This window comes from Hyla sarda, chromosome 5, assembly GCF_029499605.1.
Source record: "Hyla sarda isolate aHylSar1 chromosome 5, aHylSar1.hap1, whole genome shotgun sequence".
In the NCBI taxonomy this organism is placed as follows: Eukaryota; Metazoa; Chordata; class Amphibia; order Anura; family Hylidae; genus Hyla; species Hyla sarda.
Genome location: NC_079193.1, coordinates 231,790,122 through 231,862,210, shown reverse-complemented (window position 1 = coordinate 231,862,210; position 72,089 = coordinate 231,790,122). Strand labels below are relative to the sequence as shown.

The window sequence follows — 72,089 nt, the reverse complement described above, 5'->3', positions numbered from 1 at the left end:
GGGCATAGCTTTGGCATGTGAGAACACGGCCTTAGATTCTTAGTTACCCACACCAACCAGAGTTCAGCTTTTATTTTACCAATGCAATATGCTATGGGCAACATACTTATCTGTACACAGTTTAGTTTATCACATTTTAAGGGTCCTTTTAAAAGTTATCAAAATGTAAGAGTACCCCCAAAAAACTGAAAAAACTTCATCTTATTGCACAAAAAACAATCCCTTACACAGCTCACACAGGTGATGGTCAGAATATGATGACCTATAAACACAATGTTTTTTTTTTACAAAATTAGTTTTTATGGTCTAAATGTAATAAAAGCAAAATGTGCATACATAAACGCAGCACTCGTTCCGGCTGATATGGCCATATCAGCCGGAACGCATGTTGCGTTTATGTATGCATATTTTGCCTGAATAAAAAGAAAAAGTTTCCAGCATAATTGAGTACCCGGATTTCTTCACCTCTATTGGATATACAGTCATGGCCGTAAATATTGGCACCCCTGAAATTTTTCAAGAAAATATTTCTTACAGAAAAGGATTTCAGTAACACATGTTTTGCTATACACATGTGTATTCCCTTTGTGTGTATTGGAACTAAACCAAAAAAGGGAGGAAAAAAAGCAAATTGGACATAATGTCACACCAAACTCCAAAAATGGGCTGGACAAAATTATTGGCACCCTTAACTTAATATTTGGTTGCACACCCTTTGGAAAAAATAACTGAAATAATTTGCTTCCTATAACCATCAATAAGCTTCTTACACCTCTCAGTTGGGATGTTGGACCACTCTTTCTTTGCAGACTGCTCCAGGTCTCTCTTATTGGAAGGGTTCCTTTCCCAACAGCAATTTTAAGATCTGTTCACAGGTGTTCAATGGGATTTAGATCTGGACTCATTGCTGGCCACTTCAGAACTCTCCAGTGCTTTGTTGCCATCCATTTCTGGGTGCTTATTTGAAGTATGTTTGGCGCCATTGTCCTGCTGGAAGACCTAAGATCTCAGACACAAAGCCAGCTTTCTGACACTGGGCTGTACAATGCGACCCAAAATCCGTTGGTAATCCTCAGATTTCATGATGCCTTGCAAACATTCAAGGCACCCTGTGCCAGAGGCAGTAAAACAACCCCAAAACATAATTGAACCTCCACCATATTTCACTGTAGGTACTGTGTTCTTTGTAGGCCTCCTTCCATTTTCGGTAAACAGTAGAATGATGAGCTTTACCAAAAAGATCTATCTTGGTCTCATCTGTCCACAAGATGTTTTATCAGAAGGATTTTGGCTTACTCAAGATCATTTTGGTAAAATGTAGTCTTGCTTTTTTATGTGTCCTGGGTCTCTTGCCATAGCGTTTCATTTCATTTAAATGTTGACGGATAGTTCACGCTTACACTGATGCTCCCTGAGCCTGTAGGCCAGCTTGAATATCTTTGGAACTTGTTTGGGGCTGCTTATCCACCATCCGGACTATACTGTATTGACACCTGTCACCAATTTTCTCTTCCGTCCACGCACAGGGAGATAAGCTACAGTGCCATGGGTTGCAAACTTCTTGATTATGTTGCGCACTGTGGACAAAGATACTGTAAATCTAGATCTCTGGAGATGGACTTGTAACCTTGAGATTGTTGCTATTTTTCCACAATTTTGGTTGTCAAGTCCTCAGATGGTTCTCTGCTCCTCTTTCTGTTGTCCATGCTTAGTGTGGCACACACAGACACACAATGCAAAGGCTAAGTGAACTTCTCTCCTTTTTATCTGCTTTCAGGTGTGATTTTTATATTGCCCACACCTGTTACTTGCTCCAGGTGAGTTTAAAGGAGCATCGGATGCTTGAAACAATCTTATTTTTCCACAATGTTGAAAGGGTGCCAGTAATTTTGTCCAGTCCATGTTTTGCTGTTTGGTGTGACATTATGTCCAATTGGCTTTTTTTCCTCCCCTTTTTTGTTTAGTTCCAATACACACAAAGGGAATAAACATGTGTATAGCAAAACATGTATTACTGCAATCCTTTTCTGTGAGAAATACTTAATTATCTAGAAAAATATCAGGGGTGCCAACATTTACGACCATGAGTGTACTATATCCCGGGGACTCACCTGGATCTACAGTGCCGGCCTACCAACTATTGTAAATGTAATAAAAGGCCTTGGTCATGTGAACTGGCTATAAATGCATGTAGAATTTTCATGCAGAATTCCGTGCAGAAATTCTGCCGTGTAAACATAGCCTTAGGGCCTTACAATCCCAGCACAGTACGTTCACACGAGCAGATCCCCAGCGCCAATTATGCTGTGGATCCGCCACTGAAGGACCGCTGTATGTTGACTTTACAGGTCCCTGCTCGGAGTGGCAATACGCCGCTACAAGCAGACACACTGAAGCGATGTGTGAGTCGCTGCGCAAGCGCGGTGTACTCGCACACACCGCGGCTACTCCCCCTGCTCTATAAGCTAGGTCTAGGCGCATGCGCACGGCAACTCACTCAGTGCAGTGTGTCTGCTTGTAGCAGCGGATTGCCGCTCCAAGCAGGCACCTGTAAAGGCAGCATGCAACGGTCCTTCAGCAGCGGATCCGCAGCGTAATACGCACTGGGGATCTGCTCGTGTGAACGTACCCTTATGCTTGCAAAACAGCAGCAACTCCTATAGTGGTCAGGTCTTTCAACAGCTTATACCTGCATTGCTACATGGTGGTTCTAAAAATGTAAAACAACAAGCCTATGAGGAATATCGAAATTAATCCTTCTACTAAATTAGATCAGAAGGGATACTGACACTAACATCTTTACTGCCATAGACCAGGAGGTATAAATATGATAACCCTTTCACTGCTCTAGACCACCAGGCATACAGTCATTCCCTTTTTAATGTCCTAGATAAGGCTGCATTCACATCTTGTTATGGGTGCAGAATCCGGCTGGGGGAGGGGAAAACCGGGCGCTCCCGTACCCCAGCCGGATCAGCCTGTAAATCCATTTACTTTAATGAGCCGACCGGAGTCAAACGGTGACTCCGGTCGGCTCAGTATTGACCAGTATCTGGTTTTGTGACCGGACCTAAAACTGTAGTACACTAGGTTTTAGGTCCGGTTGGGAAGTGAAAGCAATTTGCACAGGGGTGGCTTATTTTACAGCAGTTCTGACATAAACGCAAAAAAATAAATACCCACATGTGACCCCATTTTGGAATCTACAACCCTCACGGAACGTAACAAGGGGTATAGTGAATCTTAACACCCCACAGGTGTATGACGAATTTTCATTAAAGTTGGATGGGAAAATGAAAAAAATTTATTTTTTTTACTGATGCTGGTGTTACCCTAAATTTTTCATTTTCACAAGGTAAAATAGGAAAAAAGCCACATTTCTTCTGAGTAAGAAAATACCCCATATGTGGATATAAAGTGCTCTGCGGGCGAACTACATTGCTCAGAAAAGAAGGAAGCCATTGGGATTTTGAAGAGAAAATTTGTCTGGAATTGAAGGCCACGTGTGTTTACAAAGCCCCCACATGTGACCCCATTTTGGAAACTACACCCCTCATGTAATGTAATAAGGGGTACAATGAGCATTTCATTTTTCATTTGCACAGCCCACTGTTCCAAAGATCTGTCAAACGCCAGTGGGGTGTAAATCCTCACTGCACCCCTTATTAAAATCTGTGAGGGGTGTAGTTTCCAAAATGGGGTCACATGTGTGGGGGTCCACTATTCTAGCACCACGGGGGGCTTTGTAAACGCATATGGCCCCTGACTTCCATTCCAAACAAATTATCTTTCCAAAAGCTAAATGGCTCTTCTCCTCTTCTGAGCATTGTAGTGCGCCAGCAGAGCACTTGACATGGGGTATTTCCATTTCCAGTAAATGTGGTTACAAATTTGGGGGGTCATTTTCTCCTATTAACCCTCATAAAAATATAAAATTTACGGAAAAAAATGCATTTTAGTGAATTTTTTTTTATTTACACATCCAATATTAACAAAAAGTTCTCAAACACCTGTGGAGTGTTAAGGCTCACTGTACCCCTTGTTATGTTTCTTAAGGGGTGTAATTTCCAAAATAGTATACCATGTGGGTATTTTTTGCTGTTCTGGCACCACAGGGGCTTCCTAAATGCAACATGCCCCCCAAAAACCATTTCAGCAAAATTTTCTTTCCAAAAGCCAAATGTGACTCCTTCTTTTCTGAGCATTGTAGTGCGCCCGCAGAGCATTTTACGTCCTAACATGGGGTATTTCCATACTCAGAAGAGATGGGGTTACAAATTTTGGGGGGCATTTTCTTCCATTACCCTTTGTAAAAATGGTAAATTTGGGGAAAAACTGCAGTTAAGTGAGAAATTTCATTTTTCATTTACACCATCGATTTTAACGAAAAGTCGTCAAACACCTGTGGGGTGTTAAGGCTAACTTGTCCCCTTGTTACGTGCCTTGAGGGGTGTAGTTACCAAAATGGTATGCCATGTGGGGTTTTCTGCTGTTCTGGCACCATAGGGGCTTCCTAAATGTGACATGCCCCCCAAAAACCATTTCAGCAAAATTCACTCTATAAAATCCCATTGTTGCTCCTTCCCTTCTGAGCCCTCTACTGTGCCCACTGAACACTTGACATACACATATGAGGTATCTCCTTACTCGAGAGAAATTGGCTTACAAATTTATGGGGATTTTTCTTCTATTACCACTTGTAAAAATTCAAAAACTGGGTCTACAAGAACATGCGAGTGTAAAAAATGAAGATTTTGAATTATCTCCTTCACTTTGCTGCTATTCCTGTGAAACACCTAAAGGGTTAACACACTTACTGAATGTAATTTTGAACACTTTGAGGGGTGCAGTTTTTATAAAGGGGTCATTTGTGGGGTATTTCTAATATGAAGGCCCTTCAAATCCACTTCAAAACTGAACTGGTCCCTGAAAAATTTAGATTTTGAAATTTTTTTGAGAAATTGGAAAATTGCTGCTGAACTTTGAAGCCCCCTGATGTCTTCCAAAAGTAAAAACATGTTAACTTTATGATGCCAACATAAAGTAGACATATTTTATATGTGAATCAATATATACCGTATATACTCGAGTATTAGCCGTTCGGAATATAAACCGAGGCCCCTAATTTCACCCCAAAAACCTAGGAAAAGTTATTGACTCGACTATAAGCCTAGGGTGGGAAATACATCATCCTCCCATATCATCATCCCCCCCTGTCATCATCCAGACCCCCGTCATAAACACCCCCGTCATTATCACCCTCATCATCATCACCCTGTCATTATCACCCCATCATCATCACCCTCGTCATCATCCTCCTCGTCATCATCCCCCTCGTCATCATCCCCCTTCATCATCCCCCCCCTTTATCATCTCCTCCTGTCAATCCATAGTTACATAGTTAGTACGGTCGAAAAAAGACATATGTCCATCAATCCCTTTGTCATTATCCAGACCCCCCTTTTGTTTTCGACTCACCTCCCCAGTTGTTGCTTTCTCGGTGGGAAGGAAGGGTGAGCTAGTCCGGGCTGTCCATCTTCGTCCATCTATGCTGCAGGGACCATCCGGTGGGGAGTGTTAGTCGTTCCGGGCTGTCCATCTTCACCGGGAGGCCCTCTTCTCCGCTCCGGGCCGGCCACGGACTAGTGACATTACGATTACAACAACGCGCAGGGATGTCCGTGTGCAGCAGATGTGCGTGACGTCACTGTGCATGAACGTCCCTGCGCGGTGGCGTAAATGCAGCGTCACTAGTTCGGGGACAGCCCGGAGCGGAGAAGAGGGTCTCCCGGTGAAGATGGACAGCCTGGAACGACTAACCCTCCCCACCGTATGGTCCCTGCAGCATAGATGGCCGAAGATGGATCGCCTGGCCCATCCCCTCACAGCTAAGCCAGAAGTGGTTTTTGTTCACTCGAGTATAAGCCGAGGGGGGTATTTTCAGCATGAAAAATCATGCTGAAAAACTCGGCTTATACTCAAGTATATACGGTAATTTATTTGGTATGTCTATTTTCCTGACAAGCAGAGAGCTTCAAAGTTAGAAAAATGCTACCACTATGTTAAAGTAGAATATGTCATGAAAAAACTATCTCGGAATCAAACTCATAAGAAAAAGCATCCCAGAGTTATTATTGCTTAAAGTGTCAATGGTCAGATGTGCCAAAAATGCTCTGGTCCTTAAGGTGAAAATGGGCTTGGTCCTTAAGGGGTTAACGACACCCATCATTTTTCCATAAAATATTCTGAAAAACTGGAAAAAAATTGTTTGTGAGGTAAAATTGAAAAAAAAGGAACTTAGCAAATTTGAGGGGTTTCTTTTTATGCGGTTCATTTTGGGGTTAAAATGGCACATTACCTTGATTCTTTAGATGAGTATGATTTCAACAATACCTAATTTATATATATATATTTTTTTTTTTATAATTTCCTACTTTAAAAAATTAAAACTTTAGAAACAATTAGTATGCTTAAAATCCCCTGTTCTCACCCCTATACCATTTATTTTTTATTTTTCTACCTATGTAGCTGTGTTATGGCTCTTTTTATGTGCCATGGCTTTTACCCGGCAGCAGCCCTGTGTCTGCAGTGATGTTTGGAGGCAGGCCTGCCTGTCACAGTCACGTCGACACACTTGGTCCGCCTCCAAATCTTACTGCACACACATTGCTGCTGAGGGTAGCTCTTTGTCTGCTCATAGGAGAATACGCATCTTATATCCCGCTATGCAGAAGAAAAACACAGATACCAAAAGGGTGGGTGAAGAGTAGAAATATGTAATAATGACGGGATATACAATCCTCTCTAATAACAACCCACCCCTATACAGAAAAAGCTATTAAGCTCCCATAGTTAAATGGTACAAACAGGAAAACTGAGCCATTGTAGAGAATATACAAAAAATACTTTATTCAATTAAACAAAAAATACATAAAAAATACAGGATTCCCACCCAACGGGGGAAAAAGAACAGCAAGGGTGACCCCTCAGGTCACAAAAAAGAGCTAAAGTAGGCAAAAAATGCATAAATCTGAATATGAAAAGTGTAAAACAACACTACAATCAAACAGTGTCCCACAAGGGGACTACAAGAACCAGCAAGTCAAATGCAGTAATAAACATACTTATACAAATTGCTCCAGAGGGACCTGAGGGCACACCACCCCAACGCTTCGTTTCGGGACCGAAGCCTTTCTCATGAAGCCCCTTGAGAAAGGCTTCGTTCCTGAAACGCAGGGACCAGTTCAGTTTTGAAGTGGATTTGAAGGGACTTCATATTAGAAATACCCCACAAATGACCCCATTATAAAAACTGCACCCCTCAATGTATGCAAAATAACATTGTATGCAAAGTAAGTGAGTTAACCCTTTAGGTGTTTCACAGGAATAGCAGCAAAGTGAAGGAGAAAATTCAAAATCTTCATTTTTTACACAAGCATGTTCTTGTAGACCCAGTTTTTGAATTTTTAAGTAATAGGAGAAAAAGTCCCCCAAAATTTGTAACCCAATTTCTCTCGAGTAAGGAAATACCTCATATGTGTATGTCAAGTGTTCGGCGGGCGCAGTAGAGGGCTCAGAAGGGAAGGAGCAACAATGGGATTTTGGAGAGTGAATTTTTCTGAAATGGTTTTTGGGGGTATGTCGTGTTTAGGAAGCCCCTATGGTGCCAGAACAGCAGAAAACCCCCACATGGCATACCATTTTGGAAACTACCCCCCTCAAGGCACATAACAAGTGGTCCAGTGAGCCTTAACACCCAACAGGTGTTTGACCACTTTTCGTTAAAGTGGGATGTGTAAATGGAAAAAAAAAATATCTCACTAAAGTGCAGTTTTTTTCCCAAATGTACAATTTTTACAAAGGGTAATGGTAGAAAATGCCCCCCAAAATTTTGAACCCCATGTTAGGACGTAAAATGCTCTGGGAGCGAACTACAATGCTCAGAAGAGAAGGAGTCACATTTGGCTTTTGGAAAGAAAATTTTGCTGAAATGGTTTTTGGGGGGCATGTCGCATTTAGGAAGCCCCTGTGGTGCCAGAACAACAGGGAAAAAAACACATGGCATACTATTTTGGAAACTAAACTAAAACTAAAATGCTGGTTTTTCCCCAAATTTTACATTTTTACAAGGGGTAATAGGAGAAAATTACCCCCAAAATTTGTAACTCCATTTCTTCTGAGTATGGAAATACCCCATGTGTGGACGTCAAGTGTTCTGCTGGCGCACAACAATGCTCAGAAGAGGAGGAGCGCCATTGAGCTTTTGGAAAGAGAATTTGTTTGGAATGTGCGTTTACAAAGCCCCCCCTGGTGCCAAAACAGAGGACCCCCCACATGTGACCCCATTTTGGAAACTACACCCCTCACAGAATTTAATAAGGGGTGCAGTGAGTATTTACACCCCACTGGCATTTAACAGATTTTTGGAAAAGTGGGCTGTGCAAATTAAAAATAAAATTTTTAATTTTCACAGACCACTGTTCCAAAAATCTGTCATACACCTGTGGGGGGTAAATGCTCACTGCACCCCTTATTACATTACGTAAGGGGTGTAGTTTCCAAAATGGGGTCACATGTGGGGGGGGGGTCCATTGTTCTCGCACTATGGGGGCTTTGTAAACACACTTGGCCTTCAATTCCAGACAAATTTTCTCTTCAAAATCCCAATGGTGCTCCTTCTCATCTGAGCATTGTAGTGCACCCACAGAGCACTTTACATCCACATATGGGGTATTTTCTTACTCAGAAGAAGTGGGGTTACAAATTTTGGGGGGCTTTTTTTTCCTATTTTCCCTTGTGAAAATGAAAAATTTTGGGTAACACCAGCATTTTAGTGACATTTTTTTTTTTCATTTTCCCATCCAATTTTAATGAAAATTCGTAAGACACTTGTGGAGTGTTAAAGCTCACTATACCCCTTGTTACATTTCGTGAGGGGTGTAGTTTCTAAAATGGTGTCACATGTTGGTATTTATTTTTTTGAGTTTATGTCAGAACCGCTGTAAAATCAGCCACCCCTGTGCAAATCACCAATTTAGGCCTCAAATGTACATGGTGCGCTCTCACTCCTGAGCCTTGTTGTGCGCCCGGAGAGCATTTTACGCCCACATAAGGGGTATTTCCGTACTCAGGAGAAATTGCGTTACAAATTTTGGGGGTCTTTTTTTTGCTTTTACTTCTTGTGAAAATAAAAAGTTTGGGGCAACACCAGCATGTTAGTGTAAAAATTAAAATTTTCTTACACTAACAGGCTGGTGTAGCCCCCAACTTTTCCCTTTTATAAGGGGTAAAAGGAGAAAAAGCCCCCCAAAATTTGTAGTGCAATTTTTCCCAAATACGGAAATATCCCATATGTGGCCCTAAACTGTTTCCTTGAAATACGATAGGGCTCCAAAGTGAGAGAGCGTCATGCGCATTTGAGGACTACATGAGGGATTGCATAGTGGTGGACATAGGGGTATTCTAAGCCAGTGATTCCCAAACAGGGTGCCTTCAGCTGTTGCTAAACTCCCAGCATGCCTGGACAGTCAGTGGCTGTCCGGAAATCCTGGGAGTTGTTGTTTTGCAACAGCTGGAGGCTCCGTTTTGGAAACAATGCTGTACAATACATTTTCACAAAAAACTGTGATTTTTATCCAGTACAAACTAGGCCTCCTATTTTTGATCGGTTCCAGGATTTAATTATGAAGGATTTAATAACGTTACAAGCAAAAGCATCAGCTGAAGTAAAACATAACAATCTTTCCAAGAAACAAACTAACGCAATTAAAAAACTAAAAGAAAACAAGGACTTAACTATTCGATCCGCCGACAAAGGCGGGTCAATTGTATGCCTCAATACTGGACTTTACGTGGAACTAAATAAAAATCTTTTGTCAGATGAAGACACTTACCTCAAACTTCGTGGGGATCCCACCGAGACGTTTAAAAAGGATTTGAAAGTACTCCTGGAGGAGGGAAGGTCAAGATCCATTTTAACACAGAAGGAAGTGGACTATATGTTTGTGCCGACGCCAATTTTGCCGATCTTCCACTCACTACCAAAATTGCACAAGAACCGATTCCCGCCGCCGATGCTTCCCATCGTAGCATGGATCGGTTCTCTAAACGAACATGTGTGAGAGTGGTTGGACTCTGTTCTCCAACCCATTGTAAACCTCTGTCCAAGCTATATCAAAGACACAAAACATCTTTTAGGTATTATGGATGGATTCACATGGAGCGACTCTCAGTCGTGGATTACCTGCGACATTGAGTCGCTGTTACGCCGAGCGCTCCGGGTCCCCGCTCCTCCCCGGAGCGCTCGCTACACTCTCGCTCCCGCAGCGCCGCGGTCAGATCCACTGACCGGGTGCGCTGCGATACCGCCTCCAGCCGGGATGCGATTCGCGATGCGGGTGGCGCCCGCTCGCGATGCGCACCCCGGCTCCCGTACCTGACTCGCTCTCCATCGGTCCTGTCCCGGCGCGCGCGGCCCCGCTCCCTAGGGCGCGCGCGCGCCGGGTCTCTGCGATTTAAAGGGCCACTGCGCCGCTGATTGGCGCAGTGGTTCTAATCAGTGTGTTCACCTGTGCACTCCCTATGTATACCTCACTTCCCCTGCACTCCCTCGCCGGATCTTGTTGCCATTGTGCCAGTGAAAGCGTTCCCTTGTGTGTTCCTAGCCTGTGTTCCAGACCTCCTGCCGTTGCCCCTGACTACGATCCTTGCTGCCTGCCCCGACCTTCTGCTACGTCCGACCTTGCTTCTGTCTACTCCCTTGTACCGCGCCTATCTTCAGCGGTCAGAGAGGTTGAGCCGTTGCTAGTGGATACGACCTGGTCACTACCGCCGCAGCAAGACCATCCCGCTTTGCGGCGGGCTCTGGTGAATACCAGTAGTGACTTAGAACCGGTCCACTAGCACGGTCCACGCCAATCCCTCTCTGGCACAGAGGATCCACCTCCTGCCAGCCGGCATCGTGACAGTAGATCCGGCCATGGATCCCGCTGAAGTTCCTCTGCCAGTGGTCGCCGACCTCACCACGGTGGTCGCCCAGCAGTCACAACAGTGCAACAAGGCCACCAGCTGTCTCAACTGACCGTGATGCTACAGCAGCTACTACCACAGCTTCAGCAATCATCTCCTCCACCAGCTCCTGCACCTCCTCCGCAGCGAGTGGCCGCCTCAGGCCTACGACTATCCTTGCCGGATAAATTTGATGGGGACTCTAAGTTTTGCCGTGGCTTTCTTTCACAATGTTCCCTGCACTTGGAGATGATGTCGGACCAGTTTCCTACTGAAAGGTCTAAGGTGGCTTTCGTAGTCAGCCTTCTGTCTGGAAAAGCTCTGTCATGGGCCACACCGCTCTGGGACCACAATGACCCCGTCACTGCCTCTGTACACTCCTTCTTCTCGGAAATTCGAAGTGTCTTTGAGGAACCTGCCCGAGCCTCTTCTGCTGAGACTGCCCTGCTGAACCTGGTCCATGGTAATTCTTCCGTTGGCGAGTACGCCGTGCAATTCCGTACTCTTGCTTCAGAACTTTCCTGGAATAATGAGGCCCTCTGCGCGACCTTTAAAAAAGGCCTATCCAGCAACATTAAAGATGTTCTGGCCGCACGAGAAATTCCTGCTAACCTACATGAACTCATTCATCTAGCCACTCGCATTGACATGCGTTTTTCCGAAAGGCGTCAGGAGCTCCGCCAGGATATGGACTTTGTTCGCACGAGGCGTTTTTTCTCCCCGGCTCCTCTCTCCTCTGGTCCTCTGCAATCCGTTCCTGTGCCTCCCGCCGTGGAGGCTATGCAAGTTGACCGGTCTCGCCTGACACCTCAAGAGAGGACACGACGCCGCATGGAGAATCTCTGCCTGTACTGTGCCGGTACCGAACACTTCCTGAAGGATTGTCCTATCCGTCCTCCCCGCCTGGAAAGACGTACGCTGACTCCGCACAAAGGTGAAACAGTCCTTGATGTCAACTCTGCTTCTCCACGTCTTACTGTGCCTGTGCGGATATCTGCCTCTACCTTCTCCTTCTCTACTAAGGCCTTCTTGGACTCCGGATCTGCAGGAAACTTTATTTTGGCCTCTCTCATCAACAGGTTCAACATCCCAGTGACCAGTCTCGCCAGACCTCTCTACATCAATTGCGTTAACAATGAAAGATTGGACTGTGCCGTGCGTTACCGCACGGAACCCCTCCTAATGTGCATCGGACCTCACCACGAAAAAATTGAGTTTTTGGTCCTCTCCAATTGCACTTCCGAAATTCTCCTTGGACTACCCTGGCTTCAACACCATTCCCCAACCCTGGATTGGTCCACAGGGGAGATCAAGAGTTGGGGTCCCTCTTGTTTCAAGGACTGCCTTAAACCGGTTACCAGTACTTCTTGCCGTGACCCTGTGGTTCCCCCTGTAACCGGTCTCCCTAAGGCCTATATGGACTTTGCGGATGTTTTTTGCAAAAAACAAGCTGAGACTCTACCTCCTCACAGGCCTTATGACTGTCCTATTGACCTCCTCCCGGGCACTACTCCACCCCGGGGCAGAATTTATCCTCTCTCTGCCCCAGAGACTCTTGCTATGTCTGAGTACATCCAGGAAAATTTTAAAAAGGGCTTTATCCGCAAATCCTCCTCTCCTGCCGGAGCCGGATTTTTCTTTGTGTCCAAAAAAGATGGCTCCCTACGTCCTTGCATTGACTACCGCGGTCTTAATAAAATCACGGTAAAGAACCGCTACCCTCTACCTCTCATCTCTGAACTCTTTGATCGCCTCCAAGGTGCCCACATCTTTACCAAACTGGACTTAAGAGGTGCTTATAATCTCATCCGCATCAGAGAGGGGGATGAATGGAAAACGGCATTTAACACTAGAGATGGACACTTTGAGTATCTGGTCATGCCCTTTGGCCTGTGCAACGCCCCTGCCGTCTTCCAAGACTTTGTTAATGAAATTTTTCGTGATCTCTTATATTCCTGTGTTGTTGTGTATCTGGACGATATCCTGATTTTTTCTGCCAACCTAGAAGAACACCGCCAGCATGTCCGCATGGTTCTTCAGAGACTTCGTGACAATCAACTTTATGCCAAAATGGAGAAATGTCTGTTTGAATGTCAATCTCTTCCTTTCCTAGGATACTTGGTCTCTGGCCAGGGACTACAAATGGATCCAGACAAACTCTCTGCCGTCTTAGATTGGCCACGCCCCTCCGGACTCCGTGCTATCCAACGTTTTTTGGGGTTCGCCAATTATTACAGACAATTTATTCCACATTTTTCCACCATTGTGGCTCCTATCGTGGCTTTAACCAAAAAGAATGCCAATCCTAAGTCATGGCCTCCTCAAGCGGAAGACGCCTTTAAACAGCTCAAGTCTGCCTTTTCTTCAGCTCCCGTGCTCTCCAGACCTGACCCATCTAAACCCTTCCTATTGGAGGTTGATGCCTCCTCAGTAGGAGCTGGAGCGGTCCTTCTACAAAAAAATTCTTCCGGGCATGCTGTTACTTGTGGTTTTTTTTCTAAGACCTTCTCTCCGGCGGAGAGGAACTACTCCATCGGGGATCGAGAGCTACTAGCCATTAAATTAGCACTTGAGGAATGGAGGCATCTGCTGGAGGGATCAAGATTTCCAGTTATTATTTACACCGATCACAAGAACCTCTCCTATCTCCAGTCTGCCCAACGGCTGAATCCTCGCCAGGCCAGGTGGTCTCTGTTCTTTGCCCGATTTCATTTTGAAATTCACTTTCGGCCTGCCGATAAGAACATTAGGGCCGATGCTCTCTCTCGTTCCTCGGATGCCTCGGAAGTAGAGCTCTCTCCGCAACACATCATTCCTCCTGACTGCCTGATCTTCACTTCTCCAGCCTCCATCAGGCAAACTCCTCCAGGGAAGACCTTCGTCTCTCCACGCCAACGCCTCGGAATCCTCAAATGGGGTCACTCCTCCCATCTCGCAGGTCATGCGGGCATCAAGAAATCCGTGCAACTCATCTCTCGTTTCTATTGGTGGCCGACTCTGGAGACGGATGTTGTGGATTTTGTGCGAGCCTGCACTGTCTGTGCCCGGGATAAGACTCCTCGCCAGAAGCCCGCTGGTCTTCTTCATCCTCTGCCTGTTCCCGAACAGCCTTGGTCTCTGATTGGTATGGACTTTATTACAGACTTACCCTCATCCCGTGGCAACACTGTTGTTTGCGTGGTCGTTGATCGATTCTCCAAGATGGCACATTTCATTCCTCTTCCTGGTCTTCCTTCTGCGCCTCAGTTGGCAAAACAATTTTTTGTACACATTTTTCGTCTTCACGGGTTGCCCACGCAGATCGTCTCGGATAGAGGCGTCCAATTCGTGTCTAAATTCTGGAGGGCTCTCTGTAAACAACTCAAGATTAAATTAAACTTTTCTTCTGCTTATCATCCTCAATCCAATGGGCAAGTAGAAAGAATTAACCAGGTCCTGGGTGATTATTTACGGCATTTTGTTTCCTCCCGCCAGGATGACTGGGCAGATCTTCTACCATGGGCCGAATTCTCGTATAACTTCAGAGTTTCTGAATCTTCTTCCAAATCCCCATTTTTCGTGGTGTACGGCCGTCACCCTCTTCCCCCCTCCCTACTCCCTTGCCCTCTGGTGTACCCGCTGTGGATGAAATAACTCGTGATCTTTCCACCATATGGAAAGAGACCCAAAATTCTTTCTTACAGGCTTCATCACGCATGAAGAAGTTTGCTGATAAGAAAAGAAGAGCTCCCCCCATTTTTTCTCCCAGAGACAAGGTATGGCTCTCCGCTAAATATGTCCGCTTCCGTGTTCCCAGCTACAAATTGGGACCACGCTATCTTGGTCCTTTCAAAATTTTGTGCCAGATTAATCCTGTCTCTTATAAACTTCTTCTCCCTCCTTCTCTTCGTATTCCCAATGCCTTTCACGTTTCTCTTCTTAAACCACTCATCATCAACCGTTTCTCTCCTAAACTTATCTCTCCCACTCCTGTCTCCGGTTCTTCAGACATCTTTCCTGTAAAGGAGATACTGGCCTCCAAAAAGGTCAGAGGAAAAACCTTCTTTTTGGTTGACTGGGAGGGCTGTGGTCCTGAAGAGAGATCCTGGGAACCTGAGGACAATATCCTAGATAAAAATCTGGTCCTCAGGTTCTCAGGCTCCAAGAAGAGGGGGAGACCCAAGGGGGGGGGTACTGTTACGCCGAGCGCTCCGGGTCCCCGCTCCTCCCCGGAGCGCTCGCTACACTCTCGCTCCCGCAGCGCCCCGGTCAGATCCACTGACCGGGTGCGCTGCGATACCGCCTCCAGCCGGGATGCGATTCGCGATGCGGGTGGCGCCCGCTCGCGATGCGCACCCCGGCTCCCGTACCTGACTCGCTCTCCGTCGGTCCTGTCCCGGCGCGCGCGGCCCCGCTCCCTAGGGCGCGCGCGCGCCGGGTCTCTGCGATTTAAAGGGCCACTGCGCCGCTGATTGGCGCAGTGGTTCTAATCAGTGTGTTCACCTGTGCACTCCCTATGTATACCTCACTTCCCCTGCACTCCCTCGCCGGATCTTGTTGCCATTGTGCCAGTGAAAGCGTTCTCTTGTGTGTTCCTAGCCTGTGTTCCAGACCTCCTGCCGTTGCCCCTGACTACGATCCTTGCTGCCTGCCCCGACCTTCTGCTACGTCCGACCTTGCTTCTGTCTACTCCCTTGTACCGCGCCTATCTTCAGCAGTCAGAGAGGTTGAGCCGTTGCTAGTGGATACGACCTGGTCACTACCGCCGCAGCAAGACCATCCCGCTTTGCGGCGGGCTCTGGTGAATACCAGTAGTGACTTAGAACCGGTCCACTAGCACGGTCCACGCCAATCCCTCTCTGGCACAGAGGATCCACCTCCTGCCAGCCGGCATCGTGACAGTCGCTCTATTCATGCATCCCCCAAAATTTGGCTCTGGTTGCCATTTTGGAAATCTTGGATCGTTTTTCAGATTACTCTTTTGATATAAAGCAATTTATTATAGAGGTGGTGGATTATGTTTTGAAGCACAATTACTTTTTGTTTGGCAAGGATTTTTATTTACAGCGCACAGGTGCCTCAATGGGGGCCAAATCTTCACCTGCGTTAGCCAACCTTTATGTTTTTTGGTGGGAGGAGCACTTCATTTTTTGTGATCAGAATCGGTTTTCCACATGCCTCTCATGGTACGGGAGGTATGTGGACGACGTGATTATGGTTTGGAAATCCGATCCAAAGGAGGCATTTTCATTCATACAATATATGAATGATAATCATTGTAATCTAAAATTTACGTACACATACAGCAAACAGGAGGTTCCCTTCTTGGATCTATTGTTGCGGGGTAACTCCATAACAAGAAAAGTAGAAATAGAACCTTACCGCAAAGATATTACGGGCAATACTATCTTAAGAGCTGATTCTTGCCATGCTAAGCATACCATTTCTGCCATACCAGTTGGGGAATTGATCCGTATGAAACGGAACAGTTCCTCATCACAAGTGTATCAGAGGGAAGCCGAAAGGGTCTGCACCCGCTTGACAGCGCGTGGATATCCCCCTTGGCTCCTGAACAAAGCCCGGGCTCGGGTCGATCATATGGACCGCAACAGCCTGTTAACAGGTAGGAAACATTCCAGTACTCATGATCAAGTGACTTTCGTCACCACTTATAGTATGGAATTCAATGAAATCAAAAGGATTGTGAACAAACATCTACCTCTACTGGCAGCAGATCCAGTAGTAGGGGAAATCATCAAACCAGGGATCCGGTTTTCTACCCGACGTGCTCCAACTCTATCGAGCCTGCTTGTTCCTAGTATGGTTTGTGTAGAGGAGGAGCAGTCAACCTGGCTGAAAATTAAAGGTTTCCATAAGTGCGGTAACGCAAGGTGTGTGGTGTGCCCCTATGCAACAAAGGGCAATAAAATAGAAGGTACAATAGATGGTAAAATCCATATGATTCGCGAGTTTATTAACTGTGATAGTACCTTCATAATATATAGAGTCACCTGTACTACTTGCAAAATGGATTATGTAGGTAGCACTAAACGCACCTTAAAAAAGAGAATGCAGGAGCATATCAGGCATGCTGCAGGTCCTTTGATACCTAGCATGTCTAATGTCTCAAAACATTTTTTTCTTAAACATAATTCAGACATATCGTCCTTGCGTTTTTATGGCATTGAAAAAATCAAAAGAAGTAAAAGAGGAGGTGATCTTATACGCATTCTTCATAATAGAGAGATTATGTGGATTTACTTGTTGAATTGTACATATCCGCATGGCCTGAATAACAAGACGGACTTAATACTACATTACTAAAAAGTCCATCATTTGTTTTGTTTCTCATAGCTGTTATATAGTCCTATTGGATTTTATATGTGAGTTTTTTAATGATACATGTATTTTCCTGGTTTTACTTGTGTTGGATTGCACACTGACATAAGATGTCCCTCCCCTTCCTAATGGAAGGGATGGCCTTGCAGTATATAAGGCATTCTCATTTGAGTATTGGCAAGCTATGAGTAAGGGTATAGCAACCTGAAACGCGTCAGCCTTGTTTGGGACTGTTTTTCCATGTGCAATATTTCTACTTTTGTATATGTCCGTGTCTTTCTGCCACCATGAAGGTTTTTAACGAGGATTCGTGAATAAAGTTTTGAAGATTTCATTCAGCCGTGCTGGCCTTTTTCTACTTTTTTCTACTTTGGTTGGAGGTAGCCGTGCACGCCCCAGGTGAGCTGAGACTCTTTTCCTTTTTTGATTACTGTACAATACATTGTTCATTTTTATTGGGGGGGGGGGGGGCAGAGTAAGGGGTGTATATGTTGTGTTTTACCCTTCATTTTTGTGTAAGTGTAGTGTTTTTAGGGTACATACGCACTGGCGGGTTACGGTGAGTTTCCCGCTAGGAGTTTGCGCTGCGGCAAAAAATTTGCGGCAAAAAACTCACTGTAAACTCGCCCGTGTGAATTTACCCTGTACATTCACATGGGGGGGGCGCCAAACCTCCAGCTGTTTCATAACTACAACTCCCAGCATGCACTGACAGACCGTGCATGCTGGGAGTTGTACTTTTGCAACAGCTGGAGGCACACTGGTTGGAAAACCTTCAGTTAGGTTCTATTACCTAACTCAGTATTTTTAATCCAGTGTGCCTCCAGCTGTTGCAAAACTACAACTTCCAGCATGTACTGATCACCGAAGGGTATGCTGTGAGATGTAGTTATGCAACAGTTGGAGGTACACAACTACAACTCCCAGCATGCTGAGACAGCTGTTTGCTGTTTGGGCATGCTGGGATTTGCAGTTTTGCAACATCTGGAGGGCTACAGTTTAGAGACCACTGCACAGTGATCTCCAAACTGTGGCCCTCCAGATGTTGCAAAGCTACAAATCCCAGCATGCCCAGACAGCAAACTGCTGTGTGGGCATGCTGGGAGTTGTTGTTTTGCAAGATCTAGAGGACCACAGTTTAGAGACCACTGCACAGTGATCTCCAAACTGCAGCCCTCCAGCTGTTGCAAAACTACAAATCCCAGCATGCCCACACGGCAAACAGCTGTCTGGGCATGCTGGGAGTTGTAGTTTTGCAACATGTGGAGGGCTACAGTTTAGAGACCACTGTATAGTGGTCTCAAACTGCAGACCTCCAGATGTTGCTAGGCAACTCACCGGCTTCTGTAGGATCCAGTGAGCCAGCCGCACGACATCGCCGCCCACCGATCACCATCGCCCGCAGCCTCCAGATGGGTAAGTGGATCTTCTGCCGCTGGTCCTCTGTCGGTTTCCCTGTTTTGCCCCGCCTATTGTGGGTGGGCAGAATGGGGAAACCGAAAGTTAACACCCCCGCCCCCGATCTGCTATTGGTGGTCGCTCCTTGACAACCAATAGCAGGGATAAGAGGGGTGGCACCCCTGCCACCTCACTCCTATCCCTTCAGGGGGATCATGGGTGTCTTGGACAACCGCGATCCCCCTTATATTCCGGGTCACCATAGACACGTAATGACCCGTAATCGGTGCAAATCGCTGGTGTGAATTCACCGGCAATTTGCGTTGATCGCCAACATCGGGGGGGGGAGGGCTGATGACCCCCCTGGGCATTTGCGCAGGATGCCTGCTGATAGATATCAGCAGTCACCCGGTCCCCGCCCGGGGCGCGGCGGGGACCGAAATTCCCATGGGCGTATGGATACGTCCTGGGTCCTTAAGTACCAGGAAGTCAGGGTGTATCCATAAGCCCTAGGTCCTTAAGGGGCTAAGGACGTTTTTCCATTTTTGCTGTAGGTCCATACGATTAAAATGATACCAAACTTATATAGGTTTGATTTTGTTTTACTTATCGTAAAAATCATAGCTACATGCACGAAAATTTATTCATTTAAAAATGTCCTCTTCTGACCCCTATAGCTTTTATATTTTTCCGCATACAGGTATGTATGAGGGCTCATTTTTTGCACCCTGATCTGAAGTTTTTATCGGTACCATTTTTGTTTTGATTGAGCTTTTTGATAGCTTTTTATTAATTTTTTATGGTATAAAAAGTGACCAAAATTAAGCTATTTTTGGACTTTGGAATTTTTTTTACATGTACGCCATTGACCATGCGGTTTAATTAACAATATATTTTTATAGAACGGACATTGACACACGCGGCGATACCACATATGTTTATATTTATTTTTATTTACATAGTTGTTTTTTTTTTTATGGGAAAAGGGGGGTGATTCAAGCTTTTATTAGGGAAGGGGTTAAATCACACAATTTATTAACTATTTTTTACACTTTTTTTTGCAATGCAATAGCCCCCATAGGGGACTATAACAAGCAATACATTGATTGCAGATACTGATCAATGCTATGCCAGTGTTATCGACGCTCCACTGCTCCTGCCTGGATCTCAGGCATGGAGCAGTGAATCGGCGATCAGAAAATATGGAGGCAGGTAGGGACCCTCCTCATGTCCCAACAGCTGATAGGGACACCGTGGTGGTCCTGATCAGCTCGACTGAGCTGATGGGAATGCTTTTTTTTAAACTTTAGCCACAGCCATGAACTTTGAACGCTGCTTCTAAAGGGTTAATACAGGGCATCACAGCGATTGGTGATGTCCGGCATTAGCCACGGGTCCCGGCTATTGTTAGTCGCCTGGACCGACCCGATATGACGTGGGGTCACAGGTACGCCCTGCGTCCTTAAGAGGTTAAGTGTAGTCCTTAGGTGGTGTAGCTTTGCTGTACAATTTTTGTTGTAGTTGATAAATCATCTGCCAAAAAAAGATTACCACAAGTAGACACAAAGAGGGAGATTTATCAAAACCTGTCCAGAGGAACAGTTGTCGAGTTGCCCATAGCAACCAATCAGCTCGCTTCTTTCATTTTTGAAAAGGCCTCTGAAAAATGAAAGAAGCGATCTGATTGGTTGCTAGGGGCAACTCAGCAACTTTTCCTCTGGACAGGTTTTGATAAATCTCTACGATACTGTGAAAGTGTGGATGTTAAAAAGTTGCAAACAAATCTATAACACACTCTTTAACATGCAGCTCCATCCACTGGTAAATACAGGGCCCTGTTCTGGAGATCGTAATGGGCCTCAGCGGTCGGACCCCTGCGATCAGATGTTTATCCAAGGTTAGGCTGGGTTCACATCGCGATTTGAATATCCGATGCACAGATACGATTTTGAAAGCTCAAATCCTCTGAAAACTTATCTGTGCACGGGGAGGTACGGATCCATTAACTTATATGGGGCTGCGGACCCGATCGTAGTCAGCTAGTAACTACTATCTGGTCATTTTCTCAGAGGATCCGATTTTTGACACGGAATGAAAATCGTGGTCTGCCACAATTTTCAGTCCATGTCAAAAATCGGAACCCCTGAGAAAATGACCAGATCGAAGTCACTAGCTGACTACGATCGGGTCTGCAGCCCCATATAAGTTAATGACTCCGTACCTGTTTGTACCTCTCCGTGCACAAATACAATTTCAGCCGATTTGAGCTTCCGTATCTGTGCAAATCGCGATAAACTTGACTTTTATTGAAGCAGGTAAAATCTCTAGCCTTTGACATGGACAGCAGACACGATACTTATGAAAGCAGCAGATTTATATGTTTCAAGTCTCAAGGACTCTTAATCCATAGAGTCATTGTCACTTGAAACATGTAAATCTGCTGCTTTCATGAGTATTGTGTCTGGTGAAATGGGGTGGGAGTGAGGGGACAAAGAAAATCTTGCCCAGGGTCTGTTCTAAGGGCTGTCACCGTGGCTTTCTGAACACGGAAGCTTGGAGCTTTAGTGTACGTGATGTCACGCCACACCCCCTCTATTCATGTCTATGGGAGGGGGCGTGACAACTATTACATAGCCATCATGCCTCCTCCCATCGATATGAATGGAGGGGGTGTAAAATCTGCAGCAGCAGCGGGAAATACGCTGCGCACCCTCGCTCACCATACACACAAGGCTTTCCGGCGGCAGCCCTATGTGAGTAGTGAGTGTCGGCGTGACTCACAACACACATAGGGCTGCCACCGGAAAGTCTTGTGTGTATGGTGAGCGAGGGATATGCAGCGTTTTTCCGCTACTGCTGCAGATTTTGTGCAGTGTGAAATAAGCTGCATATATGCCAGGTGGGAACGTACCCTTATACTTACCTAGTTTGATAGTGACTTGAAGCTTGTGATTTGTGGACAATCAATGCAGTGTGGCTCTATAAATGTGTTAAAAAGAAGCCAGACAACTTTTTAAAAGCAATAGAACATAGGTTATTGACTGTTAACTCAGCCACCTATCAATATGGTATTGTTTGTTTAGCAGAGATCATAATGTTTACAACTAGGCTATATTGTCACTTACCAGGTGTTGAAACATATGGTGGTATAGCCATATAGGATTATTAACTTTGGTGTGCATTTAAAGACCTTAGTGATCTACACAATAACAAATATTTCCCAGTATATATGTGCATTATCATCCTATCAATATCATACACACTTCAAGGGGAACTCTGGTACATAACATTTTATCCTCTAATGTCTGATTGTGAGGGGGGGTTTATGTGGGGTCCCACTACTGGGACCGCAATCTTCTGCACTGGGACTCCAATCTCCTGAACATTTGTGTTCATAACACCGGCTCTTCTCTTGCTCAGAGTGGCCGTGGTCGAAGTGCCCCCTCCATGCCTCTCTATTGGAGAGTCTGAGATACAGTGCTCATGTATCTACAGCTCTCCCATAGAGATGCATGGAGGGGGCATGTTGACCACAGCTTTGTGCATTCTCCTTGCATGGAGCGGAGATCACTCTGTGCACTAGGAGAGCTAGGGCATCAGGGAGGAGATCACGGGGTTCCAGCAGTCAGACCCCCTGCGATCAGACACTTATTCCCTATCCTGTGCATAGGGGATAAGATGTTATGTATAAAAAACATTTATTACAATAAAATCACCTAATATTGTGGTACATCCTCTAGTGGGTCTAAAACAGCTTTGCCTCCACAAGACCTTTGAGGTGTCCAATAGTATATTTGGTACCAAGAAGTTAGGGGCAGATGCTTTAAATCCTTTAAAAGCTTTAAATTTGCAAGGAATGGCCGCCATTGGTCTTGCATATCTGACAAATGCACAATCGAATTGAGATTTGGGAAATATGGAGGCCAAGTCAACACTTCGAATTCTATGTCACATTCCCCAAACAATTTTTGTAGTATAGCAGTTTGCCTTAAAAAAGCACTTCCATTATTGAATACTGTTGCCACCTGTCTGTCTAAATAGGTGGTACTTGTCAAGGTAACAGCCACATGAATTTCAAGATCCAGGGTTTCCAAGCAAAACATTGCCCAGAGCATTACCCTGCCTCACACTAGAATACATTTTTAGTATGACTCATTTCCTCTGTAATTGGGGGTGACATATTGGCCCCATAGACATTAAAGGGAGTTTCATAAGCAGGAAGGTACCAAAAAATGTTCTGCTTATGTAACTTCTAGTATTATATAAATAGATTGACATTAGCAGTGTAGGTTGTAGTGCAGTAGTACACTGTTTATGCAGCTCCCATTAACTTCTAAAGGTATGTTCACACGGTGGAATGTCCATGCGAAATTCCGCAGGAATATTTTGCATGGTCATTCCGCTAAAACAGAGTCCCATTGATTTGAAAGGGATTCTGCTGTTGTGTTCACACGTGGAATTTATGTGGCTGATGTTTCAGCTGCATTAATCTTGATTTCGGCGTCAGTAAAACTGAGACTAGAACCTGAATTCTGTTGTGTGGCTATGTACCATTAACTGAAATAACTTTTACTGGTCCATTTTAATGTACTTTGCTAAAAAAAATATTTTTATTTGTGTTTAAAAAAAGCTGCCACTAGGTGTCTCACTACTTGTCCAGAGCACATTTTCCCCCATCTCTTGCACAGATTTGGACTTCTGCTGGCCTGGCAGAAGTCCAAAATCAGGAAATGCTGAGGGGGGGGGGGGTGCAGCCTTATCCAATCAGAGCTCATCTCACAATGAACTTCTCTGGGCTGTGTGTAGCAGAGTGAGGGAGGAAGTTCTCCCCTGTATGGCTTCAGATGATGTCACAGCCTGCTGGGTAACGCCCCTTCCCAGTTTTTGAGTCTGACCGACACTGAGGAGAATATACAGATCAATATCAAGGTAGAAAACTAACAAATAATAAAAATAAAGGCAGGGGGTGGTTTATCATGAGGGGGGCAGTGAAATGGGAGGATTATAAAATTTTACAAGATCATGAGAGGTACTATTTAAGTAATAGAAAAGGTTATTATTACTTATTTTATATAGCACCTTTGGTTCCAAGGCATATAACATTTGATAAGGGTCAAAATACATGACAGAGTGAATGTGACACAGTAAATTGCAGACTGATACAGAGGGGGAGAAAGAGAGTGAAACAGTGGTAAAGGGGACAGCTGGTCACCTGTGAGAAGTTAGGGAGCAGCCATTTATATTACAGTGCAGTGGCAATAGGGTTATTGTAGGTCTTAGGCTTTCTTGAAGAGATTGGTCTTTAGGTTGCTTTTGAAGATCTTGATGGTGGGTGAGAGCCAGATGTGTCTTTGAGAGAGTTCCTTGGAGACAGGTGTGTGAGGTGCGGACAAGGGAAGGACACAGTTCTTGAGAGGATCGGAGATTACGTGAGGGACAGTATCGTGAGATGAGGTTAGAGATATATGGAGGGGGGGGGGGGATGGCCTTGTATGTCATGGTGAACATGACATACAAAGTAACCAGGTATTTCTGTGAATAACAAATCCTTGTGATGATATACCAACTGTCTGATTCTAGCTTGACTTTAACTTAAAGGGGTACTCCAAAGGATAGGGGATAAGATGCCTGATCGCAGGAGTCTCGCCGCTGGGGACCCCCGTGATCTTGCACGCGGCACCCCGTTTGTAATCAGTCCCCGTAGCGTGTTTGCTCCGGGTCTGATTACCGGCGACTACAGGGCGGGCGGCGTGTGACGTCACGCCTCCGCCCCCGTGTGATGTCACGCTCCGCCCCTCAATGCAAGTCTATGGGAGGGGTGTGACAGCTATCACGCCCCCTCACGTAGGCTTGCATTGAGGATAGGGGATAAGGTGTCTAAGCACCGGAGTACCCCTTTAATGTTATATGTTAATATTACAGCTTTAATATTAGTGAGTGACTGAAAGACAACCATCAGAATCTCAATGTGACAGGTTATTATTTTCTTCAGAATATGCAGTTACTGGCTCCAAAGTTTTCTAAGCTGCCTCCAAGACCAATATAAGATTTGTTTGAAAATTATAGAAAACACATGGAGATTTATCAAAACCTGTCCGGAGGAAAAGTTGCTGAGTTGCCTACAGCTACCAATCAGATTGCTTCTTTCATTTTTAAAAGGGCCTTTCAAAAATGAAAGATGCAATCTGATTGGTTGCTATAGGCAACTCAGCAACTTTTCCTCTGGACAGGTTTTGATAAATCTCCCCCATACTGTATATGACATATTTGTAGTGAGCATCTCATCTATGCATAGTTGATCTCAATACACCAGGACCTCATGAATATCATGAATATTAGGAAACTTACACAATGGTGAACCCCACAAAATAGATGCTCATATTATTAGTACATGACAGGTCCAGTATATGCGTGATCTCAGTACTTAAATCTAGCCTATATGTCATCTTACCTGTACTGTCCACTAGAGCTCCAATTGGAAACTAATATTTAAACATTTCTTTTTAAAAAGAGGTGTTATTTTCTCAGTATAATATTATTATATTTACTGGAAATGGTGAGATGCAATATGATACATACTTTTATAGCTTGTAAATATACCATTGCGGTCACCATAATGGCTCTGTCCCCTGGGGATGAGTGCTGGGTCACAGTGAAAACTAAAACAGTGAAAACTGAAACCAGTAGAAACCAATCTGGTGTTTTCTCTTTTTTAGAAAATAAATATACTGCATGCTGTCAGGATCAAAGCACCTGTTGATGGTTTCAGGTTTTTGCTTGTTTCTACAGGGTAAGGAGGAGATAGGCCAGATGGCAGGTGGGTGAGTGAGCAAGCAGAGAGCTTTTATAGTAGTCGCCTGAGGCACATGCTGCAACAAGAGAGTTTCAAAGCTATGCATGACTTCGCTATTACTGAAGATGTATGTGATCAAAGATCAGTTAATTTCTCCTTAGTTATTAGTTTAATTTACGTATTGCTTTTACAGACTTTAACTTTGTAGCCACATGTGTATGAACCACATCAATATCACTATTTATCTCTTAAGAGAAGCATGACAATATAGCATGTGAAAGATTTTGGAAGTACAGTATACAGATGCAAGACAATAGTTTATGAATGTAAATGCTTAAATCAATATTGCATAGTATATTTTAATACACAGTGCTTACATTACATTTAAACATTATTTAGTTTTTTTTTATTTCTTATCTATACCAGTAAATAAAACTTGCAATGTGGACAGGCATAGCACTGCCTATAGAGGAGGTAGGGGAGCTCGGCAAGCCGGCTCCCCACCTCCATTGTGCACAGGAGAGCTGTAGCAATGCAGATACTGGGAGGCAGAACTTTTGATCCACTAGACCAATTTATGTAAGTGATCCCTGGTTGTAATGCTGTTCATCTGCACTATAACCCAGGGTATTGGGTTAAGTGCGGGTGAAGAGCCTGTCAGTTTTCCTTTAACCCCTTCATGACCCAGCAATTTTAGTTTTTTTTGGCTCATGTTTTTTTGCTCCTTACATTCTAAGACCCATAACTTTTTTATTTTACCTCTGAAGTTGTGTTAGGGCTTCTTATTTACGGGACAAGTTGTACACAGGGCCGGCTTTGCTTATAGAAAAAGTAGGCGGCCACCTATAGCGCCCTCTCGAGGTGGGCGCCGCTCTGCCTGTTGCCGCAACCGCCCAGCGCCGCCGAGATAACACATGTATAGGGAGCGCGGCAAGCAAAAAGCCGCACCCCCCATCTAATTATATCCCCTGCCCGCCCAGCATGTTGATAGAGGAGCAGGGCTTTTTCCGTTTTTCATTTTTAATTTTTCCTCCTTAACTTTAAAAAATCATAACTCTTTCAAATTTTCACCTAAAATTCTATATGATGGCTTATTTTTTGCGTCACTAATTCTACTTTGTAATGACATTAGTCATTTTACCGAAAAATCTATGGTGAAACGGGGAAAAAATCAATGTGCAACAAAATTGATGAAAAAACACTATTTTGTAAGTTTTGGGGGCTTCCGTTTTTACGCAGTACATTTTTCGGCAAAAATAACACCTTATCTTTATTCTGTAGGTCCATACGGTTAAAATGATACCCTACTTGTATAGGTTTGATTTTGTATCACTTCAGAAAAAAATCATGAATACATGCAGGAAAATTTATACGTTTAAAATGGTCATCTTCTGACCCCTATAACTTTTTTTTATTTTTCTGTGTTCAGGGCGCTATGAGGGCTCATTTTTTGCGACGTGATCTGAAGTTTTTAGCGGTACCATTTTTGTTCTGATCAGACTTTTTGATAAATTTTACAAAAATGCGCTATTTTGGACTTTGGAATTTTTTTGCGCGTACGCCATTGAACATGCGGTTTAAAAAGCGGGATATTTTTATAATTCGGACATTTCCGCATGCGGCGATACCACATATGTTTATTTTTATTTACACAGTTTTTTTTTATTCTTGGAAATGCCGGGTGATTCAAACTTTTATTAGGGGAAGGGATAATTCAAAGGGTTAATAATTTTTTTTACACTTTTCTTATGCAATATTATAGCTCCTATAGGGGGCTATAACATTGCATTAACTGATCTTTAACACTGATTGATGCATCTCCATAGGAATGGATCAATCAGTGTTTTCGGCGATTGATTGCTCAAGCCTGGATCTCAGGCTTGAAGCATTCATTCGGCGATCGGACAGCGCAGGAGAAGGTAAGAAGACCTCCTCCTGTGCTACAGCTGTTCGGGATGCCGCGATTATACCGGGGTGATCCCGAACAGCTCCCTGAGCAAGCCGGGCACTTTCACTTTTGTTTTTAGCCACGCGGCTCAGCTTTGAGCGCTATTAGCGGCGTGTCCCGGCTTCACTATGACGCCGGGCCTGTCGCAATATGATGCGGGGTCGCCGTGTGACCCCACGTTATATCGCAGGACCGGGACTCATGACGTACGCGTACGTCACGAGTCCTTAAGGGGTTAAAGGGGTACTCCGGTGGTCAACGTGTTTTTCCGTTTTTGACTTAACCTATTTGTTTTGTTTAATTTCTATTCTTGTTGTTTAGGCAACTCCCAGCATGTATCATTCAGGAGTCCCCCCCCCCCCTTCACACATAGAAATCATCCCCAGTCCGAGATTTATTCCCCTGCAATTTATACATCCCCAGCCTGTGCACTTTGTTATCCTCCCCTTCACATAACACTCTTATCTCCCCTGGCTTCTTTCAGTGCAGACCTGCATCCTGCAGACAGAGCAGGGGGAGGGGAGATGAGGAGCTGTGTAGGAGCTTCTTGCTCTCATGTACACCTGCGTCCTCCAGGGGGGGGAGATGAGGGGGCATGGCCTATCTCTCTCATGCACACCTGCGTCCTCCAGGAGCGGGAGATGAGGGGCGTGGCCTCTTTCTCATGCACACCTGTGTCCTCCAGGAGGGGGAGATGAGGGGGCGTGGCCTATCTCTTTCATGCAGTTCTAAAAGAACAGAGAAAAAAATAACTATGACATCTTGTCCACAGCCTAATCCTAACCTGTGGACAACAGTAAGAGATCCAACACAGAACTACAGAACTTCCTGGCCCACAAACAGATAAGAAAAAAAAAAAAACATGCTACACAAACATATAATACATGTCAATTGCAAAAAACAAGAACATTAAAAGAAGATGCAATATAGCCAAAAATCTTTACCATCGGATTACCCCTTTAATTAGGCCCCAGGTAAAGGTTTCCCCAAGATCAGCTTGGGAAATACACCCTTTCCCTACATTACTGTAACACCCTTTAGATGGCACAATCAGAGTTGATTGTGGTGTATAAAACGAGAAAAACCTTATCGCAGCTAGCTCCGTGGGCTGATAGAGACTACCGTGACAACATCACAGGGTCCCGATGAGCTAAGAGGACAGCGGGAGGGCCCTTACCTGCCTCCTTGCTGTTCAACCAGCACTCCAATAGTGCAGGCAGCCCCAGCAGCCTGTTCTAATAGAGCGCCGATAACACTAATCAATGTTGTTCTATGGAACAGCATTGTTCAATGTTTGCAATCTAAAGACTGCATGTAATAGTTCCCTATGGGGCCTAAAAAAAGTTAAAGGGAACCAATCATCAGATTGGCAAAGCGTTATATAGGGTAAAATCTTTATTTTCACCATTCCCGGGGGACGCTCCTGCCCCCAGGGATGGTGAAGATATGAAGTTATAAACTAGTCACCGCCGCCGCCGTAAGTAGTCTCCTGGGCGGGGAGCTCTTCTCACCTACTCCCGTTCTTCGGCCGACGCCCCCTCTGCTTGATTTATGGGCAGCGTCATCGCTCTGCTTTGTCTGTTCAGTGAGTGGAACAATGATGCGGCCCATCAATCAAGTGGAGGGGCGTCGCTGCCGGCGGAAGAACGGGAATAGGTGAGTGGAGCTCCCCGCCCAGGTGACTACTTACGGCCGTGGCGGTGACTAGTTTATAACGTCATATCTTCCCCATCCCTGGAGGCAGGAGCGTCCCCCGGGGATGGTGAGGACAACAATTTTACCCTATATAACGCTTTACCAAGCATTATATAGGATAAAAGCTGATGATTGGTTCCCTTTAATAAATGTGAATAAACCCCTTCCCTATTGGAGGTTTAAATCACTTTTCTTTTCCTATTTTTTAACCCCTTCAGGACAAAGGGCGTACAGGTATGCAGGTAGACATCTTTTCCCCTATCCAAAGGATAGTATTCAAAATGACATTCAGAAACTTTGTTAACTCTTTAGGTGTTTCACAGGAATAGCAGCAAATTGGAGGAGAAAACTCAAAATCTACATTTTTTACACTAAAAAACTACATGTTCTTGTAGCCCCAAGGGGTAAATGGAGAAAAAGACACCCAAAATTTGTAACCCAATTTGTCTTGAGTAAGGAAATACCTCATATATGGATGTAAAGTGCTCTTTGGGTGCACCAGAGGGCTCAGAAGGGAAGGAGCGACAAGAGGCTTTTGGAGAGCGAATTTTGCTGACATGGTTTTTGGGGGGGGAATCCCCCCATGGTGCCGGATCAGCAAAAAAAAAAAAACACATGGCACACCATTTGGGAAACTACACCTGCAAGGAACGTAACAAGGGGTATAGTGAGCCTTAACATCCCACAGGTGATTGATTAACTTTCCTTAACCCCTTAATGACGCAGGATGTATATTTACGTCCTGCGCCGGCTCCCGCGATATGAAGCGGGATCGCGCCACGATCCTGCATCATATCGCTTCGGTCCCAGCGCTCATCAACGGCCGGGACCCGCGGCTAATACCACACATCGCCTATCGCGGCGATGTGCGGTATTAACCCTTTAGAAGCGGCGGTCAAAGCTGACCGCCGCTTCTAAAGTAAAACTGAAAGTATCCCGGCTGCTCAGTCGGGCTGTTCGGGACCGCCGCGGTGAAATCACGGCGTCCCGAACAGCTAATCGGACACCGGGAGGGCCCTTACCTGCCTCCTCGGTGTCCGATCGACGAATGACTGCTCCGTGCCTGAGATCCAGGCAGGAGCAGTCAAGCGCCGATAATGCTGATCACAGGCGTGTTAATGCACGCCAGTGATCAGCATAGAAGATCAGTGTGTGCAGTGTTATAGGTCCCTATGGAACCTATAACACTGCAAAAAAAATGTCAAAAAAAGTGTTAATAAAGGTCATTTAACTCCTTCCCTAATAAAAGTATGAATCACCCCCTTTTCCCATAAAAAAAATAAAACAGTGTAAAAAAAATAAATAAATAAACATATGTGGTATCGCCGCGTGCGTAAATGTCCGAACTATAAAAATATATCATTAATTAAACCGCACGGTCAATGGCGTACGCGCAAAAAAATTCCAAAGTCCAAAAAAGCGTATTTTGGTCACTTTTTATACCATTAAAAAAATGAATAAAAAGTGATCAAAAAGTCCGATCAAAACAAAAATCATACCGATAAAAACTTCAGATCACGGCGCAAAAAATGAGTCCTCATACCGGCCTTTACGTGGAAAAATAAAAAAGTTATAGGGGTCAGAAGATGACAATTTTAAACGTATAAATTTTCCTGCATGTAGTTATGATTTTTTCCAGAAGTGCGACAAAATCAAACCTATATAAGTAGGGTATCATTTTAACCGTATGGACCTACAGAATAATGATAAGGTATAATTTTTACCGAATTATGCACTGAGTAGAAACGGAAGCCCCCAAAAGTTACAAAATGGCGTTTTTTTTTCGATTTTGTCGCACAATGATTTTTTTTCCGTTTCGCTGTGCATTTTTGGGTAAAATGACTAATGTCTCTGCAAAGTAGAATTGGCGACGCAAAAAATAAGCCATAATATGGATTTTTAGGTGGAAAATTGAAAGGGTTATGATTTTTAAAAGGTAAGGAGAAAAAAACGAAAGTGCAAAAACGGAAAAACCCTGAGTCCTTAAGGGGTTAAAGTGGGATGTGAAAATGAAAAATTAGATTTTGTTTCACTAAAATGCAGGTGTTACCCCAAATTTTTCATTTTCACAAGGGCTAATAGGAGAAAATGCCCTCCAAAATTTGTAACCCCATTTCTTCTGAGTACCGTATATTCTTGATATAAGCCGTCCGGAATATAAGCCGAGGCCTCTAATTTCACCCCAAAAACCTGGGAAAAACTTATTGACTCAAGTATAAGCCTAGGGGGGAAAATACATCATCCCACCCTCCCCCTGTCATCCATCACCCCCCCCCCCCCGTCACCATCCCGACCCCCTGTTATCATCCAGACCCCCATTATCCCCCCTGTCATCATCCAGACCCCCCTCATCGCCCCTGTCATCATCTAGACCTTCGTCATCATACATACCCACCTCTCTTGTTCTCTACTCACTTCCCCAGTTGTAGCTCTGTTGGTCCTTCCCTAGCAGCCATACATCGTCGCCCATCTAAGCTCCGGGGACCGTCCGAATTCCAAGGGGAGAGTTGAGCCGGTGTGGGCTGTCCATCTGGACCGGGAGGCCCTCTTCTCCGCTCCAGGCCTTCCCTGTACTAGTGACACTGCATTGATGATGCTGCGGAGGGACGTCCATGCGCAGGGATGCCCCTGATGTCATGGACGTCTGCTGCGCACGGACGTCCCTGTGCGGCTGGGTCAATGCAGCTCACCCTCCCCACTGGAATTCGGACGGTCCCTGCAGCGTAGTTGGGTGCGATGGATGGCCTGGCCCATCCTTCCCGCCACCCCCAGCAGTATGCCTGCGGTTTTTTTTCTTCACTCGAGTATAAGCCGAGGGGAACGTTTTCAGCACGAAAAAATTGTGTTGAAAAACTCGGCTTATACTCGGGTATATTAAAGGAGATCTGTAGCGTACATTTTTAGTGCAGTTTTCATAATGGGGTCAATTATGGAGGATTTGGTCCCAGTGGTCAGACCTTCTGCAATCAGACACTTATCCCCTTTCCTGTGGAAAGGGGATATGTACTGTGTTCCTCTTTAAAGGGGTACTCCGGTGAAAAACACTTGTTTTTAAATCAATTGGTGCCAGAAAGTTAAACAGATCTTTAAATTACCTCTTTTTTTTAATCTTAATCCTTCCAGTACTTATCAGCTGCTGTATGCTCCACAGGAAGGTCTTTTCTTTTTTCATTTATTTTCTGTCTGAGCACAGTGCTCTCTGCTGACACCACTGTCCATGTCAAGAACTGTCCAGATCAGGAGCAAATCCCCATAGAAAACCTCTCCTGCTCTGGACAGTCCTGGAAGGATTAAGATTTTCAAATAGAAGTAATTTACAAATCTGTATAACTATCTGGCACCAGTTGATTTTATAAAAAGTGTTTTTCACCGGAGTACCCCTTTAAGGGTAAGGCCATACAGAGTGCAGTATCCACTTTATAGATCTGGATGTCTGCTTTGGTGATTAGTGGGTGCAATTGACAGTCAGGGACAATTCACTTACCTAGAGATACAGTATATTCATTACAGAAGCACTCCCTTTTTTGACCATATCATATACACTCCAGTGGCGGATCCAGGGGGGGGGGGGCAACGGGGCAATTGCCCCCCTCCCCCCCCCCCGAGATTGCCGCACGCAGCACCCGCCCCACCACCTTGCATGGAGGAGCCGAAGCTGTAAGCTCCAGCTCCACCTTTCACTGAACTTTCACACGCTGTGATTACAGTGTGCGAGCTGCGGGGACGCAATCCACTAGAGGACGCGATCCACATCATCGCGCCGGCGCCCGGAGATCCTGTCCCTGCAGCCCGCATACTGTAAGTAGTGAAGAGTATGCACAGGGAACAGGGGATTTGGGGAAACTATATACAGGAGGAGGGGGCGGGGGAGGGGGATTTAAAAACTTGGAAAAAGAGAATATTTAATGTGTAGGGCAAAGCAGAGGGGGCATTATATGGGAAGAGCACATGGCAGGGGGCCCCCCTGTGCTGTGCCCCTCACATATAATGCCCCCTGTGCTGTGTCCCACACATATAATTTATATGTTTGGGGCACAGCACACGGGGCATTATATGTGAGGGGCATAGCACAGGGGGCATTATATGTGAGGGGCATAGCACAGGGGGCATTATATGAAATAATGCCCCCTGTGCTGTGCCCCTCACATATAATGCCCCCTGTGCTGTGTCCCACACATATAAATGATGTGTGTGGGGCACAGCACAGGGGGCATTATATGAAATAATGCCTCCTGTGCTGTGCCCCTCACATATAATGCCCCCTGTGCTGTGCCCCTCACATATAATGCCCCCTGTGCTGTGTCCCACACATATAAATTATATATGTGGGGCACAGGGGGCATTATATGTGAGGGGCACAGCACAGGAGGCATTATTTCATATAATGCCCCCTGTGCTGTGCTCCACACATATAATGCCCCCTGTGCTGTGCCCCACACACATAAATTATATGTGTGGGGCACAGCACAGGGGCCATTATATGTGAGGGGAACAGCACAGGGGCCATTATATGTGAGGGGCACAGCACAGGAGGCATTATTTCATATAATGCCCCCTGTGCTGTGCTCCACACATATAATGCCACCTGTGCTGTGCCCCACACATATAATGCCCCGTGCTTTGCCCCACACATATAATGCCCCCTGCGCTGTGCCCATCACATATAATGCCCCATAATGCACCCCTCACATATAATGCCCCCATCGCGCACCCCTCACATATAATGCCCCCATCATGCACCCCTCATATATAATGCCCCCATCATGCGCCCTTCACATATAATGCCCCTGTCATGCGCCCCTCACATATAATGCCCCTGTCATGCGCCCCTCACATATAATGCCCCCCTGTGCTGTGCCCCTCACAAATAATGCTCCTTTCATGTGCCCCAAACATAAAATGCCCCCTGTGCTGTCCCCCTCACATATAATGCCCCCTGAGGGGACAGGATGGGGGCATTATATGTGAGGGGCACAGCACAGGGGGCATTATATGTGAGGGGCACAGCACAGGGGGCATTATATGTGAGGGGCACATGATGGGGGCATTATATGTGAGGGGCAAAGAACGGGGGCATTATATGTGAAGGGCACAGCACAGGGGGCAATATATGTTAGGGGCACAGGACAGAGGGCATTATTATTATGTGGGGGGAACAGGACGGGTCATAATTATTATATGTAGGGGCACAAGATGGGGCATTATTACTATATGTAAAGGCACAGAGTGTTCTGCATTTCAGAAGTATAGTGCATATGATGAGGAATTTCTGGGGTGGTACGTTTTTTATGGGCCACAAAACATTTGGGTATTTTATTCAGAGGGTGTAATGCACAGCAAGTTACATTCAGAGAGTGCAGTGTTTGGTAGCATTAAATTTAGAGAACACAGTGTGTGGTAGTATTATATTCAGAGGGTGCAGTTTGTGGTAGTATTATATACAGAGGGTACAGTGTGTGGTAGTATTATATTCAGAGAGGGCAGTGTGTGATAGTATTATATTCAGAGAGTGAAGTGTGTGGTAGTATTACATTCAGAGGGTACAGTGTGTGATAGTATTATATACAGAGGGTACGGTGTGTGGCGGTATTATATTCAGAGGGTACAGTGTGTTGTATATTCAGGAGGTACAGTGTGTCAGAATTATATTCAGAGGGTGTGTGGCGGTACTATATTAGAAGAATACAGTGTCTGGCAGTATTATAATAAGTATTGTTTTCATATAGAGGATCAGAATCCGCTGACATAGAAACCATCTGGGCGTCAAGTTCTGCTGAGAGAAAATATAGCTGGAACAAGTCCTGGCGGTATGTACCATCTGAATTAGATAAGGAAAGACTATAGAGAAGACGTCACCTGTAGTCACTGATATCATTGTACATTCTCCTCACTATAGAGAAGGCGTCACCTGTAGTCACTGATATCATTGTGTATTCTCCTTACTATAGAGAAGACGTCACCTGTAGTCACTGATATCATTGTGTATTCTCTTCACTATAGAGAAGACATCACCTGTAGTCACTGATATCATTGTACATTCTCTTCACTATAGAGAAGGCGTCACCTGTAGTCACTGATATCATTGTGTATTCTCCTTACTATAGAGAAGACGTCACCTGTAGTCACTGATATCATTGTGTATTCTCCTCACTATAGAGAAGACGTCACCTGTAGTCACGGATATCATTGTGTATTCTCCTCACTATAGAGAAGACGTCACCTGTAGTCACTGATATCATTGTGTATTCTCACTATTGAGAAGACATCACCTGTAATCACTGATATCATTGTGTATTCTCCTCACTATAGAGAAGACGTCACCTGTAGTCACTGATATCATTCTGTATCCTCCTGTGTGTGTCCCATCAGAGCTGGAGTCACTTGTAAGTTCTGCAGTAATGATGGGTGAAACAACAACTCCCAGCATCCCCTTACCAGTGCTTATGTCATACTGGGAGCTGTAGTTTTAAATGGTAAAAACCTCTTTAGCACTTTCCCATTCTGCGGCAATTGGTATATTTGATAATTATTCTGACATATGAGCGTGGCCTAAGAGTCTTAAACAAAGTTAGGACTGTATGATACATTTAATAATATTGTAAGTTCCGTGAGCAACATCTTGTTTTCTGTCTGCCAACACAAAATACTCTAATAGTGCCCCTCCCGAGACTCGACTCTGGATCCGCCCCTGATACACTCACCATCACTAGTGATACAGCGACATATGTTTTACTCCAGCACAGCTACATGTATGCGTTTCATTACTGTAACGTTGTCATTTGATCCCCAGTCTGACTCAAAAAAGTTTCTGTGCTTAATACGAGTCACAGGATGTCAAAACTGAGTTCTGACTTCCTGTTGACTACAAGATGGCATCATCACCTACCAGATCCCCTACTACATGCCTCCAGGCCGTCACGCCCCCTCCCATAGACATGAATGGAGGTGGCGTGATGTCACTGGGAGGTGACATCACGTCCCCGTCTCGGAGGCAGCGCCCTGCTCAGAATCCCGGGGGCTCCACCGTGATCGTGGGGGTCCCCAGCCGCGGGACCCCTGCGATCATACATCTTATCCCCTATCCTTTGGATAGTGTATTAAGCCTGAATACCCCTTTATGGTCTATTTACACGTACAGTATTCTGTGCAGATTTGATGCGCAGGATTTTCTGCTGCAGATTTCAATGTAAACTGAATGACTGAACACAGCTTGAAATCCTGCGCATCAAATCTGCACAGAATACTGTACGTGTGAATAGACCCTAAACAAGGAATTTCTTTGCTAAATTTCCAGTCATTCCTTGCGGATTCTGCTTTTCAATTCCATAGTGTAAACGAGCCTTCGGAGCATCCTGAGGGTGCTTACACAGTGCAGTTTTGCCAAAACAAGGTTTAGAATTTGAATTGCAGGTAAGTTTATGTGCAGATTCTATAATGATTTTCCTTGTGGCATTTTAAAAACGTTTTTTAGGATCCCAAATCACATTGCATCTACTGTAATACACTGTGAATTTTCCCCATGCAAATCCACAGCACACATGCAAGCATTCTAAGGCTATGTTCACATGGCAGAATTTCAGAGCGGAATTCCGCAGGAATGTTCCGCTTGGAAATTCAGCTGCAGCAGAGTCCCATTGATTTCAATGGGATTCTGCTGCACTGTGCAGACGGCGAATTTTCCACTGTAGATGTTTCTGCCTCGAGAAATCCCGATTCCGGCGTCTGCAGAAAGAATAGACATGTCTATTCTTCGGATTCCGCTCGTAAATGAATTGCCTTCTAGTAGACGGTGCATTTCCGAGTGGTCCTTGCGCCCTCCAGAACATTGAAATGTGTGGAATGTCCACCTATGTTTTCCGGGGCGCGCATTCCGCACATTTTAGGCTATGTGAACATGGTCTTATGGCAAGTTCACAAGCAGAATGTTTTGTTGTAGAAATTGAATTGAGTTGCTGCGGCTCGGGCTACCTGTTCAGGTTCAGCAGCTGGGGCCGAGGCTACTTTAGAACAGTGACTGGCAGTGGTGGCATACCTGTAGGTGACAGCAAACACATTAGTGTTTCACAGCATCTAGTATGGAAAGCCCAAAGTAACCATGAGGCCCTGATATATTCACACTTCGTTTTTACATTCCGGGTGCCAGATCCGGCTGGGGGAGGGGCAAACCAGTCTCTCCCGTACACCAGCCGGACCAGTGCTGAACTCCATTTACTTTAATGAGCTGACCGGAGTCAAACGGTACTCCGGTCGGCTCATTTTTGACCTGTATACTACGGTTTTAGGTCCGGTCAGGAAACCGCATACGGGTCAAAAATGACCCGACCGGAATCACCGTTTGACTCTGGTCGGCTCATTAAAGTAAATGGATTTCATCGCTGGTACGGCTGGGGTATGGGAGAGCCCGGTTTTCCCCTCCCCCAGCCGTATCCAGCACCCGTAATGTAAAAACGAAGTGTGAATGCAGCCTATGCCAGAAAGATCCAGTAAATTGGATACAGCATTACCCCACCCTGCATCCTCTTAATTGTCAATACTGTGCATGTCCCAGAAGTTGGCAATATCCTTGTGACATAAACGTGTTCATTAATACAAGTGTATTTTGCTGCAGATTTTCTGCAGCAGATTATGTTGCCTGTTGAGGTCAATGGGTAGTAACATCAGCTGCAGAAAATGTGCAGCAAAATATGCACATGTGAACGCACCCTAGGGGCAGGATGTACAGCGAGTGTCCCACTGCGGATCAAACTGTGGTGGAAAATCTGCAGCAGACCCCATTGAAATCAATGTAATCTGCTGCAGAAAAATTGCAGCGGAAAACGTAGTAGATCCCACCTGAGTAAACGTATCCTTGCTGATTTTTCCCCAGCACATTTGATGCACAAAATCTGCAGCTACCATTTACTTCAATTGGTCCATGGAAAATTTTCAAATCTGACATTATTGTATTTTTTTTATGGACTTGGTTAAGTCAACGGTAGCAAAATCTACTGTGGAGTCTCTGCAGAAAATACGAATGCACCCTTAGGCTGGGTTAATATTGTGTCTGAGGCTCTGTTCTGGGCTTCCGTCGCAAATCCTCTGCATGCTGTCATTTTACTGGAACAATGGTGGGCGCTGAGACCACCACCGACCTCTACATATAGCAAGCAGTATACAGAATTACACTGGAAGGCAATAGGACATTTGGCAGTTCTGTATATCGCTATCTATACGTGTAGAGTAAAAATGAAGGGGCATAGTGCATGTATGTCTTAAAGGGGTACTCCACAGAAAAACATCTTATCATCTATCCAAAGCATAGGGGTTAAGATGTCTGATTGTGGGGGTCTGGGGACCGCGGCGATCTCCGTTGCGGCATCTTAGTCATCCATGCACAGAGCGAACTCCATTCCATGCCGGATGACTGGCAACTACAGCCGCCACACCCCTCCCATAGACATGAATAGAGGAGGCGTGGCGTGACGTCACAAAAACGGAAGCTTCAAGCTTCCATGTTCTGGACGCCCCTGCTGCGTGCCCGGAGATCACGGGGGTCGCCAGCGGCAGGGACCCCGCGATCAGACAGATATTTTCAGCGGAGTACCCCTTTAACATCCTAGAGATTAGTGGGGGTCCCACAGATACAACCTCCTGATATGTCACTATAATATGTCAGTATCTGTTAAAGTGATATGTACACTTAATGTCTTACGTTTGTTTTATGTTTTTTTTTGTTTTAAACGTGGGCTTGGGTCCCAGTGCTGATTTCCTAATATTGTGGATGTAGTACCCCATGGCAATGTATGAGGAGAGAGGCAGTAGTTTGTAGTGGGTGGAGAACTATGACGAGCCCGTAGTGAGCAGGGCGCTGTGTGTGGCACGGATACTCTGGGACCGTCCCCTGGCACAGCGCTGCCACGCGACAGTTGCCATGGAGAGTGACCATCAGCGCGCGGCGACATCACGTGATAGAAGATCAGAGCGCGGGAGAATTTGGCGCTTAGACTAGCGCGCTGTGAGAGCAGTCCGCGCGCTCTCACGTCACGTGGTGTCGCGAATGTCACCAGTCACCTGAGGTGGAAACATTGCAGGTCAGTGAAGGAGAGGACAGGCGCCAGTTCACACCAACAAGCGGGATTGCTCTACGGCAGACACGTTTCCGGGCATAGAGAAACACAAGTATGCGCCTAGTGTGCGGTGTACTTACCAAGGTTTCGTCAGGAAGTGTATACAGGACCCCGATATCCCGTGTGGACGACTATTGTTACTGGACCGTATAGGGTAGAGTAGTCAGTGTGCAGGAGGCCATTATTGACCTGTATAGTCCGCAGCATTGGATCCCACTTCATGATGTCTGCCCATACCAGTGTTTATTAATAAGGGTGCTTCTAGCTGTTGCAAATCTACAACTTCCAGCATTGGCTGTCTGGGCATGCTGGGAGTTGTAGTATTGCAACAGCTGGAGGCACACTGGTTTGGAAACACTTGTCATACATTGGTGGGATTCATTGCCTTCTCTGAGGAAATACTACCGTCATGTTGTTTTTTTTAACCCCTTAAGGACTGAGCCCTTTGGACGCGCAACCAAATAAATATTATTTGTGGGAAAATTGAAAAGAAAAACGTAATTTAGCAAATGTTGGAAGGTTTTGTTATCACGCTGTACACTTTCCGGTAAAAATGAAAAGTTTTCTTTATTCTGTGGGTCAATACGATTAAAATGATACCTATCTTATATGCTTTTCTATAATACCGTTTAAAAAAAAAAAAATCTCAAACCATTTGAACAAAATTAGTATGTTTTGAAATTGCCCTATTTTGACCACCTATAATTTTCTAATTTTTCTGTATATAAGGCAGGATGAGGGCTCATTTTTTGCGCCATGATCTGTAGTTTTTATCAGTAACACTTTTGCTTAGGTTTTACTATTTTGTAACTTTTTTTCGAATTTTTTATTTTTTTGGTAATAAAATGTGAAGAAATAACCGATAACTTATACCGGAATATCGGTATAAGTTATCGGCCTGAAAGGCCACAGATTATCGGCATCGGCCCTAAAAAATCGATATCGCTCGATCCCTACTATGTATAGGACATAGCACTGATAAGTATTATCGGTGATCGTCTGCTCGATCTCAGATAAGAGCAGAAGACCCCGGGAGACAGCTGGAGCCAGGTGAGAGGACCTTCGGCTGCCATGCTGGATGATCGGATCCCCGCGGCAGCGCTGTGTGCGATCCGATCATCCATTCAAAGTACCTCACTGCCGCAAATGCCGTGATCTGTATTGATCACGGCATCTGAGGGGTTAATGGCAGACATCTGCGCGATCGCGGATGGCCGCCATTACCGGCGGGTCCCTGGCTGCTGATAGCAGCCGGGACATGACGCGAGCACCGCTTCGTAAATGTACGTCATGCTGCATTAAGTACCACGGCACCATGACATACATTTACGTCCATTGTCGTTAAAGAGTACCTGTCATCAACAAAAACTTTTAATATGTTGTTCATAATCATTAATGAAGAGAGAGGCCCTCATTTACTAAGAAAATCGGGTTGTAAGTCTATGTTGCTTTCTTACCCGACTGCTTTTTTCCCCTGGTATTTATTATTATGTCGCATCCTGTTTGTCGCACGTGGGTTTTGTAGGTTTTGGTTTCCAACTCCTCTGAGCTGTCGGGAAAAAATCCACAACAATTCAACAAATTCGGGTTGGAAACCTTAATAAATACGTGGGAAAGCTCAGAAATGTCGGGTTACGCCCCTTTTTCGGGTTTGGGAGAATCCACATCGGGTCCGTCGGGAAAAAATGTCGCATAGTGTCGCAGACTGGCGCACGATGTCTGCGACATGGCGCAGACAAAGATGCGCCAAAAAAACCCGACAAAAGAGGTCGGGTTTAGAATAGTAAATGAGGGCCATATTGTAATATATCTTCATTAAAAAATATTAATATTTATACCAGTTTTTTCATTTTATACTTTTGGCCACTAGGGGTCACTCTTCTATGCCTGGTCTGCAAGCAGCATCCTATGCTTTTCATAGTAAGTGTACAGCTTTTAGGACTAATGCTGAAGGGCTTTGGTCCTTCCACCGGAAGTTCAGTACTGTGAGCTACAAGCCTGCACATGCCTCTCATATAACAGCCAGTCACCTCCCTCTCCCCCCTGCTCTGTGTTCTCCCTGCCCCTCACCACACGTTATCTTATACATTGTATCATCTCACTGCACTCCCTGCTCTGTGCCAGCTGTTGGCTGTCTGGGCATGCTGGGAGATGTAGTTTTGCAACAGCTGGAGGTGCCCTGGTTGGGAAACACTGCTGCAGAGGGAGAGCAGCATACAGGAAGACTGGCAGAAGCAGAGTCCCAGCCAAGCTTCATGTGACATCATGCCTGCCGGGACCCGCCTACTTCCACTCCTCAGAAAGACAGTGTTCCTGAGCTAATGAAGAATGATGAAAAAAGGTATTTCCACAGTGTTTTAAACTAGGGATCGACCGATATCGTTTTTTTAGGGCCGATACCGATAATCGGTGCAGGTTAGGGCCGATAGCCGATAACTTATACCGATATTCCGGTATAAGTTATCGGCTATTTAACCCCCTGCGACACCGCTGCAGATCATTGATTTAAAGCGGGCGCTTTAAATCAATGATCTGCAGTGGCTTTTGCGGGGCCATAGGCCGCCGCCGCCACCACCCGCTTCTCTCTCCTTACCTGCCAGGGTGCTCCGGGCCATCCATCCATCGTTCCTGTAGCATCCGGTGGCGTTCCGGGTGGAGGGTGGTCCGGTCCGGGCTGTCCTTCTTCTCCGGCGGTCATCTTCTCCACTCCGGGCAGGCTCCGGCCTAGTACGCTGCATAGACGTCGCTGCGCAGTGACGCCCGTGCGCAGCGACGCTCCTGACGTCACGGCGTAGCGGCGTCTATGCAGCGTACTAGGCCTTAGCCTGCCCGGAGTGGAGAAGAAGGACAGCCCGGACCGGACCACCCGGAACGCCCCCGGACGCTACAGGAACGATGGATAGATGGCCCGGACCACCCCCATTACGGGTAAGTTTAATTTTTTTATTGACTGGGAGGGTGGGGGAGGGGCCCGACCGGTATAGCGGTATGGGAAAAAATCCATACCGATATACGGCCTAGCATCACGGTGGGGGGTGCGGTGGGTCGGCGGTGCGGCGGGTCGAGGGGGTGGCGGTGCGGTGGGGGCGGGGCATTATCGGCTTATCGGCAAGATAATTGCCGATACCGATAATGCCCAAAATCGTGATTATCGGCCGATAATATCGGCCATACCGATAATCGGTCGATCCCTATTTTAAACCTCAATAAACACAGGGATAGGCATAGTTAGAGAAAGGGACAGATGGGAAGGGGGATCAGGGAAAGTTTAGATGATGACAGGTACTCTTTAAGGGGTATGTCCACATGACATGATCTTTCAACTTCCACAGTGAAAATCTGTCACATGTGAACAGACTCTAAGGCCATGTTCACACAGCCAAAAATGTGCGGAATTTTTGTCGAAAAAATACAGGCACACATTTTCTTGATGTGTCCACACTAGGTCTCCTTGAAAATGTATAGTCTGCATTAGGGATCGACCGATATCGTTTTTTTAGGGCCGATACCGATAATCGGTGGAGGTTAGGGCCGATAGCCGATAACTTATACCGATATTCCGGTATAAGTTATGGGCTATTTACCCCCCCGCAACACCGTTGCAGATCATTGATTTAAAGCGGGCACTGCTTTAAATCAATGCACTGCAGTGGCTTTTGCGGTGCCATAGGCCGCCGCCGCCACCACCCGCTTGTCTCCCCCTACCTGTCAGGGTGGTCCGGGCCGTCCATCCTTCCTGTAGTGTCCGGGGGCGTTCCGGGTGAAGGGTGAACCAGTCTGGGCTGTCCTTCTTCTCCGGAGGTCATCTTCTCCACTCCAGGCAGGCTCCGGCCTAGTACGCTGCATAGATGCCGCTGCGCAGTGACGCCCGTGTGCAGCTACGCAACTGACGTCATGGCGTAGCGGCATCTATGCAGCTACTAGGCTGGAGCCTGCCCGGAGTGGAGAAGATGACTGCCGGACAGCCCGGACCGGTTCACCCGGAACGCCCCCCCGGACACTACAGGAAAGATGGATGGCCCGGACCAACCACATTCCGGGTAAGTTTAATTTTTTTTATTGACTCGGAGGGTGGGAGAGGGGCCCGACCGGTATAGCGGTATGGGCAAAAATCCATACCGGTATACCGCCCAGCACTGCGGTGGGTCGGGGGTGCGACGCGGTGGGGGGCATTATCGGCAAGGTAATTGCCGATACCGATAATGCCCAAAATCGTGATTATCGGCCGATAATCGGTCGATCCCTAGTCTCCATAGACTGCAATGCGTTTCCAAGCGGAATCTGCAGAAACATCTGCTGGGATGTCTGTGGCAGATGTTTCTGCTATGTGCACAGTGTAGCAGAATCACATTGAAATCAGTGGGACTCTTCTGCCATACTACTCGGAAATGCTCGCTGTGTGAATATGGCCTAAGGGGGTACATTCGCATGTACTGTGTATGTTGCAGATTTTATGCCGTTAAAGGACAAGTATCATGGTAAAAAAACGTATCCCCTATCTGAAAGATTTTAGATTGCGGGGGGTCCGAGCGCTGGGGCCCCCGGCTCTCCTTCACAGTGGTGCGTCATGACCCCTGCCTGAAGCGAGGCTGAGACGCCTCCATATAGCTCTATGGGAGAGCCAAAGATTGCCGAATGGCTCTCCCATAGAGCTATATGGAGGGGGCTGTGGTGAAGGAAAGCTGGGGCTCCGAACAGGAGATCATAGGAGCCCCCAGCACTCAGACCCCCGCAATCTGTAACTTCTCCCCTATACTTCGGATAGGGGATATGTTTTTTTTTTTACCATACTTGTCCTTTAACCCCCTAACGACCACAGACGTAAATGTACGTCCTGGTTTGGCGGGACTTCGCTCACCAAGACGTACATTTACGTCCTGTGTATGACCGCGAGCATCGGAACGGTGCTCGCGTCGTACACGGCAGGTTCCGGCTGCTAGCAGCAGCCGGGGACCCGCCGGTAATGGCCGACATCCGCGATCGCGTGGATGTCTGCCATTAACCCCTCAGATGCCGTGATCAATACAGATCACGGCATCTGCGGCAGTGCAGTACTTTGAATGGATGATCGGATCAACCGCAGCGCTGCCGCGGCGATCCGATCATCCAGCATGCAGGCCGGAGATCCCCTCACCTGGCTCTGGCCGTCTCCCGGGGTCTTCTGCTCTGGTCTGAGATCGAGCAGACCAGAGCAGAAGATCACCGATAATACTGAGCAGTGCTGTGTCCTATACATAGCACTGCACCACAGTATTAGCAATCAAACGATTGCTATAGATAGTCCCCTATGGGGACATAAGTTGAAAAATTTAAAAATAAAAAGTGAAAAATCCCCTCCCCCAATAAAAAGGAAAATTGTCAGTTTTTCCCATTTTACCCCCAAAAAGTGTAAACCTTTTTTTTTAATAAACATATTTGGTATCGACGCGTGCGTAAATGTCCGAACTATCAAAATATAAGGTTAATTATCCCGTTCAGGGAATTGGTGTAAAAGTAAAAAAAAAAAAAAAAAAAGCCCAAAAAAGCTGCTTTTTTGTCACATTTTATATAAAAAAGGAATACTAATTTTTCTAAAAGTTTTATATATGCAAATGTATCGATAAAAAGTACAGATGACGGCGCAAAAAATTAGCCCTCATACGGCCCTATTTATGGAAAAATGAAAAAGTAATAGGTGGTCAAAATAGGGCAATTTTAGATTACTGATTTTGTACAAAAAGTTTGATTTTTTTTTTTAAGCGGTACAAAAATATAAAAGTATGTAGCCATGGGTATCATTTTAATCGTATTGACCCACAGAATAAAGAGCACATGTCATTTTTACCGTAAAGTGTATACTGTGAAAACAAAACCCTCCAAAATGTGCAAAATTGTGGTTTTCATAAAAATTTCCTCCCTAAAAATTTTTTGGGGGGGTTCGCCATACATTTTTGGTAAAATTAGAGGTTTCATTACAAAGTACAATTGGTCATGCAAAAAACAAGCCCTTATATGGGTCTGTAGATGGAAATATAAAGGAGTTATGGATTTTAGAAGGCGAGGAGTAAAAAACGAAATCGCTAAAATAAAATTGGCCTGGTCCTTAAGGTTAAAATGGGCTTGGTCCTTAAGGGGTTAAATAGATGAAGGCAGCATAGAACATACAGTATGGGTATGTTCACATGGCGGAATTTCTGCAATTCTGCAGAACTGAAAACACAGAATTCTGTTGCAAATCAAGCCCCACTGATTTCAGACTGGTCTTTTATTTTTGTGGAATGCCAAATGCAGAACTTTCGCGTCAGAATGCCTTCCGCAGAAATTCTGCTGTCTTAATTGCACTGGGAAATCCTATTTAAGTCAAAAGGCAGCAAATTATGGCGGAATTCTGCTAAAATTCCATCGTGTGAACATACCACATGCGAAAAAAAAAATGCATTGATAATGTCACCACAGTGCTGACATAATTGTAAGCGCTCGTTCTCATTACGGAAATTTTGCACACTACTAATTGCAACATGGAATCTGTGAGAATTGTCTGCCAGAAATGTTGCACCTATTCTGCCTTGCAGAACAATACCATTCACTACAATGGGATTTCTGCTGTTATGCGCACCTAGCAGAATTTCCACTACAGAACTTCAGACACTGATATGAATACCACTGTAAGATTGAACATGTTCAGTCTTCCAGTGAAGCCTGTCAAAAATGTCCCATTTGTCAATAAGGCAGTGCATAACCCCTTAAAGGAGTAGTCCAACTTATCCCTTATCCAAGGAGCCGGAGACTGCCGAAGGCAGCACTCAGGCTATGCTATAGCGCTGTATTGAGGGGGCGAGTGCGGTGGACTGCACGCGCTCTTTGGCCAGCGAGCCGGGGCCCCAGCGGTCGGACCCCCCCCCCCCGGCGTGGCCCCGCGTCATAGTGGGTCGGAATTGGCCTCTTACAACGGCCGGGACCCGTGGCTAATAGCGCACGGCATTGATCGCGGTGCCGCGCGCTATTAACCCTTTGGTGAAAGTATGCCGGTTAGGTATTTAGTGAGGACATTACTTAGTACGCTCATACCCTGGGGAGGTTTACATCATGATTTGTGCCTCTGAAGCACATATACATTGGCAAAATTACATTCAGACGTATCGTTGCTCAGACAGGCATAGGCCCCATTCATTTCTGTGGCCGAGCTTAGTCAGCTAGTGACCACGTTCGGTTATTTTCCAAGCATATAAAAATTTTGGCTTGGAATGATCTTGAATACACTAGAAAATGTTCCAAAAGTAGTTACTAGCTGACTAGCTTGGACCATTGAAATGAATGGGGCCCATGCCTGTCTGAGCATTGATGCGTCTGAAGTATAGCTCAGAATACTTGTTCTGCAGGGGAACTAAGTAAGGCTGGGTTCACATCCACGTTCGGAGCTCGATTCATGGATTCCACTAAAACGACAGGGTTTTAGAGGAGAAAAAAACCCTGCAGGTCAGTTTTTTCTCTCTGCTAATATGTAAAATAACCGTCATATAATGGAACCCTGACGGACCCCATTCAAAGTGAATGCGACCTTTCGGGCTCTGTTGATGCCCGCTGTCACAACCTCTGGCCCAGCCCTGTTACTAGCTTTGTAGAGGAAGAGTTGGACAGTTGCATATAGCAACTAATCAGATTGCTTCTTTCAGTCTTAAAGTCCTCTTAAAAATTAAAGAAGCTGTATGAGTGGTTGCTGTGGGCAAGTGCACCACTCTTTCTTTACATGTTTTGATAAATCTCTCCCTGTATTGTTAGCCAACAGAGAGTGAATGAGACTGATTTATGTTCAGATACTGGCCAGGAGCACAGATTAACAGCAGTACCTAGGGAGGCACATGGAATTTTAGTGCAAAAAGATTACCTTCCTCAACTGCCTTGCAGCCTCCAGTGTCAGAATGCCCTGTCTGCAGCCAGTCTCCTCTGATAGTGTGCTTCCCAGATAAGGGTACAGCTGCAAACTGAAAATACATCATGCAAAGTTTTTTCCTCCTTCTACTCCCGTCAAAAACATTGCGCGACAGCACCCATAATAGTGAATGGCATCTGCCGGGACCCATTGTTTCCTGTTGGAACCCGGTCAAAAACAAGGTCCATTAAGGCCCGAAAAAAAAGTGCCTGACGGACTTTTGTGGCAGTGTGAAAGGGGCCTAATATAGGTTTGATTTTTGTTTTTGCTTTAAAAAAAATTTTTTTTTACTATTCATATGAAAATTAGCATGTTAAAAATTGTCCTTCTGACCCCTCTAACATTTAAAATTTTTCCATATACAGGGATGTGTGGGGGCTCATTTATTCCTCATGGGAGTTGTAGTTTAGAAACAGCGAGACTCCAACTTATATCTTTCCTAGACAGCCAAAGGCTGTCTGGAAATAATGGGTTGGTAGCTTAGCAACAGCTAGAGGCTACCTGTTAGGAAAAGCTGGATTATGGGCTTTTTCCCTAAGTGAGGGCACTATAAATGTACTAACCAATTTTCTGTTTTTTTTTAATTTTATTTATTTTAATTTTTTTTCTTATTTCAGATTCGTTTATGCAGAGGACTTCTGATTCGGTGAACTACGTCGATGCCCAGCGTTTTTATAAATACATTTTTTTGGCCCATTTTCACCTTAAGGACTAGGCTAATTTTATTTTTGCATTTTCGTTTTTTCCTCCTCGCCTTTTAAAAATCGGAACCTTTACATTTTCATTAACAGACTAGTATGAGGGCTTGTTTTTTTGTGTGACCAGTTGTCCTTTGTAATGACATCACTCATTTAACCATGAAATGTATGGCGCAACCAAAAAAAATACTATTTGGGGAAATTTGAAAAGAAAACCACAATTTGACAAATTTTGGAAGGTTTTGTTTTCAAGCTGTACAATGTACGGTAAAAAGGATGTGTTCTTTATTCTGTGGGTCAATACGATTAAAATGATACTTTTCTATTATTGTTGCACTTAAAAAAAAAAAAAAATCTCAAACTAGTACGTTTAACCCCTTAAGGACCCAGCCAATTTTCACTGTAGGACACGGCCATTTTTTGCACATCTGACCACTGTCGCTTGAAACATTAATAACTCTGGAATGCTTTTACCTTTCATTCTGATTCCGAGATTGTTTTTTCGTGACATATTCTACTTTATGTTAGTGGTAAAATTTTGTCGATACTTTCATCATTTCTTGGTGAAAAATTCCAAAATTTGATAAAAAAATTTTAAAATTTTTTTTTTTTTTTTTACTTTGAAGCTCTCTGCTTTATAAGGAAAAGGAATATTCCAAATAAATTATATATTGATTCACATATACAATATGTCTACTTTATGTTTCCATCATAAAGTTGACATGTTTTAACTTTTGGAAGACATCAGAGGGCTTCAAAGTATAGCAGCAATTTTCCACAAAATTTTCAAAATCAAAATTTTTCAGGGACCAGTTCTGTTTTGAAGTGGATTTGAAAGGCCTTCTTATTAGAAATACCCCACAAATGACCCCATTATAAAAACTGCACCCCTCAAAGTATTCAAAATGACATTCAAAAGGTTTGTTAACCCTTTAGGTGTTTCACAGGAATAGCAGCAAATTGAAAGAGAAAATTCAAAATCTTCGTTTTTTACACTCGCATGTTCTTGTAGACCCAGTTATTGAATTTTTACAGGGGGTAAAAGGAGAGAAATCTTCATAAAATGTGTAACCCAATTTCTCTCGAGTAATAAAATACCTCATATGTGTATGTCAAGTGTTCTGCGGGCGCAGTAGAGGGCTCAAAAGGGAAGGAGCGACAGTGGGATTTTGGAGAGTGAGTTTTTCTAAAATGGTTTTTGGGGGGCATGTCACATTTCGGAAGCCCCTATGGTGCCAGAACAGAAAAAAAAAAACACATGGCATACTATTTTGGAAACTACACCCCTCAAGGCACGTAACAAGGGGTCCAGTGAGCCATACCACCCCACAGGTGTTTGACTTCGTTAAAGTTGGATGTGAAAATGATTTATTTATTTTTTTCACTAAAATGCTAGTTTTCAATCAAATTTTAAATTTTTACAAGGGGTAATAGGACAAAATGCCCCCCAAAATTTGAAACCCCATCTCTTCTGAGTATGGAAATACCCCATGTGTGGGCGTCAAGTGCTCTGCTGGCGCACTACAATGCTCAGAAGAGAAGGAGCGCCATTGAGCTTTTGGGAGAAAAATTGTTTGGAATGGAAGTCAGGGACCATGTGCGTTTACAAAGCCCCCCGTGGTGCCAGAACAGTGGACCCCCCCACATGTTACCCTATTTTGGAAACTACACCCCTCACAGAATTTAATAAGGGGTGCAGTGAGTATTTACACCCCACTGGCGTTTGACAGATCTTTGGAACAGTGGGCTGTGCAAATGAAAAATTACATTTTTCATTTTCATGGACCACTGTTCCAAAAATCTGCCAGACCCCTGTGGGGCGTAAATACTTACTGTACCCCTTATTACATTACGTGAGGGGTGTAATTTCCAAAATGGGGTCACATGTGGGTATTTATTTTTTTGCGTTTAGGTCAGAACTGCTGTAAAATCGGCCACCCCTGTGCAAATCACCAATTTAGGCCTCAAATGTACATGGTGCGCTCTCACTCCTGAGCCTTGTTGTGCGCCCGCAGAGCATTTTACGCCCACATATGGGGTATTTCTGTACTCAGGAGAAATTGCGTTACAAATTTTGGGGGTCTTTTCTTCCTTTTACAGCTTGTGAAAATAAAAAGTAAAGGGCAACACCAGCATGTTAGTGAAACTTTTTTAGAGTAGACCCCAACTTTTCCTTTTCATAAGGGTTAAAAGGAGAAAAAGCCCCACAAAATTTGTAGTGCAATTTCTCGCGAGTACGGAGATACCCCATACGTGGCCCTAAACTGTTTCCTTGAAATACGACAGGGCTCCGAAGTGAGAGAGCGCCATGCGCATTTGAGGACTAAATTAGGGATTGCATAGGGGTGGACATAGGGGTATTCTACGCCAGTGATTCCCAAACAGGGTGCCTCCAGCTGTTGCTAAATTCCCAGCATGCCTGGACAGTCAGTGGCTGTCCGGAAATGCTGGGAGTTGTTGTTTTGCAACAGCTGGAGGCTCCGTTTTGGAAACGCTGCCATACAATACGTTTTTTATTGGGGGGGACAGTATAAGGGGGTGTATATGTAGTGTTTTACCCTTTATTATGTGTTAGTGTAGTGTAGTGTAGTGTTTTTAGGGTACATACGCACTGGCGTGTTACGGCGAGTTTCCCGCTAGGAGTTTGCGCTGCGGTGAAAAATTTGCCGCAGCCCAAACTAGAAGCAGGAAACTTACTGTAAGCCTGCCCGTGTGAATGTACCCTGTACATTCACATGGGGGTGCAAACCTCCAGCTGTTTCAAAACTACAACTCCCAGCATGTACTGACAGACCGTGCGTGCTGGGAGTTGTACTTTTGCAACAGCTGGAGACACACTGGTTGGAAAATAAGTGGCGGTATGAGGGCTCATTCTTGGCGCCGTGATCTGTACTTTTTATTGATACCACATTTGTGTATATAAAACTTCAAAAATTTTTTTGAATTTAAATTTAGAATTTTTTAGAATTTACATTTAAATAAAATGTGACAAAAAAGCAGCAATTTGGGACCGTTTTTTACATTATTTTTTTTTACGTGCACGTTGTTCACCATACGGGATCATTACCATTTTAGTAGTTTGGACATTTACGCACGTGGCTTTACCAAATGTTTTTATTTTTTTAATTTTTTTTTACACTTTTTGGGGGAGGAGATTTAAACTTTTTTTTTTTTTACATTTTAATAGCCCCCATAGAGGTCTATTTATAGCAATCGGTTGATTGCTAATACTGTTCAGTGCTATGCAGTGTTATTGGCTATCTTCTGCTCGATCTCAGACCAGAGCAGAAGAAGCCAGAAAGGCAACGGGGGCAGATGAGGGGACCTCCGTCCGCCATGTTAGCTGATCTGATCCTCACGCTGCCACAGATGCCGTGATCTGTATTGATCATGGCATCTGACGGGTTAATGTCAGACATCCGCGCGATCATGTACAGGATGCTCACGGTCATGTACAGGACGTAAATGTACGTCCTGGTGCTCAAAGTACGGCTGCACCAGGAAGTATGTTTATGTCCTTGGTAGTTAAGGGGTTAAATGGGCAGTGCCATTATCTTTTTTATTTTTTTTTTATTTTTTATATGTTGTAGTACATATGCACTACAACATATCTCTAATACATTTTCATCATTTTTTTATTTTATTAAAATGCTTTAATTAACGTTTGAAAACCGGCCACTAGTGGCCAGCTGCAAGCCTGAATTCGGACTGATGCCAGCCGGGCATTGGTCCTTAATCATTCAGCCTGCGCTCGCTCCTTGCCTGTCAATCAGACAGGCAGGGAGCGAGCGCATTGGCTCCCTGGCCGGCTGGCCACTCCTTCTGCACATGACGATGCCTCCGCTGCTGCTGCCCCTGCACGCTGGACTGTCTGGCAGTATGTACGGATCTACTTTAGGGGAGAGCGGGGGTTGGGGGAGAGCGGGGTTCGGCATTTTAAACACGGGGGGGAGGGATCGGGGAGCAGACAGAGGGAACGGGGTAGTGCCGCGCCCATGGCCCTAACTGATTGTTTTCTGCACAGGGTGCCTCCAGCTGTTTCAACACTACAACTCCCAGCTTGCTCTGACAGCCAATAGATGTCAGGGCAAGCTGGGAGTTGTAGTGGTGAATCAGCTGGAGGCACCCTATATAGATGAACTAAGGGCGGAAGTCTCCCTCCCCAGCAGGCATCAGTGATGTGGTGCCTGCTGGGGAACTCTGCCTGGTAGTGAATACACTACCAAGCAGATGACAAGTCATTTTTAACGTAGTTGAAAAAAAGTTTAAAGCAGGGAGGGGGTTAGGGATAGATGGGTCATAGGCAGGGACAGAAAAAAAAAAAAGATGGTGGGAGCTACTCTTTAAAGAAAACGCCCATAAACCAGCGTTTCCACCAGCTGTTGCTAAACTACAACCCCATCATTTCCAGACAGCCTTTGGTTGTCTAGGAAAGATATAAGTTGTAACTTGGCAACAGCTGGAGTCTCGCTGTTTATAAACTACAACTCCCTTTATGGAAATTGTAGTTTAGCAACAGCTGGAGGCAACCCAGTGCCAAACTACAACTCCCGTCATGGGAGTTGTAGTTTAGCAACAGCTGGAGGCATCAGCTGCTCCCAGCCATCCGACTGCCAGCTCTTGCAAGACTACAACTCCCAGCATGCCCTAACAGTGAGGACATGCTGGGAGTTGTAGTTGAAGGCGAGTGGCTGGAGAGCGCCCCCCCCCCCCCCCCGTTATTGCCAAAAATGCCCGTGTGTGTGTGTAATGTCCCCCTCACCGCAGTAGCCCCCGCTCCAGATCCCCCACCAGCCAGCTAGCCGTTACAGGACCAGAACCCCCAGCATGCCAGTCAGTGAAGACATGCTGGGACATGCAACAGCTGGTAGTTGCGGGCGGGTGACCGGGGAGAGGAGCTGGCCGGCTGCAGGGAATATGAAACCAATGTAATTTTTATACTTCCCTGTCTGTGCTGTAATTGGCTGCTCGGTCTCAGCCAATTACAGCTCAGGCCAGGAAATATGAAGTTACAGTTTATTTTCATATTCCTTGCAGCCAGCCAGCTCCACTCCCCGGCCACCCGCCCGCAACTACCAGCTGTTGCAACTACAACACCCAGAATGTCCTCACTGACAGGCATGCTGGGAGTTGTGGTCCTGTAACGGCTAGCTGGCGGGTGAGAGATCTGGGGTGGGGGCTGCTGCGAGTGGCAGCGAGGCAAAGATAGGCGGCAGTGAGGGGGGACATTACACACACGGGAGGAGAGCTCCCGGGGAGGGGGGGGGTGTCTTGGCAATAAGCAGGGGGGTTCCGCTCCCCGGCCACCTGCCCGCAACTACCAGCCGTTGCAAGTACAACTCCCAGCATGTCCTCACTGTTAGGGCATGCTGGGAGTTGTACTCCTGTAACGGCTAGCCGGCGGCTGGGAGATAGGTGGCGGTGGGGTGGGGGAACGTGACACAGAGAAGAGTGGGGGGGACATAATTTCATATTTCCCGCAGGAGCCGTGGTCTTGGCTCCCGGCGGGAAACATGAAATCCTGCTCTCCAAAGCAAGTTTTGTAAGCCGGGTCCGGGCTGGCTTATATTTACACTGCTTTGGAGGCAGATGCGACTTTTTGTGCGACTTTTGTAAGCAAAAAAAGAGCTTTAAATCCCTTGATAAATCTTCCCCCTTTTATTATTTTGACACTGGACTACCCTTTTCAACCCAAAACTTTCAGGATCAACTTACCACAGAAGAGGAGAAAAGTCTGATTGCTGCGGGAGGCTCCCTAAACAGGACCTGGCTACCTGAGAGATGTGTGTGTGCTGTAATAGGCTCGCACTCCATTAGTTCTCTATGGGAGCCCCGAAGAGACCGAAGTGCTATTCTCAGAGAGCCGGGTCCTGTTCAGAATATTGCTGGTTCGGTGGTGGTGCCAGTGGCTGGACCCCCCCACAATCAGACACTTATCCTGTGGATTGGGGATAAGTTATTTTTCACTGGACCACCACTCCGTTGCTGGAGTAGTTTTTGCCCCATGCTTCCTATAGTACAGATATACTTAAATACCTTTTTTGGTGTCTGTGACCTCTATGGTTGTGTTTTAAAGATTACCTTTCTTTGCATCTGGAAGTCGTTCAGATTTCTGTATCCCGCTGTGCTGGCGACCACCTTTTCCCATTCAGTCTGGGTGCCATGTTGTGTTCGGGAGCTCCTTTTTTAGGTGTGTCTTTTTACTTTCGTCATCTTCCCCAGCTTGTGATCCGCCACTCCTTGATGTTTATTCATATAGTATTTATCTACTCTGCCTATTTGGGTTGTGGCCATCTCCCAATGTGGCCATCTCCCAATTTGTGTTGTGGCAATCCAAGAGAGCCGCAGACGCACATCTTGTCTGATTTCTATTGGTTGGCTATGTAGTTAGGTTGGCTTGTGTTGCTTCAGCAATATTATTGGCCACATTACATAAAAGAATTACCATATCAACACACAAAGTTTGATGGAACCTCAGCTTGCTGCCTCTCACGCTCCACTACACGGCAGCAAACAGCTGAGAGATGACAGAGCAAGGGGGTGCGGAGACAGTCTCCTCAAAGGCCAGCGCAGGCAAAACAGCAAGACCCGCGGGTACAGCGCTGTGCACAACAAAGGATAAGGTAAGTAACAGCACATAAAGAAAAGAGCAACTTAACTGGCCAAAACGGCGTACCCCTTTAACCTGTTAAGGACCCAGGGCGTACCTGTACGCCCTGAGTCCGCTCCCGATCTATAACGCAGGGCCATGGCAACGGCCGGGACCCGTGGCTAATAGCGTGCGGCATAGATCGCTCTGCCGCGTGATATTAACCCTTTAGACGCGGCGTTCAAAGTTGAACGCCACATCTAAAATGAAAGTGAAACCATGCCGGTTAGCTCAGGGAGCTGTTCAGGATAGCCGCGGTGAAATCGCGGCATCCCAAACAGCTTACAGGACAGCTGGAGGGTCCCTACCTGCCTCCTTGCTGTCCGATCGCCGAATGACTGCTCAGTGCCTGAGATCCAGGCATGAGCAGTCAAGCGGCAGAATCATCGATCACTGGTTTCTTATGAGAAACCAGTGATCAATGTGAAAGATCAGTGTGTGCAGTGTTATAGGTCCCGATGGGACCTATAACACTGCTAAAAAAAAGTGAATAAAGATCATTTAACCCCTCCCCTATTAAGTTTGAATCACCCCCCTTTTCCCATAAAAAAAAACTGTTAATAAAAATAAACATATATGGTATCACCGCGTGCGGAAATGTCCGAATTATAAAAATATATCATTAATTAAACCGCACGGTCAATGGCGTGTGCGCAAAAAAAGTCCAAAATAGTGCATTTTTGGTCACTTTTTATATCATGAAAAAATGAATAAAAAGCGATCAATAAGACCTATCAATGCAAAAATGGTACCGCTAAAAACTTCAGATCACGGCGAAAAAAATGGGCCCTCATACCGCCCCATACGCGGAAAAATAAAAGTTATAGGGGGTCAGAAGATGACAATTTTAAACATATAAATTTTCCTGCATGTAGTTTTGATTTTTTTTTCCAGAAGTACGACAAAATCAAACCTATATAAGTAGGGTATCATTTTAAACGTATGGACCTTCAGAATAAAAAGGTGTCATTTTTACCGAAAAATGTACTGTGCAGAAACGGAAGCCACCAAAAGTTACAAAATGGGGTGTTTTTTTTTGCAATTTTGTCTCACATTGATTTTTTTTTTTTCCTGTTTCGCTGTAGATTTTTGGGTAAAATGACTGACATCATTACAAAGTAGAATTGGTGGCGCAAAAAATAAGCCATCATATCGATTTTTAGGTGAAAGATTGAAAGAGTTATGATTTTTTAAAGGTAAGGAGGAAAAAAACTAAAATGCTAAAACGGAAAAACCCCGGGTCATTAAGGGGTTAATACTGTGTGTTCACAAATAGAACCTTTTATATTTCTCATGTTTTATCCAAGCACAATTTCAGCTCAGAATAGCCTGTACTTTGGCAGATATTTATCATGCTGTTGCTTACATACTGTTATAGAGTCGGACTGTACTGGCAAGTTCTCTGAATTATGAGAAGTAAAGTAGAACAGAACATCCTAATCATGCAGATCCACATGATGCACACTTCTGCACTGCTATGTGTGTTAGTTTGTGGTATTGAACTTTTTAGTAGTGTATGGAAAGGCTTCTACTTAAAATATTAAATAACTTGAAGCTATGCTATAGGATATTTTACTGTTTTAACCCAGTGTTTTTTTTCCGTTTTTTCTTTCTTTCTTTATTTTAGCTCCTCCCTCACATTCTAAGATCAATAACTTTCTTTTTTTTCCACTGGCAAAGCTGAATTAGAGCTGTTTTGTGGGGCAAATTGTGCTTTTCATTTGCTAACTTTATTTTATCATATAATGTATTACAGAGCCAGAAAAAAATGTTAGTCAAAATTGAAAAAAATATATGGAATTGTTCAATTTTGTGGGGCACTAATTTTTTAGTGGGGCACTAATGCTATCCTTGAAAACTTGAAATAGAAAATAAAAATCCAATGCCATGTTCTGACCCCTATAACTACGGAGCTATGTTAGGGTTTTTTTTTTTTTTTGTGCCATGAGCTGTAGTTTTTATGTGTACCACATTTGTGTATATATGACTTTCTTATCACTTTTTCTTAAGTTTTTTTTCTTGGATGGGATGTGACCAAAAATCAGCAATTTTTTGTAATGTATTTTGTGTCTACGCCTTTCACTGTGCAGTATCAGGAATGTCATCACTTTATATTTTGGACCTTTACACACATGGCGATACCAAATATGTTAATTATATTTTTATGGGAAAAGTGGGTGATTTGAACTTCTATTGGGGGAGGGGGGGGGGGGGGGTGTTAAAGTTAAAATTTGTATTTGTTTATTTTAACTTTTTTCCGGAGTTTTTCTGTGTTTTCGGTGCTCGATTGCTAAGGGCTGCCTAAAACAGCCTTCACCCCTTAAGGACACAGCTCATTTTCACCTTAAGGACGCAGCCCTTTTTTGCAAATCTGACCACTGTCACTTTAAGCATTAATAACTCTGGGCTGCTTTTACTTTTCATTCTGATTCCGAGACACTTTTCGTGACATATTCTACTTTGTTAGTGGTAAATTTTTGTCGATACTTGCGTCATTTATTGGTGAAAATTTCCAAACTTTTATGAAACATTTGAAAATGTAGCATTTTTTTTTTTTACTTTGAAACTCTCTGCTTTATAAGAAAAATTGACATCCCAAATAAATTTATATATTGATTCACATATGTCTACTTTATGTTTGCATCATAAATTTGACATGTTTTTACTTTTGGAAGACATCAGAGGGCTTCAAAGTTCAGCAGAAATGTTCCAATTTTTCAGAAAAACTTTCAAAATCGGAATTTTTCATGGACCAGTATTGAAGTGGATTTGAGGGGCCTTCATATTAGAAATACCCCATAAATTACCCCATTATAAAAACTGCACCCCTCAAAGTATTCAAAATGACATTCAGTAAGTGTGTTTACCCTTTAGGTGTTTCACAGGAATAGCAGAAAAGTGAAGGAGAAAATTAAAAATCTTAATTTTAACACTCTCATGTTCTTGTAGACCCAGTAAAAGGAGAGAAATCACCCTAAAATGTGTAACCCAATTTCTCTTGAGTAAGGAAATATCTTGCGTATGTCAAGTGCTCTGTGGGTGCACTAGAGGGCTCAGAAGGGAAGGAGCGACAATGGGATTTTGGAGAGTGAGTTTTTCTGAAATGGTTTTTGGGAGGCATGTACGGCAAAAAAAAAAAAAAAAACACATGGCATACTATTTTGGAAACTAAACCCCTCAAGGAACGTAACAAGGGGTCCAGTGAGCCTTAACACCCCACATTTGTTTGATGACTTTTCGTTAAAGTTGGATGTGTAAATGAATTTTGTTTTCACTAAAATGCAGTTTTTCCCCCAAATTTTACATTTTTACAAGGGGTAATAGGAGAAAATGCCCCCCAAAATTTGTACCCCCATCTCTTCGGACCCATGGTTAGACGTCAAGTGCAATGCTTAGAAGAGGAGTCGTCACATTTGGCTTTTGGAAAGCAAATTTTGCTAAAAGCATTGAGCATTGTAGTTCGCATGCAGAGCACTTTAAATCCACTTGTAACCAAGTTCTTACTCAGAAGAAATGGGGTTACAAATTTTGGGGGGCTTTTTTCCTATTCTCCCTTGTGAAAATGAAAAATTTAGGGTAACACCGGCATTTTAGTAAACCGTGAGAGGTGTCGTTTCCAAAATGGGGGTATTTATATTTTTGCGTTTGTCAGAACCGCTGTAAAATCAGCCACCCCTGTGCAAATGACCAATTTAGGCCTCAAATGTACATAGTGCACTTTCACTCCTGAGCCTTTTTGTGCATCCGCAGGGCATTTTACGCCCACATATGAGGTTATTTCCATACTCAGGAGAAATTGTGTTACAAATTTTGGAGGTCTTTTTTTTTCCTTTTACCTCTTGTGAAAATAAAAAGTATGGGGCAACACCAGCATGTTAGTGTAACATTTTTTTACACTAACAGGCTGGTGTAGACTCCAACTTTTCCTTTTTATAAGGGGTAAAAGGAGAAAAAGACCCCCAAAATTTGTAAAGCAATTGCTCCCGAGTATGGAAATACACCATATGTGGCCCCAAACTGTTTCCTTGAAATACGACAGTGAGTGAGAGAGCGCCATGAGCATTTGAGGACTAAATTAGGGATTACATAGGGGTAGTGATTCCCAAACATATGGTGGGAACAGTTTTTTTTTGCAACAGCTGCAGGCTCTGTTTTGGAAACACTGCCGTACAATACGTCTTTTATTTTTATTGGTAGGGGACAGTGTAAGGGGGTGTATATGTAGTGTTTTACCCTTTATTTTGTGGCAGTGTAGTGTTTTTAGGGTAAATTCACATGGGCGGGGGTATACGGGGAGTTTCCCGCTAGGAGTTTGTGCTACGGTAGAAAACTTGAAGCAGGAAACTCACTGTAAACCCGCCCGTGTGAATGTACCCTGTACATTCACATGGGGGGCGTCGGGGCAGCAAACCTCCAGCTGTATCAAAACTACAACTCCCAGCATGTACTGTCAGACCGTGCATGCTGGCAGTTGTACGTTTGCAACAGCTGGAGGCATACTGGTTGGAAAACCTTCAGTTAGGTTCTGTTACCTATCTCAGTATATTCCATCCAGTGTGACACCAGCTGTTGCAAAACTACAACTCCCAGGGAGATGTAGTTATGTAACAGCTGGAGGTACGCAACTACAACTCCCAGCATGGCAAGACAGCTGTTTGCTGTTTGGGCATGCTGGGATTTGCAGTTTAGCATCATCTAGAGAGTTAAAATTTAGAGACCACTGCACAGTGATCTCCAAACTGTGGCCCTCCAGATGTTGCAAAACTACAAATCCCAGCATGCTCAGACAGCAAACAGCTGTGTGGGCATGCTAGGAGTTGTAGTTTTGCAAGATCTGGAGGAATACAGTTTAGAGACCACTGTATAGTCTTCTTCTTCCGTAGAATCCAGGGAGCTGCATCGCCGTCCTCTTCTGCCGCTGATCTCCGTCACCGATTGTCGCTCCGCTGCCACAGATGGGCAAGTGGATTTCGGCGTCGGTTTCGCCGTTCTTCCCCGCCTACAGCGGGTGGGCAGAACGGGGAAACTGAAAGTTAGCCCCCCCCCCCCGCCCCCGATCTGCTATTGGTCGTCGCGTCTATACGACTAATAGCAGGGATAGGAGGGGTGGCACCCCTGCCACCTCACTCCTATCCCTTCAGGGGGACCAGGGGTGTCTTGGACAACCCCGATCCCCCTTATTTTCTGGGTCACCATAGACCCGTATGGCCCGGAATTGCGCAAATCGCAGGTGTGAATTCACCTGCAATTTGCCGCGATCGCAGACATGGGGGGGGGGGGGGGGGGTTTGGTCTGATGATCCCCCTGGGCATTTGCACGGGATGCCTGCTGAATGATTTCATCAGGCATCCCGGTTTGTACATGTACGTCATGGGTCCTTAAGACCCAGGGTGTCATGATGTAACGTTACGTCATGGGACCTGTAGGGGTTATAGGCAGGGGGAAAAAAAAGCCTTAATAGCAATTTGTGGCGGAGTCCAGCAGCAGTGTGAAAGTAGCCTAACAGTATGATGGTGATAGGAGTGTGATTGCTGAAATCACACTGTACTGTTGCCCGCTGGTAGTAGTAATAGGTATACTAATGGAGGAGGCTATGTGCAATTGGGCATGAATGAGGGTCTGGTTAGGGGTGTGACTGGGGGTGTGTGACTGGTTGTGGCTTGGGCTATGGGCTGTAGCCCCTGGTCTTTTGGAGACCTAGCAACACCTCTGTTATAGGTTATGTATACTAGACTTATGTGGATAGAATGTTGATCCAGGGATCAATTGAAGTTGGGAAGGGATTTTTCCTTTTGTCATGAGGCAATTGGCATCAGCCTCATGGGTTTTCAACACAGTAAGTTTTTAGGATGAACTAGATGGACTCTTGTCGTTTTCTTTTAACCTTAAAAACTATGTTGTTTGGGTATGTTCACACATACTCTGTAGATTTAAGGTATTTATTTGTATTGATTAAATCCGCAGCATTAAATTCAAATAAAGTCCCTAGCATAAAATCCATAGCGGATTAAGTACATTTGAGCATACACCTTTTATGGGGTTTTTATATGAACAGTATCCTGCGGATATTTAATGCTGCAGATTTCAATTTAAAGGGGTACTCCAGTGGCCAATGTGTTTTTTCAGTTTCTACTTACCCTCAGTACATTGTGAGCTAGGTGCAGTGCAGGCTGACAGCAGGAAGAGACATCCATCCCCCTGCAACAATTCAATGAATATTTATTACAGGGGTGTTTAAAAGGGGCAACACAATTGCAGGAGGGAAAAAAAAAAAAAAAAAACATGGCCGCAGGTGTGGACGACAGTCAAAAGCAACCAGAAAAACTAGTGAACTTCCGTCACAGAAAAGGTCAGTAAAAAAACAGATATGCTTTAGACAGATGTATAACATGTGAATTACAAAAGTGCTAAACTCGCTACTAGAGATGAGCGAACTTACAGTAAATTCGATTTGTCACGAACTTCTCGGCTCGGCAGTTGATGCCTTTTCCTGCATAAATTAGTTCAGCTTTCAGGTGCTCCTGTGGGCTGGAAAAGGTGGATACAGTCCTAGGAGACTCTCTCCTAGGACTGTATCCACCTTTTCCAGCCCACGGGAGCACCTAAAAGCTGAACTAAATTATGCTGGAAAAGGCATCAACTGCCGAGCCGAGAAGTTCGGGACGAATCAAATTTACTGTAAGTTCACTCATCTCTACTCACTACAAGCATGCTAGATAACCATAAAACTGGTACCGTAGTACCCCTTTAAACTAAATTACTTAACACCACTTCAAATATGCACAGGATACTGTACGTGTGAATAAACCCTCAGTGGCTCATATTCAGGCACAATAAAGGATCTAGCATGGTGGAAAATCAACATATAAGCACCTCTAACATTATACAAAAATGTAAGATCGCTAACCACTAATTGCTGGAATTTATAGATTCTACTCTTGAATTAATGGGGTAAAACATAGGATTTGATATTATATATTTATTTGCAGTATTCACCCTTGGTATTTCACCACCCTAGCTAATACAGAATTATATTCCACCTGTTCAAAAAATTCAGATTAGAAAAAACATAATATTGGGCATGGGCTCTATGAATAAAGTACTAAGAGGTTGGGTCAATCACCTTCTGTAACCTTTGGTGCACTGTGTTCTGTGCTTATTTGCTTTCAAGAATAAAATTTGTCAATAACATGTATGGTTAAGTTGTGATGTTACAGCATTGTATATGTTGTAAGCAAGCAGCTGGTAAAATGGTGGATTGAAGGCATGTATCACTGAGGCTTCTTGCCTTAGTGACATAACACTGGAGTTTGGGTCTGGGTTTTGGGAATGACTGAAGGTTCTAAGGGTAAAGTCCTTCCCGTACTCCAGTTCGGGTGTTGTGTTGTAGTCCTGAACCTTATCACACAGGTGTGAGAGTACTGCCTGAAAGCAGCAGAGAGGAGTTGCTCTAAAGCTGCTTGTCTGTGGTATGTTGGAAGCAGTAATTTTTCTCCCGCTATTCTCCCCGGCTCCCCTGACGTGCGTCACACTGCCGTGTTAACTGTGCCAAAAAGACTTTGGGACTGAACATGCCAAGTAAAGGATTAAATGGGTGGAGTTGTCCTGGAATCTGCTGCTCCAGCGGTTCCCGGGGATGAAAAACGAGGGATGGTGTCAGCGGCGCCTTGAGGATTTAATGTATATATTCTCAGCACAGGAGACAAGTGTCCTACTGATATGGATACTTGTTTATTAAAGATAAAACATAAGGTAAAACAACTAAAAGCATCTCGTTTCACTGGGCATCCCCCGCTTTGTCAGGTTGAAAACATGAGTACATGCGCGAACAATATTTATATAGACAACCACTTATTTGAATCAGTGCGGGTGAAGTCTGTGATGTCAACCTCTGCATGAAGGGATGTATTGTAAAGTGCGTTCTATGATTGGTACAGGCGCACATTGATGCGATAGCTGTGAAATTGACATTCATATAGCTGGTAAGGAGTGATATTTGTATATTCCCAATAATAATCTTCACATTTTTACAGTTTATGTAGTTGACAGATGGTAATGCCCGTAATTATTTATTCACACGAGGTCCGTGATGTACTTGTTAGAGCGGCGAGCTGAGAAGAGCACTCCAGTGATTAGACGATGCTTGAGATATATAAATATATACATACACACAGTCATGGCCGTAAATGTTTGTACCCCTGAAATTTTTCAAGAAAATTAAGTATTTCTCACAGAAAAGTATTGCAGCAACACATGTTTTACTATACACATGTTTATTCCCTTTGTGTGTATTGGAACTAAACCAAAAAAGGGAGGAAAAAAGCAAATTGGACATAATGTCACACCAAACTCCAAAAATGGGCTTGACAAAATTATTGGCACCCTTAACTTAATATTTGGTTGCACATCCTTTGGAAAAAATAACTGAAATCAGTCGCTACCTATAACCATCAATAAGCGTCTTACCTCTCAGTCGGAATTTTGGACCACTTTTCCTTTGCAAACTTCTCCAGGTCTCTCTTATTGGTAGGGCGCCTTTTCCCAACAGCAATTTTAAGATCTCTCCACAGGTGTTCAATGGGATTTAGATCTGGACTCATTGCTGGCCACTTCAGAGCTCTCCACCATTTTCTTGCCATCCATTTCTGGGTGCTTTTTGATGTATGTTTGTGGTCATTGTCCTGCTGGAAGACCCAAGATCTCTGATGCAAACCGAGCTTTCTGACACTGGGCTGTACATTGCGACCCTAGATCCCTTGGTAATCATCAGATTTCATGATGTCTTGCACACATTCAAGGCACCCAGAGGCAGCGAAACAACCCCAAAACATCATTAAACCTCCACCATATTTCACTGTAGGTACTGTGTTCTTTTCTTTGTAGGCCTCATTCTGTTTTCGGTAAACGGTAGAATCATGTGCTTTACCAAGAAGCTCTATCTTAGTCTCATCTGTCCACATGATGTTTTCCCAGAAGGATTTCAGCTTACTAAAGTTAATTTTGGCAAAATGTAGTCTTGCTTTTTTATGTCTCTGTGTCAGCAGTGGGGTCCTCCTGGGTCTCCTGCCATAGCATTTCATTTAAATGTCGACGGATAGTTTGTGCTGACACTGATGCTCCCTGAGCCTGCAGGACAGCTTGAATATCTTTGGAACTTGTTTGGGGCTGCTTATCCACCATCCGGACTATCCTGCGTTGACACGTTTCATCAATTTTTCTCTACCGTCCACGCCCAGGGAGATAAGCTACAGTGCCATGGGTTGCAAACTTCTTGATAATGTTGCGCACTGTGGACAAAGGCAAATCTAGATCTCTGGAGATGGACTTGTAACCTTGAGATTGTTATTTTTCCACAATTTTGGTTCTCAAGTCCTCACAGTTCTCTTCTCCTCTTTCTGTTGTCCATGCTTAGTGTGGCGCACACAGACATGCAATTCAAAGACTAAGTGAACTTCTCTCCCTTTTTATCTGCTTTCAGGTGTGCTTTTTATATTGCCCACACCTGTTACTTGCCCAGGTGAGTTTAAAGGAGCATCACATGCTTGAAACAATCTTATTTTTCTACAATTTTGAAAGGGTGCCAAAAATTTTGTCCAGCCCATTTTTGGAGTTTGGTGTGACATTATGTCCAATTTGCTCTTTTTCCTCCCTTTTTTGGTTTTGTTCCAATACACACAAAGGGAAAAAATGTGTATAGCAAAACATGTTACTGCAATCCTTTTCTGTGAGAAATACTTAAAGGGGTATTCCAGGCAAAACCTTTTTTTATATCTATCAACTGGCTCAGATTTGTAAATTACTTCTATTAAAAAATCCTAATCCTTCCAATAGTTATTAGCTTCTGAAGTTTTCTGTCTAACTGCTCAATGATGATGTCACGTCCCGGGAGCTGTGCATGATGGGAGAATATCCCCATAGGAACTGCACAGCTCCCGGGACATGACATCATCATTGAGCAGGTAGACAGAAAACAACAACTCAAATTCAGAAGCTAATAACTATTGGAAGGATTAAGATTTTTTAATAGAAGTAATTTACAAATCTGTTTAACTTTCCGGAGCCAGTTGATATATAAAAAAAAAGTTTTTGCCTGGAATACCCCTTTAATTTTCTTGAAAAATTTCAGGGGTGCCAACATTTACGGCCATGACTGTATATACACACATTAGGGCTGCACGATATATCGCAAAAGCAATCAAATCGCGATTTTTGCTTTTTGCGATACGGTCACGGCCACCACCACCCCCCAGGAAAACTTTTTATTATCTGTTTGGGCCGGCTCCAGTGTGCTGCTGCAGGCGGGGGCTGGCCAGAGCAAGTAAAAGCAAATTTAAATTCTAAAAGTCAGTGTTTCCCAACCAGGGTGCCTCCAATTGTTGCAAAACTACAACTCCCAGCATGCCCGGGTACCCAAAGGCTGTCCACGCATGCTGGGAGTAGTAGTTTCACAACAGATGGAAGCACCCTGGTTGGGAAACACCGAGGTAAGTAAAAGGGCACAGTGGGAGAGAGAGAGAAAAAAAACTTCTGATCACCTACTCCCGGTCCCTGCAGATATCGTTCATCTCCGTGCGGTCCAATGTCTCCTCTCTTTTACATACAAGCAGTAGGACCTTCCCTTTTCAGCCAATCACTGGCCGAAGTGGTGTCACGTGTCAAGCCAGTGACTGGCTGATGGGAAATGTCTTTTTTGTCTTTTTTGTCCCGCGGAAGATTTGAAAACCATCCAGGAAACCCTGTGTATTACTGCAGTACAAAAAGCTACCTACTGGGGGGAGAATGTGACCCTGGGTGGGGGGAATTGTGACATGGGGGGAGAATGTGACAAGGGGATATGTGACGGGGGGGGGGGGGGGGGGGGCGGGACGGAGGGATTGTGACATGGGGGGAGAATGTGACAAGGGGATATGTGACGGGGGGTGACATGACGTGGAGGGAAGATTGTGACGGGGGGGGGGGGGAGATGCGATAAGGGTGAGAATGTGACGCCATGTGGTATGGGGAAGAGAATGTGACGGTGGGGGGGGGAGGAGATGTGACCATGGGGGGAGAATATGAGAAGGGGAGGTGTGAAATGGGCTTAAAATAGGTGCATAGATGGGGAAATGGAGATTTGACATGAAATAGGGGGATTTCACAATTTTATTATATCGAAATTGCAATATTTAGGCCCATAATCGCAATCACACATTTTCCCCATATCATGGAGCCGTAACACACACAAACTATTTTATGCATCTATAACATCTATAAAATATGCCTAGAAATTTTACTTTTGGAATACAGTATAAATACCAGATAACAATGAGGAATTCCTAGCTAAGTCATAAAAAAAAGTAGCGCTAGCCGGTGAAGTGGAGCGCTGGATACAATGTATCAGAGGATACATTAAGAGCGCTTACAGAGCAAAAGCGCTGGATGTCCTGCTATGACAGACATGGTAGTTATACTAATCCCAGCATGAATATCAACCAGGCTTGTCATTAAATGCAAACGTATGTATTAACCACTTAGGGACCCAGGGCATACAGGTACACCCCCGCTCCCTGGTACTTAAGGACCCAGAGCGTACCCGTATGACCGTGGGAATTTCGGTCCCTGCCGGGCAGGAACCAGACCAGGATGACAGCTGATATCAGCAGGCTCCCCATGACAGCTGATATGCTAATATCAGCAGGCTCCCCATGCAAACCGCTGGGGGGGTCCTGAGACCTCCCATGTCTGAGATCGCTGCAAATTGCCGGTCAATACAGACCGGCGATTTGCGGCAATTCCGGGTCAATCAGGTCTTGGGTGACCCGGGAAAAAAAGGGTGAATGGGGCTGTCCGGTACAGCCCCATTCACCCTTACCCGGCAGGAGTGCCCCCTCACAGGTGCCACCTCACGATAACGCGATTGTTCGGTCGGAACGACCGACCAATCACTGCCCTGCTGGGCGGTGATTGGGGCCGGCAGGGGTCTCCTACTTCTCCCTGGTCCAGCAGGGGTCCCCTCAGAAGCGGCAGGAGCGGTAGCAGCAGCGGTGGCGGTCCCAGCAGCAGGAGGTGAGGCCTGTTCACCTCCTGCGGTTGCTTAGCAACAATTTTCAGCATGCACAGTCAAAGGACATGCTGGGAGTTGTAGTTTTGCAACTGGGAGTTGTAGTTCCAACTAAAAGGCCCAGCATGCTCTTTGGTAGTCGGTGCATCCTGGGGGTTGTAGTTATGCAACAGCTGGAGGCACATTTTTTCTATGAAAGTGTGCAACCAGATGTTGCATAACTACAACTCCCAGCATGCGCAGACTATCAAAGGGCATGCTGGGAGTTGTAGCAGTGTGCCTCTAGCTGTTGCAAAACTACAACTCTCAGCATGCCCTTCGACTGTCAATGCATTCTGAGTGCAGTTTTTCAACAGCTGGAGGCACATTGTTGTGAAACAGTTTGTGTCCTAACTCAGTGTTTCTCAACCAGTGTGCCTCCAGCTATTGCAAAACTACAACTCCCAGCATGCACTGAGACTGTAAACTGGTTGTGACAGTAACAAACTCTGTGTTGCGCAACCAATGTGCCTCCAGCTGTTACAAAATTACAACTCCCAGCATTTATGTTTTGTCAGTGCATGCTGGGAGTTGTAGCTTTGCAACAGCAGGAGGCTTGCCCCCCCCCCCTAATATGAATGTACAGGGTACGGACAGGGGTTTATTGCAAGTTTTCTGCTGCAAGTTTGAGCTGCAACAAATTTTCCGCCGTAGCTCAAACTCCCAGCGAGAAACTCACTGTAAACCCCTGCCCATGTGAGTGTGCCCTAAAAACACGTGATCTACACAAAATAAAAATTAAAACACCACATATACATATACCCTTACACAGTCTCCCCCCCCACCCCTCCCCCAATAAAAAAAAGTCTTGTATGACACCGATTCCAAAACAGAGCCTCCAGTTGTTGAAAAACAACTGACTGTCAAGGCATGCTGGGAGTTTTGCAACAACTGGAGGCATCCTGTTTTGGAGATACTGCTGTAGGGTATTTGACTATTTGGTGGTGGATGCAAATCCTCAAAATAGGCCTCAAATTTTCATGGTACAGTCTCGCTTCATAGCCCTGTCGTATTTCAAGGCAACAGTTTAGTGCCACATATAGGGTATTTCCGTACTCAGGAGAAATTGCATTACAAATTTTGGGGCACTTTTTCTCCTTTTACCCCTTATGAAAAGTAAAGTTGGGGTCTACACCAGCAGGTTAGTGTAAAAAAAATGAAATTTTTTACACTTACATGCTGGTGTTGCCCCATACTTTTCCTTTTCACAAGCATTAAAAGGAAAAAAAGACCCCCAAAATTTGTAATGCAATTTCTCCTGAGTACGCAAATACCCCATATGTGGGTGTAAAGTGATCTGCAGGCGCACAACATGGTTCAGAAGTGAGAGCGCACCATGTACATTTGAGGTCTAAATTGGTGATTTGCACAGGGGTGGCTGATTTTTCAGCGGTTCGGTCATAAACGCAAAACAAATACCCAGATGTAACCCTATTTTGGAAACTACACCCCTCACGAAATATAACAAGGGTTATAGTGAGCCTTAACACTAGGGATCAACCGATTACCAGTTTCCGATATTCACGATTTTCTAAGTTATCGGTATCGGCAATTACCTTGCCGATAATGCATGCGCTTTAAATCAATGAACTGCACCGGCTTTTCTGGGGCCAGAGACCACCGCTGCCCGCTTCTCTTCCCCTGCCTGTCCTGAGTCCAACCACCGCCGCTGCTCGATTGCCTCCCATCTGGCCAGAGACCGCTGCTCGCTTCTCTCCCCTGCCTTTCCTGAGTCCAACCACTGCTGCAGCCTGATTGCCTCCCCTCTGGCCAGAGACCGTTGCCCCATTGCCTCCCCCATCCCCGATTTTATAATTACCTGTTCCCGGTGTCCGCGCTACTTCTGGCTCCAGCGGCGTCCTGAGCTGTCACTGCGCCGGGCCACTGACGGTGACATCGCGTTGAGGACGTCACTCGTCATTACGCGCAGCAACAGCGCAGGACGCAGCAGGAGCCAGAAGTATCGAGGACCCCGGAAACAGGTAATTATAATGATATCCCCAGGCCGGTGAGTCTGTTCATGGTGAAGGCCAGGCTAGTGACCTGGGACAGCACTCCTCCGGTGTCCGGGTACAGCATGCTCCGGCCGCTGGACAGCAGAGTGCATGGCTGGGGCTGAACTCAGCAGCTTCTCCATCTTCATTGTGCAAAGCGGCGGGGTTTGACTCTGGACAGCGGCGGTGATGGTTGGACACACACACGGCAGGCGGCGGTGGTTGGACTCAGGACCCCAGGAGAGGCGGGTGGCAGCGCCGGTCTCTGGCCCCGCAAAAGCACTTGCAAGCGGGGGGGAGGGAATTAAAATGCACGGAATATCGGTATAAGTTATCGGCTATCGGCTTGAAAGTTCACAGGGTATCGGCTCTAAAAAATCATTATTGGTTGATCCCTACTTAACACCCCATAGGTGTTTGACGACTTTTCGTTAAAGTTGGATTTGAAAATGAAGAAAAAAAATGTTTTCACTAAAGTGCTGGTGTTACCCTACATTTTTCATTTTCACAAGGGAGAATAGGAAAATCATTTGTAGCCCCATTTCTTCTGAGTAAGAACATACCCATATGTGGATGCAAAGTGCTCTGCGGGCGAACTACAATGCTCAGAATAGGAGTGCCATTAACTTTTGGAGAGAGTGTATCCGAAATTGAAAGCCATGTGTGTTTACAAAGTGCCCATAGTGTCAGAAAGGTGCATCCACATATGGGGTATTTCCATACTCAGAAGAAATCGGGTTACAAATTTTGGGAGGCTTTTTCTCCTATTACCCCTTGTGAAAATGAAAAATTTGGGGTAACACCAGCATTTTAGTGAAAAAAAAAATCTAATTTTTCATTTTCACATCCTACTTTAGCGGAAATTTGTCAAACACCTTTGGGTGTTAAGGCTCACTGTACCCCTCGTTACGTTCCTTGAGGGGGGTTGTTTCCAAAATAGTATGCCATGTGTGGTTTATTTTTTTTATATTTTTTGCTGTTCTGGCACCATAGGGGCTTCCTAAATGCAACATGCCCCCCAAAAACCATTTCAGCAAAATTCACTTTCCAGAAGCCAAATGTGACTCCTTCTCTTCTGAGCATTGTAGTGCGCCTGCAGTGCACTTGACGTCCACACATGGGGTATTTCGATACTCGGACGAGATGGTGTTACAAATTTGGGGGGGCATTTTCTCCTATAACCCCTTGTAAAATTTGGAGGAAAACCAGCATTTTAGTGAAAAAAATAAATGAATTGACACTTCTTTAACCAAAAGTCGTCAAACACCTGTGGGATGTTAAGGCTCATTGTACCCCTTTTTACGTTACTTGAGGGGTGTAGTTTCCAAAATAGTATGCCATGTTGTGTTTTTTTCTTTTTTTTTTTGCTGTTCTGGCACCATAGGGGTTTCCTAAATGTGACATGCCCCCCAAAAACCATTTCAGAAAAACCCACTCTCCAAAATCCCATTGACGCTCCTTCCCTATTGAGCCCTCTACTGCGCCCGCCGAACACTTTACATACACATATGAGGTATTTCCTTACGTGAGAGAAATTGTCACAAATTTTGGAGGGCTTTTTCTCCTTTTACCCCTTGTAAAATTTCAAAAACTGGGTGTACAAAAACATACGAGTGTAAAAAATGGAGATTTTTAATTTTCTCCTTCCCTTTGCTGCTATTCCTGTGAAACACCTAAAGGGTTAACACACTTTCTGAATGTAATTTTGAATGCTTTAAGGGGTGCAGTTTTTATAATGGGGGTATTTCTAATATGAAGGCCCTTCAAATCCACCTCAAACTGAACTGGTCTCTGAAAAATTCAGATTTTGAAAATGTTGGGAAAAATTGTGAACTTGCTGCTGAACTTTGAAGCCCTCCGATGTCTTCCAAAAGTAAAAACATGTCAACTTTATGATGAAAATATAAAGTAGACATATTGTATATTTGAATCAATATATAATTTATTTGGTATGTCTATTTTCCTTATAAGCAGAAAGTTTCAAAGTTAAAAAAAAATGCCAAATTTTCCAATTTTTCATCAAGAAATGATGCAAGTATCAACACAATTTTACCACTGACATAAAGTAGAATATGTCACGAAAAAACTATCTCGGAATCAGAATGAAAAGTAAAAGCATCCCAGAGGTATTATTGCTTAAAGTGACAGTGATCAGATGTGCAAATGCCTGGGTCCTTAAGGGGTTAATGAAAATCGAAATACTATTATATAATATAGTATAGCAGCGCTAACCAGCGTTTAGTTAAAATTCTCATTGTTGCTTTGATTTATGCCTTGACTTGAAGACCATACCAAGGCCATCCCTTTTCTAAATACTCCCCTTTTTAGTCCATAGTAAATGCCATAGCCAGAGTCCTCTTCCTCTCCAGCCATTACACTGACTGCCACCCTCGTGTCAGTATACATTTCCTCCCTCATCTATCTACCATCATGCACGTGCTCTTCGCTTTCCCTCTCATTCCCATTTCCAAGACTTTGCTTTTGCTGCACCAGTTTACTCAACATCTACAATTTTAAATGTGCCCTAAAGACACATCTCTTCATGCAAACCTATACCATTCCCTAATTGGTCTCCGCTATTATCACTTTGCCTCCTTTTGAGACCTCTGGGTCTTGGAGACATCAAAATTGCCATATGCAGCATTCTCCCATTCTCTACTCTCTCTGCACTTGAGTTAATCAGAGATTAGCTAGTGACTGGTTCACACCCTCCTTTATGTGACCTACCCTATTTATAAAACATGGGTGGACCATTGCATCAATAAAGCATCATCTGCCTTTTGTCTTAACCCCATTCCTCATAGTCTTACCTCATGTGAGTAGGGTCCTCCCTTCCACTGTTTTAATTAGGGACCGAAATTTCAAGACATAGGGGGGCTCGATGTACTGCTGATTGTGACCGCTGTAGATTCTTCTGTATCTCCCAAGCAACAGTTTAGGCCAGCCCTGATGGATCTGGAGCAGGGAATACCAACTGACCGAGTTCCCTCCCATGGCACAGGAAGGATGAGGCTGTGTAGTGGCAGTGTGCAGTTCTACACCTCACACGAGAGTATAAGTTGAAAGCGACGCCCCTATTTTATGCCACTCCCACCGAAATTATCAGAAGGAAATCCCCTTAGACAAAAAGGCTCCTCTCGGCCTTTTCGGCTAAGGGGATTTTCTGCTGATAATTTCGGTGGGCGTGGCTTAAAATAGGGGCGTCTCTTTCGGACAGCAGGAGGCAGGTAAGGGGGCCCTCCTCGTGTCCTACAGATGTTCAGGACGCCGCGATTTCACCACGGCGGTCCCGAACAACCCCCTGAGCTAACCGGCATTAATATAGTTTAACTTTAGACGCGGCGATCAAACTTGAATGCCGCGTCTAAAGGGTTAATAGCGCGCGGCACAGCGATCAGCCACAGGTGCTATTAGCCACAGGTGCCGCCCGTTGTTAGAGGCCGGGCCCGACCCGCTGTGGCCCTGTGTTCTAGAACGGGAGCGGACTCAGGACAT

General features: G+C 44.9%; 1 long non-coding RNA gene across 1 annotated transcript; it reads left to right on the top strand.

Moving 5' to 3' along the window:
- Positions 1-20,468: 20,468 nt before the first annotated feature.
- On the top strand, positions 20,469-48,515 carry LOC130273861 (uncharacterized). The gene is made up of 3 exons (XR_008844150.1): positions 20,469-20,620; positions 34,886-34,966; positions 47,792-48,515. It is a non-coding gene; the product is annotated as an uncharacterized LOC130273861 (long non-coding RNA).
- The last annotated feature ends 23,574 nt before the right edge of the window (positions 48,516-72,089 follow it).